General features: G+C 38.0%; 3 protein-coding genes across 3 annotated transcripts; 1 reads left to right on the top strand and 2 right to left on the bottom strand.

The window, feature by feature from the left end:
• Nucleotides 1–19,733: 19,733 nt before the first annotated feature.
• LOC582813 (betaine--homocysteine S-methyltransferase 1) lies at nucleotides 19,734–27,376 on the top strand. The gene is made up of 7 exons (XM_782751.5): nucleotides 19,734–20,091; nucleotides 21,841–22,031; nucleotides 23,826–24,020; nucleotides 24,892–25,003; nucleotides 25,558–25,751; nucleotides 26,508–26,586; nucleotides 27,021–27,376. The coding sequence occupies exons 1-7, from the start codon at nucleotides 20,076–20,078 to the stop codon at nucleotides 27,317–27,319; spliced, it is 1,086 nt and encodes a 361-aa protein (XP_787844.4). The 5' UTR covers nucleotides 19,734–20,075; the 3' UTR covers nucleotides 27,320–27,376.
• An 828-nt stretch (nucleotides 27,377–28,204) lies between these two features.
• Nucleotides 28,205–39,024, bottom strand: LOC582782. The gene is made up of 11 exons (XM_795102.5): nucleotides 38,405–39,024; nucleotides 36,875–37,022; nucleotides 35,655–35,927; nucleotides 35,409–35,504; nucleotides 35,115–35,245; nucleotides 34,300–34,394; nucleotides 33,609–33,765; nucleotides 32,773–32,874; nucleotides 31,930–32,088; nucleotides 31,174–31,269; nucleotides 28,205–29,470 (listed from the first exon to the last, which is right to left on the bottom strand). Exons 1-11 carry the CDS (start codon nucleotides 38,936–38,938, stop codon nucleotides 29,342–29,344), a joined length of 1,920 nt encoding a protein of 639 aa, XP_800195.4. The 5' UTR covers nucleotides 38,939–39,024; the 3' UTR covers nucleotides 28,205–29,341.
• A 2,193-nt stretch (nucleotides 39,025–41,217) lies between these two features.
• LOC105447214 lies at nucleotides 41,218–43,427 on the bottom strand. The gene is made up of 2 exons (XM_030989972.1): nucleotides 43,170–43,427; nucleotides 41,218–41,567 (listed from the first exon to the last, which is right to left on the bottom strand). The coding sequence occupies exons 1-2, from the start codon at nucleotides 43,401–43,403 to the stop codon at nucleotides 41,382–41,384; spliced, it is 420 nt and encodes a 139-aa protein (XP_030845832.1). The 5' UTR covers nucleotides 43,404–43,427; the 3' UTR covers nucleotides 41,218–41,381.
• Between the last annotated feature and the right edge of the window lie 22,486 nt (nucleotides 43,428–65,913).

The raw sequence follows: 65,913 nt of genomic DNA, 5'->3' as shown, positions 1-65,913 counted from the left end.
ATATTCCATATATCCACAAACCTTGCCTTATTTTACATTTGACAATGCAGTAGTAGAAGTTTACTTTTATCTTTTAAATTGTAGTACAAATTTAGAAATGGAAAGAAAGAAATTTTCAAAAAGAGAAAAAAATATATGGATAAATTCACTTGTCAGCTTGGCTTGAAGGCCGGCTGTAGTAGTACAGCCAGAAAGGACTAGACCACCCAGCGAGCCAGCGAGGTCACTGTGACAGGTGGCTATCTCATAATTAGCTCTAAATTAACATGAAAGAAAAAGAGGATCATGGGGGTCCAACATGAACCGATTGGGGAATATTTCTATGTAGAGGGAGCAAGTAGCTACAAGTAGTGCACTGGGACTTTAAGCCTTGTTCAACAGCCTAAAACATACTAACAGCAACAAAATTTGACAACTTTAGTCACAAATCTCTAGACCATCCACTCAAATTACAAAGTATGCGTCACAGCCTTTCTTTGGCACACTTTTTTTTCTTCTAATCCCTACGTGCCATTCATTTTGTTGTTACTGCAGTGGATTTCCTTATGTCATTTATCATATCATGTGTGAAAATTATTTTGTAGTTCGCGTTTAAATGCAAGTAATTAGTTACTAGTAAAAAGCTGAGTTATTAATAATAATAATAATAATATTCCGTGTTTATAAAGCGCTTAATACATCGATCCGACGATGTGTCTAAGCGCTTTACAGATATATTATTATTATTGCTGTTTTCACCTTAATCGTTTTTGTATTATAATCATAATTGTTATTATTATTATGTTTATAGGAAATTAGGTTAGTATTTCTAAGATTGCCAAGTTATGTACATCTTATATGCTCCAGTTCATCAGTAGAAATACTTCTAATTTTTCGTTATTGTAGGCAAGATTGATGTAACATTTGAACTGTGTAACATTTGAAAACGAAGCATGTTTTGTTGGGTTTTATTCCCAAATAAGTTGTTACTCATTATTGCTAAATAAATCTTTCCATATTGGTATACAACGCAAAATCTATCTATTGAAATATGATTTAATTTCGTATTTGTTAATTGCTCTTTTATTTGTTGCTGTCCACGTTTTTAACGCATATTCACTTTTCTTTTCTTATATTCCTTCACTGGGATCATTTTTTGTGAAAACGCGTCATGATTTATATCTCATATTGTCCATTCTTTGACTATAGCTCTCTAAGAAACAATATAGATAATTATTTGAAGAAGAGGGATAAATGCTTGTCATGTTAGAATTTTGGGGTAGCATTATTGATTTTATCATTATCTTAAATCATGATTATCGTACAGTTTGTTGTAATATCTTAATGTAATGCAAATAATGAGTGATTCCATTATGATATCTCTTCTAACATAAGTCCTCTGAAATAATCATATTTCACATCAACTGAAAAACATTATTTTTTTTTCTTTCTCATATATGTGTGAGATGAAATATTTAGAAATATCTGATGTTTATATGCATGTGGAAGAAAAACAAATTAATGAAAAAAATGATTTTAAGAAACAGATCAAAGAAAGGTTTTAGACTTCTTTTCATTTGTGCAATTTCATGTACTTGATACTTGTATAATACAAATAAATTTTCATTCATTAAATAGATTTTAAAAAGTTGTTCCTTTGTTCTAATCATTTGGGTATTTATACAAAATCCTATTGAAATTATATAGTGTTCGATAGATCTCAAGTCCAAGGAATTATTAAACAATTATTTGCTTTTTTGTGCATGGTATAGAAATTTGTTTTATTGATTTTAATTTGTCATAGAAAAAATTGCAACACGTGGATTCATGTTCAGCACCACCCAAAAAGGGAAAATATCACATCAAATCAGATTCTACAGAAAATTTTAAATACACTTTCAACTCGCCGTGTACCATTATTCTTGATCGGGAAAATTTAGATTGTAGCCCTACCATACCTAAAGATTAGCGCTAGTTACCGGTAGTCGTTTGTAAATAACGCTGCCACAGGACAAAGAATTTAAGGACAATGACGCATATGACGTATAGCACATGACGGTAGTGTATGTATGTTTAATTTAGATTCTGCACCACGAGAACGTGGACTGCCCTTTAAAGGCAATGTGACGTCCTTTAAGGCACTGGCAGTGACATCACATTGCCTTAAAAGGGCAGTCCACGTTCTCGTCGTGCAGAATCTAAAGGTCCCTATTATGTGTGTATATGTACGTATACATGTATGTCTATATCGAATACCGTAGGTTGTCTTCCTTACATTAAAATCGGGGACCATGGATAGAGAGAGAGGGGGAGAGAGAGGGGGGAGAGAGATAGAGAGAGAGGGGGCGGGTAGAGAGGGAGACACAGAGAGAGAGAGAGAGAGAGAGAGAAAGATGTTGGGACATAAACACAAAGATTTTACACGTTACAGTCTCTTCTTCTTCTTCTTCGAGATAATTTGCCTCCTTCAATACTGAAGATTCTTGCAGATGCCGTATTATACTCGGCCTGCTTGGGGTATGCAGGTGGACCATTACACCGGGGTTTCCCCCTACTCTTATACGAATAGTGCAATGGGTTCTTAACGTGCAAGGGTTGTGACTCTCCTGTACACGGGGCCTCCATTTAACGTCCTATCCGAGGGACGGAGTGTTTTCCACTTGACATAACCTGCATCTATGAACAAGGGAAGGGGCACGTTAACACACAACGCAGGCTTCAGTCATCCGCCTGGGTGGGAGTCGAACCCGGGATCTTTGGTTCGACAGGCAGACGCTTTACCGACTGAGCCAACTCGCCTCCTCATACCTCTGTCATACCTCTCTGCTTTAAACAGTCATTTCGTGATTGCTTGATATTTGATTAACCTGTAATTCTAAAATATATTTTTCCTCATCATACACGTATCTGTACAGTTTGTAAACATTATATCATATAGTATATTCGATATGTATTATTCCCTCTGCATTTGTAGATATAATAACACGTCACAATTGTATTTGTATCCAGACAAATATTGAATAATTATATTGGTAATAACAAAAATTATGGTCATGGACTCTTTATTTTCTACAGCAATTGAGACGTAAACAGATTTAGTTGAAAGATTCAAGGTATATTACACAAATGTGAGTTGTGTCTTCCAATAAATGTACCTTCAATCAAGTTTCCTTATTTGTGAATTTATATAGATGTATGTGCTGGCTTTAAAGCACTTAATTCCTCTTCGGGGAACAATTCAGAATTTCTTTCGGTCATTTTTTTTTGCTCGAAATGTAATTCTGGAAATTAAGATAATATACATTTAATGGTAAGGCCATTCTCTCTTAACAATAACTAATTCTGCCACGTTGCAAAATAGATTGGGGGAAAACAAAAACAAATATATTGGAACTTATAATATCCACATAAATGTGTCACTTTACGGGAGCTAAGTTAACAAATATGGACCTTGTCCGTTAATGATCTCTTACAGGATACCAATGGTACTATAATTTAAAAGTGAATTGTAATGTTGTTATCATCTTATTTGATTAAGGGCAGTATCTTAATATTCTTACCAAATGACCTCAAAAGCTGCCTTTCTGCCTTGTGAGGACAAATGGTAAATTCTTATCCCTGACGTAAACATATAAGCATGACTAATATAGATTTTGTTTTCATGTATGATGATGTGCGAAGCATGTTAATGATCCGATTAATAAGTCATTACTGAATTGAAATTAAAATAAACGAAAATTGAGTAAACCTATCCTAAAATAATTGAAAATGTCCGGATGATTACGACAAGTTTCACGCCGTTTCAGGTTTGTTCCAAATCGAGTAATTTTGGGTGATGTGTGTGTGTGTGTGTGTGTCTGTCTGTGTGTGTGGGTGTGTGTGTGTGTATTTAATATATAATATTTCTTAAGTTTTTTTTTATTATAAGTGAATAATATGTACAATTGACTTATAACTTATTTTTTATGTACTCTAAGTTTACTTTCAATTTTTGCTCAGTTATATATACTGCATATGAGTTTTTGTTTAATTATATTTATATATAAGAAATTAATATTGAAACGTTTATTTATTTGATTCAATTGTTTGTTTCTATTACACTATTGGAGGAATAAAACAAAATTATTAAATAAAAGAAAATATAAAAAAAGTATTTCATGCTGACAATATCAGAGTGTAGTTTATCTTTCGATTACACTTTGATTTATCAGAAGAAAAGGCCAACGCGGTAAAGTTTAATATCAGTGACAAATTCAGCGCTAGATGAAACTAGCGCACGCACGCCCCTTGTTTTGTACTTTATGGGCGGAAATGAAACGAGCGTTTCAAAAGAGGAGAGCTCTTATTGCAATGGGAACATGAAAACAGTTGTAACTTGTTCCATAAATTGTCTTATTACCTCCGTCTCTGGAATCGGTCCCTGAACTTTTGCACAATCGAATGTAATGGCTTTCCAGTTAATGGAAGAATTCAATTAAGTGAAACAGATAAAGTGAACATAAATATTTTAATGGGAACAAGCTAGACAAAACATTTTTAAAGAAAAAAAGAAATCACGATTATGGTGGCGTCTGAAATACATATTCGCACACGCCCACGCAACCCCACACATATACCCACTCTCTTAGAGTTTGTCAAATAATCCTATTAATGCTTCACTCAGTATTCTTAATCTTTGAAGTCAGAATGTGTCTCTTCAGTGTACGTATTTTCATGAGGAAGCCTTTATTGTATACAAAATTGGATTTTATAAATTCGGAAATTTCCGGCGCATCACTGATGGTCACAACCCGCCGTACTTGCAAGTGCGTGCTGTCTACGTGCAAAAACATGGGCAAAATGTGGGTATCCGTACGTGATGAGTACCGCCTCCGTATGGATTTAGGAGCACGCAGACACACCGTAGCACTTTGAGTGCACGAGGAACTTTCGCTGCGTTCGGGCTGCGGTCGGGCTACCGATTCATCCCAAATGCGTGTGACGTGCGTTCCCGGTACTGCCAACGAGCGCACAACACACCGACCCCGTGCGTCTTTTAAATTGGTTTCCCATGGTCACTTGCTCTACGGAAGGCGCACGTAGTACGTGCGTGCTGTGTGTGTGTGTGTGTGTGTACGTGTGTGTGTGTGTATGTGTATTTCATATATAATATTTTTTATGTTTTTTTTATTATAAGTGAATAATACGTACAATTGACTTATAACTTATGTTTATGTACTGTAATTTTACTTTCAATTTTTGCTCAGTTATATATACTGCATATGAGTTTTTGTTTAATGATGTTTATGTATAAGCAATTAATATTGAAAACGTTTATTTATTTTATTCTATTGTACGTTTGTATTACATTATTGGAGGAATAAATCAAAATAATTAAATTAAAAATATTATTAAAAAAAAGTATTTCATGCTGACAATATCAGACTGTAGTTTATCTTTCGATTACACTTTGATCTATCAGAAGAAAAGGCCAACGCAGTAAAGTTTAATATCAGTGACGAATTCAGCACTAGATGAAACTAGCGCACGCACGCCCCTTGTTTTGTACTTTATGGGCGGAAATGAAACGAGCGTTTCAAAAGAGGAGAACTCTTATTTCTATGGGAACATGAAAACTGTCGTAACTTGTTCCATAAATTGTCTTATTACCTCCGTCTCTGGAATCGGTCCCTGAACTTTTGCACAATCGAATGTAATGGCTTTCCAGTTAATGGAAGAATTCAATTAAGTGAAACAGAAAAAGTAGTCATAAGTATTTTAATGGGAACAAGCTAGACAAAACGGCTTAGTATAACATTTTTAAAGAAAAAAAGAAATCACGATTATGGTGGCGTCTCAAATACATATTCGCACACGCCCACGCTACCCCACACATAGACCCACTCTCTTAGAGTTTGTCAATTAATTTTATTAGTGCTTCACTCGGTATTCTTAATCTTTGAAGTCAGGATGTGTCTCTTCAGTGTACGTATTTTCATAAGGAAGCCTTTATTGTATACAAAATTGGATTTTATAAATTCGGAAATTTCCGGCGCTCCGCTGATGGTCACAACCCTCCGTACTTGCAAGTGCGTGCTGTTTACGTGCAAAAACGTGGGCAAAATGTGGGTATCCGTACGTGATGAATACCGCCTCCGTACGGATTTAGGAGCACGCAGACACACCGTAGCACTTTGAGTGCACGAGGAACTTATGTTTATGTATAAGCAATTAATATTGAAAACGTTCATTTATTTTATTCAATTGTACGTTTGTATTACATTATTGGAGGAATAAATCAAAATTATTAAATTAAAAATATTATTAAAAAAAGTATTTCATGCTGACAATATCAGACTGTAGTTTATCTTTCGATTACACTTTGATCTATCAGAAGAAAAGGCCAACGCAGTAAAGTTTAATATCAGTGACGAATTCAGCACTAGATGAAACTAGCGCACGCACGCCCCTTGTTTTGTACTTTATGGGCGGAAATGAAACGAGCGTTTCAAAAGAGGAGAACTCTTATTTCTATGGGAACATGAAAACTGTCGTAACTTGTTCCATAAATTGTCTTATTACCTCCGTCTCTGGAATCGGTCCCTGAACTTTTGCACAATCGAATGTAATGGCTTTCCAGTTAATGGAAGAATTCAATTAAGTGAAACAGAAAAAGTAGTCATAAGTATTTTAATGGGAACAAGCTAGACAAAACGGCTTAGTATAACATTTTTAAAGAAAAAAAGAAATCACGATTATGGTGGCGTCTCAAATACATATTCGCACACGCCCACGCTACCCCACACATAGACCCACTCTCTTAGAGTTTGTCAATTAATTTTATTAGTGCTTCACTCGGTATTCTTAATCTTTGAAGTCAGGATGTGTCTCTTCAGTGTACGTATTTTCATAAGGAAGCCTTTATTGTATACAAAATTGGATTTTATAAATTCGGAAATTTCCGGCGCTCCGCTGATGGTCACAACCCTCCGTACTTGCAAGTGCGTGCTGTTTACGTGCAAAAACGTGGGCAAAATGTGGGTATCCGTACGTGATGAATACCGCCTCCGTACGGATTTAGGAGCACGCAGACACACCGTAGCACTTTGAGTGCACGAGGAACTTATGTTTATGTATAAGCAATTAATATTGAAAACGTTCATTTATTTTATTCAATTGTACGTTTGTATTACATTATTGGAGGAATAAATCAAAATTATTAAATTAAAAATATTATAAAAAAAAAAGTATTTCATGCTGACAATATCAGACTGTAGTTTATCTTTCGATTACACTTTGATCTATCAGAAGAAAAGGCCAACGCAGTAAAGTTTAATATAAGTGACGAATTCAGCACTAGATGAAGCCAGCGCACACACGCCCCTTGTTTTGTACCTTATGGGCGGAAATGAAACGAGCGTTTCAAAAGAGGAGAGCTCTTATTTCTATGGGAACACGAAAACTGTCGTAACTTGTTCCATAGATTGTCTTATTACCTCCGTCTCTGGAATTGGTCCCTGAACTTTTGCACAATCGAATGTAATGGCTTTCCAGTTAATGGAAGAACTCAATTAAGTGAAAAGGTATGAAGTGAACATAAATATTTTAATGGGAACAAGCTAGACAAAACGGCTAAGTATAACATTTTTAAAGAAAAAAAGAAATCACGATTATGGTGGCGTCTCAAACACACATTCGCACACGCCCACGCAACCCCACACATAGACCCACTCTCTTAGAGTTTGTCAATTAATTTTATTAGTGCTTCACTCGGTATTCTTAATCTTTGAAGTCAGGATGTGTCTCTTCAGTGTACGTATTTTCATAAGGAAGCCTTTATTGTATACAAAATTGGATTTTATAAATTCGGAAATTTCCGGCGCTCCGCTGATGGTCACAACCCGCCGTACTTGCAAGTGCGTGCTGTTTACGTGCAAAAACGTGGGCAAAATGTGGGTATCCGTACGTGATGAATACCGCCTCCGTACGGATTTAGGAGCACGCAGACACACCGTAGCACTTTGAGTGCACGAGGAACTTTCGCTGCGTTCGGGCTGCGGTCGGGCTACCGATTCATCCCAAATGCGTGTGACGTGCGTTCCCGGTACTGCCAACGAGCGCACAACACACCGACTCCGTGCGTCTTTTAAATTGGTTTCCCATGGTCACTTGCTCTACGGAAGGCGCACGTAGTACGTGCATGGTGTGTGTGTGTGTGTGTGTGTGTGTGTGTATGTGTATTTCATATATAATATTTTTTATGTTTTTTTTATTATAAGTGAATAATACGTACAATTGACTTATAACCTATGTTAATGTACTGTAATTTTACTTTCAATTTTTGCTCAGTTATATATATACTGCATATGAGTTTTTGTTTAATTATGTTTATGTATAAGCAATCAATATTGAAAACGTTTATTTATTTTATTCAATTGTACGTTTGTATTACATTATTGGAGGAATAAATCAAAATTATTAAATTAAAAATATTATAAAAAAAAAAGTATTTCATGCTGACAATATCAGACTGTAGTTTATCTTTCCATTACACTTTGATCTATCAGAAGAAAAGGCCAACGCAGTAAAGTTTAATATCAGTGACGAATTCAGCACTAGATGAAGCCAGCGCACGCACGCCCCTTGTTTTGTACTTTATGGGCGGAAATGAAACGAGCGTTTCAAAAGAGGAGAGCTCTTATTTCTATGGGAACACGAAAACTGTCGTAACTTGTTCCATAAATTGTCTTCTTACCTCCGTCTCTGGAAATGGTCCCTGAACTTTTGCACAATCGAATGTAATGGCTTTCCAGTTAATAGAAGAACTCAATTAAGTGAAAAGGTATGAGGTGAACATAAATATTTTAATGGGAACAAGCTAGACAAAACGGCTAAGTATAACATTTTTAAAGAAAAAAAGAAATCACGATTATGGTGGCGTCTCAAACACACATTCGCACACGCCCACGCAACCCCACACATAGACCCAATCTCTTAAAGTTTGTCAATTAATTTTATTAGTGCTTCACTCGGTATTATTAATCTTTGAAGTCAGGATGTGTCTCTTCAATGTACGTATTTTCATAAGGAAGCCTTTATTGTATACAAAATTGGATTTTATAAATTCGGAAATTTCCGGCGCTCCGCTGATGGTCACAACCCGCCGTACTTGCAAGTGCGTGCTGTTTACGTGCAAAAACGTGGGCAAAATGTGGGTATCCGTACGTGATGAATACCGCCTCCGTACGGATTTAGGAGCACGCAGACACACCGTAGCACTTTGAGTGCACGAGGAACTTTCGCTGCGTTCGGGCTGCGGTCGGGCTACCGATTCATCCCAAATGCGTGTGACGTGCGTTCCCGGTACTGACAACGAGCGCACAACGCACTGACTCCGTGCGTCTTTTAAATTTGTTTCCCACGGTCACTTGCTCTACGGAAGGGGCACGTAGCAAGTGCGTGCTGCGCATGAGATAAGTGCGTGGTCCGTGCTTACTCGCCACTTCCCCAGTTTAACTGTCCAATGAGCCCGCAGAACTCACGTGGACCGTACCGATTAAGCACGTGCTCCGCACTTACAACGCACGTTGTGCGCACTGATTTAATGCAGTATATAGTCTCTGCGGTGGAAAGTGCGGCATCTTGAGGCAGCAGCAGCTGGGACATCTGGAGAACATCGGAATGTTGTCCTATATATATATATACCCCGACATCGGACGGAAAAAACTCACCGAGTTCATCGCACGTGCACGCACTTACAACATGCGAGTGAGTAAGGACACCGTACGTGAGCAGCACTTGTAAGTACGGCCTCCGTACGATAACGTGGCAACCGCACGGAGACCGTACGTTGTAATCACGTACAACGCACTTACCACGTGCACAACGTACGATGTACGCAACCGCTGACGGCCAGGCGTGGCATGCGGGCCACGTACTTACACCGTGCGTGTGACGTGCGTTGCCGGTACTCCCTCCCTGCCTTTGCCACTCCCTCCGTACATTTTCAGAAAAACGTGGCGACCGTGGCCTCCCCAAAAACCGTAAGGACTAAAAACACGCACGGTGGTTGTGACCAACGCTTTAAGTGATCTGGCGACATTTTAATCCAGAATTTGATGCGTCCGAGATATAGGGCTAGGGTTAGGGTTGCAATTGTGTTAAAGGTTAGGATAGGGTTAGGGTTAGATTATTAGATATAACTGTAAGTCAAGGGTTGAGGTTAGGAATTCGGTCAATGTAAGATATGGACTGTGAAACAATATTGTCAACGGAACAGTTTTCTAACAACCGATATTCTGGGCATAATGTTATTTCAAGGAGATAAAAGGGAGGTTTTCTCGTTTTAATCAATACATTTAAATATCAGCGTCTTTTTGTATTGAATTAAATGTTTGACAGAAAAATTCGTTTCATGAAAATAACCTTTAAAGATTCATGATCATTGATTAAATATTTCAGCATCTATTTATCTATTTTTCCAGTCTTAAACACACGGCTCCGCATGTATACTGTCTCTCTATACCCTGCCTCTCTCCAAAAGTCTAGATTTTAAACTATAGATTGGGATATAATTTATACAGGTAGAAAGTGAAATACATGATTATAGTTTATAATCTCAATAAATAAAAAATAATAATTGTAGGTACATGATGACAATAATGACTTGCTTCTGTGGCAATGTATTGTTTGGGTTCGGAATATTATCTCGTCCTATTGAAATGTTAAGTTCTTGTTCAATCTGTTCTCTAGATCAGAATCTACTACCCAATCGTGCTTACTGTGATAATTGGAACCGGTCTATCAGGTAGGTCTATAACATCTTTATTTCTTTCTCAGTACTTGTATTGACTACTTATTATCGATCGGTCTTTACCTCTGCTGTTATAATATTCGGAATCCCTTTATTTATAACCTTTTGAGTTGAAAAATGTTGCCAAAAGAATTGCCGGAAATACACTGTCGCTCATATAGTTGGAAATTTTTTGTTTTACCCCAATTTATGGAATTATTTTAAAAATAATTTAAAAATAATAGATCTAGATAATAGTATGAATTCTCAGATTTTATTGAATAATAATTTGCCAATGTGTGTTTGCGTGACTGCTAAAGCATGTGTATGTTACTATGCTTATCAACTAAGGGACCTACGCCCTTAAGTCATAAATGACAGTAATGAGGATTAATGCCCCACAAAAGGGCACTAATATAGCACATCGACACGGTTTTGATCCTGGGGCCTCACAGTTACGAGGCCATTGCTTTGTCACTGAACCATGACTGTACGCAGCGGGGGCTAGGGTAAGGGGCAGTTTCCATAAATAAAAAGAAACACAGAAAATGCAATAAATTTTCAATAATTTATTGCATTTTACCCCGGTTCCCAACATAAAAAAATCCTCTGTGTGCCCATGCCTTGAGCCATAATGCATGGCCGTCCAGAGGATTTTTTTATGTTGGGGACCGGGGTAAAATGCAATAAATTATTGCAAATTTATTGCATTTTCTGTTTTTTTTTTTAAATCTATGGAAACTGCCCCCTACCCTAGCCCCCGCTGCGTACAGTCATGGTTCAGTGACAAAGCAATGGCCTCGTAACTATGAGGCCCCAGGTTCAAAACCGTGTCGATGCGCTATATTAGTGCCCTAGCTTTTGTGGGGCATTAATCCTCATTACTGTCATTTATGACTTAAGGGTGTAGATCCCCTAGTTGATAAGCATAGTAGCATACACATGCTTTTATAGCAGTCACGCAAAACACACATTGGCAAATTATTATTCAATAAAATCTGAGAATGTATACTATTATCTAGATCTATTATTTTCTAAATTATTTTTAAAATAATTCCATAAATTGGGGAAAAACAAAAATATTCCAACTATATGAGCGACAGTGTATCTTTAAACAAGCAAAAGGACCCATGTGGGGGGGGGGGTCACACGTGACCTCCTTTTTGCGAAATCTTTTAAATTAACAATCAAACACAATGATAAAGATTTATCTTTCAGGATAGAAAAATTGAAGCTTTTTGTCTGACTTGCATTTATTGGAATAACTCGTTATTGTTTGATTTCGAAGTACCAATAGTCTCGTAACCATTGTTAAGCAAAAAAATATGCTTTATAATTTCAGAGCCCCTCCCTCCTTTTTTGTTTTTAATAGATTCATATACATGTTAACAGTTTTAGGTAGTATAATTTCCATTAATATCCATTTTGCACGTTTGAAATCAAATCCAAGAGGCGGATGCAAGATTCCTTAAACAGAGTAGGTGAGCATTTGTCTCTAAAATCGCCAAGAAAAGAAAACAAAAATCGGTATTTTACTCATTTCACCATAGTTTGTTCTTCGCAAGTTCTTACCGCTGTGCCCCCTTTCTCCCCTCCCCTCCCCTCTCTCTCTCTCTCTCTCTCTCTCTCTCTCTCTCTCTCTCTCTCCACAGGTGTACATGCCCAGTCATGTCACGAAAGACTTGATGATGCGTCAACGAGATTCTTTCGACTCCGATGTCGAAGAAGTCTTCTTAGCAATGACTCGATGATCGCGTCTGAGCGCGACCTAGCACCGTGGATTCCAAAAGGGTGTGGAATAAGAAACAGAAGACAGCACGAAATTTGCAGCGTTCTCGGTAAATACAGAACCAAATATGTCGGATAAATCAACAGATTTACCCATTTAAGAGCTGGATGTATAGCAATCAATTTACTTGAAATGAAATATTGATTTCAGAGAGAAGTACTTCTTTAAGTGCCGGATCCAGAATTTCCTGTACGGGGATAGTGGTGCACTTTTCAGAAAACATTCTGAAAAAACTAAATAAAGAGTTATGATCACATGTTACTTACCGTCTTCACAATAAAACAAATCTAATCCAGGTGCCATTGGGGCATAAAATGGCTGCCGGGAACCATTAAAGGGAGTATTTCTTGTTTTGCCCTCATTTTGCCAATATCTTTCCTGTCATTTCATTTTTGTTTTTAATAACGATTTGTTTTCTTCAGCGACGGAGAAACCGCAATCATATGAAACTCAACCATCTACAGTGCCCCCAACAGCATCAACGCCACCTTTAGATGACAGAGACTGTCAAGGTTCTCTTGCTCGGAGCGGTAACTTCACAGGTAATCAAAGTCATGTGTTTTATGGGCATGTCAAAGGCGTATCTAGGTATGGACATCAGGAGGGACAAGCGAGGAAACAATGGAGGGATGGATAGCACCCCCGACCCCAAAATATTTTTGGGGAAGAAAAAAAGGGGGAGGGAACTGGTGGATCGGGAGTTTTAAATACTAAGACAATGATTAATGTGCGGGAAATCTGTCACGATGGACATCCCCCCCCCCCCCCCCGTGCCCCTCTTTCAAATAGTGAACGTTTGGGTGATTTATACGTTTCCACGTATTGTGTTTTATTATGGCATAATAAGTACGATATAATTCCCTTAGCGCTTTACATTATGAACTTGGAGGACATAAACATAATACAGAACAAATGCTTTGTTTGTTCTTTGTAGAGCATTAATATAACAGTGATTGATTGATTGATTGATTGAGCGAATGGGTGATATTCTCGATTCATTATCATGCCATTTCTTTAGGTGATATTCATCTCCGGACTACGCAATGTAATATTGGAAGGTTCCCTTTTGACCAATTGCCGCCTGTCCCAGCTGATAAATCCATGAATTTGAGTATTCGGGTTTCTACTCGGTCGGTAGGGACTACCGTTATCGCGCTGGCAGAACGATCTACATACCACACGATTCGCAGAGCAAATGAACCACTCTACAACATATGTAAGATGATCAAAATGATTCATATAAAATGTATCATTATTTAATTATGAATCATACAAAATGAATGATACTAAAGCAACCAAATATTTTGAGACTTCGATCGAGTGTGTCAGTCTCGGGTGTTGCATTACGTAATCCTGTCATCGCATATTGATGGGATTTTTGAACACGGACACGATATAAAAAAAATGAAAACGATACCACCTGTTTCCCTAGTGATGGTTGTCCGAATTTGATAGAAATGAGGGAAGGGCACCAACATTATCCTACCCCACCTATTCCAACGCCTATGTGTGAGTTGTTAGATACAAAGTTCAATCGATGAAGGTAGGTCATTTTGTAAGTTCTGTATATTTACCGCCGAAATGTTAATTTCTTATGATTTACAGGCATCTACCGTCTACAGTCAAAAGCATTGGCGTAGGTGATGGGGGGGGGGGCATAGGATCCTCAATCGAATGGCGAAAATCCCCAGGAAAATCGAAATATAGCGGGAATATGAAGGAATGAAGACGCTGCGACACCTCCCATACCCTCCCTTAACCAATGGCCCTCTTGATTTTCGTTTCATCCATCGAGTAAAGCCTGTCTCGCTGCCACCCCCCCCCCCCCCCATTATGCCAGTTCCCGTATAGCGGTGGAATCGTTTATGGACCTGTTGGTTATTGACTTGAAAAGACTCAACTGTGCCCCCTGCCCCTCTGTTTATACATATCTGGATACACCGATGTTTGTTTAATGCTTGTTTTATCTGTTTTTGTTTTGTTCTCGTAGATATAGGAGGAGCTGCTCATCATTTTATTTGTCGGTGTAAGGCTGGATGCTGTGTAGCTTCGAAACGCAACCCATCTTATGGACTGGGTAGCAACAGAACGCTGTCAATCCTCGTCACGTACGAGCAGGGAGCTTTCAAGGTGTTCGAAGATCATGACCTAACCCCGCTCATGACATACACCGATCCTCACCCGCTCACTATTCGTCATGTTGCAATTTGTAATCACGCTACAGAGGGAAGATTTGTTATTCATATCTGTGATTCGTATTAACTCACGTACAGTGAATCCGATCGCAAAGGCTTTCGAAGAAAATCAACCTAAGGCACATTCAATAGCCTTGGCCATCACCTATTGAAATGTGCGAATATTACAAAGATTTGTTTTCCTTCTCAACCTCTTTCGAGGTATTTATTGGCACTAACTTATGTATATACAATTTGTTTAAACAATCATAATTTTACAGCAACCATTAATAACAAAATTTGAACTTCACCTTCTTTTCCAAATGTATAGTTACTAACACTTTGTAGATATGATTTCACCATTATATAAAAATCAACGCATAACGAATTTGCGTTTTTTTTTAAACCTTTTAATGTACATTTTGTATAATTTCGATAAACTGTCTTCTGTGCGATGTTGCAAATAAGATTTAACATATCGTAAGTTACAATGTTACATCGTCCACTTTATAGCCTATCACTGGAAGTTCTTCAGTTATATATATATATATTTGTCTTGCAAAGGTGACATAAAAGCCTTTGAAGGATTTCCAAAATGTTCGTACGAGCTTACAGTGTATTGCTGTCATTAAGAACACCATAAACTATGGTTCCGAAATTTTTAATTAAATTGCTAATCCTGTTATCTCTTGATTATGAAAAACAATTTCCAATTGAAATAGTCTGGTAGTGACAAAACATTAGACCACAATGATATCGTTGACGATTGTGAGAAACCCATGCACTCAATATTGAATATACCTTTTTAGTAGTTATAGAACCAAGAGATATATCATCTCCTGTTTTAAGTGTAATTTAATCATCTTCCTTTCGTTAGCAATTAATGGTATTTTTTTCTAGATCTCATCTTATTAAAAAAAAAATAGCCTAATCAGAACATGATTTCCTTAGGCAATGTTATTGGGGGGAATTCTTTGCTATCGTCTCTTTAGTTCTTAAAGAACGAAACCAAATTTCCTCGAGTTATACTCATTAGATACGCACAACTAAATTTGTTTACATCACTAAAAGGAATCCTTTTTATCTTTTATTATGATATCCCATTTGATCATCGAAGTAGAACGATAAAACCAGCAGAATCAGAATCGATTTGCGCACAGGGGTATGATATATTCATCAAAACAATGAATTGCCATTCGTTTGTGAATCGAGTTGCTTTCATTTGATTCGTTGTTGTCTTATTATGGACTCTTCTCTCAATATAAGGTTGAATAATGAATAGAAACATCATGAATATCATATCATCATCATCATTTATATTTGTTTCGATATATCTTTGAATGTTGAATGTGGAAGTGTTTATTTTACCTGACTGCTAAGAAAGCATAAGTTCTTGTAAGTTAGCAACCTGACGGCCGACGGCTTTAGGTCCTCTCCAAGGGATCTGGTAATGAGGATTAATGCCTTACCAAAGGGCACTAGCGCATCGACTTGGTTTCGATCCCGGGTCACCGGATCACGAGACCACTGCTCTACCGACTGAGCTATCGCGCCTCCTTATTTTACCTTTATTTATTTAGTAGTTTATATACGTAACTATTTACTTGTGAATGTGCTTAACATGATTACATTATTTATCACTTCTGTGCCCAGACTTCTCATTTAAAATCCTTCATAATGACTTAGGGGCCGGTTTATACTAATCATATGCAGTGCGACCCACAAAAAAACGAAACCGAGAATTATCGATGTTTTATCATACCTTAATCACAATCATAATTTTAATAAATGACACATATTTGTAATGCTTAGATCCTCCTCTTTCATTTGATGCAACTCATATGATGCATTTTCACGCATGAGTGATTAAAAGCAATTTGAAGGAAGGAAACCAAAAAGTCATTTGGCGGACGATATCTGAATTTCGAAGAAAAATTAACATTTCTAGAAAGTTCAGTTTCTGCTCTTTCATATAACACCTCAATCAGAAAAATAAGGAAGGAATAACAAAGTTCTGTTTGTGTAAAGTGATGCTTGCATTTCCATAATTTGATTAAACGAATTCGTTTTCACTGGCTGCCTGCCGTAGCAACAAACGGAATTGATAAAAGACTTAACTCCGTTTCGTTGACGATCAGACATAGACGAAAGACTTCAATTCAGATACCGCCCGCCAAATGACTTTTTTGTTTCCTTTTTTTCAAATTGCTTTTAATCACTCATGCGTGAAATATGCATCATATGAGTTCAATCAAATGAAAGAGGAGAATCTCAGCTTTACAAATATGTGTCATTCATTGATTGTAATTGTGATTAAGTTATGATAAAACAACGATAAATCTCGGTTTCGTTTTTTCTGGGTCGCACTGTATATTAAAGGCACACTGTCCTACTTGTAGCTACTTGCTCCCTCTACATAGAAAACTTCCGCAATCGGTGCCTGTTGGTCCCCCATGATCCTCTTTTTCTTATGTTAAATGAGAGCTGAGTTAATGAGATAGCCACCTGTCACAGTGACCTCGCTGGCTCGCTATTTGGTCTTATCCCTTCTGGCTAAAGTAGTAAAGCCTCCCTTTAAAGTCGTAACCCTCATCTTCATAATGATTGTAACTCAGTTTCCAAGACTTCCTTGTAAACTAAATCGGCCCAGCATAGCTGACTGGGTGTCACTATGGATGTAATAACGATTATAACAATGACTATAATAATAATGACTTGAATTTGAATTTATTAACAACATAACAATGTTACAAATGTATTCAAGTGGGTTACAAAATAACAACAATTAAAAGTTGATATCGTATACATATCCATACATGAGTTACAAAGAAAAAGAAAATATCCATAGTAGAACCATATGTACAACATTCATCATATCATGTCATATCAAACATGTGAATTAGCCATAACTTAATAATACGTAGAGATTTGGTTGGCTTCCTTACAGATACAGAAAAGTGTTGCTGTAATTGAAATTCACAGAGTTAACTGATTTAAATAAAGGATATTTTAAACTTAAAAACTTAAAATGTTGTTAAAGTGAGAACCAAAAGTTAGCACGAGTGCTAGTCTGGATTGGTTCTCCAAGTTTCTAAAACTGTATGCAAAGTCATATTATGTATTCACACTCAAAAAATTAAACAGCAACATTTATTTGACTTAATAGCATATTATTTGATCCTTATGATTCATCTCTGCTGAAGAGTTTAATCAGAAATTTTTACGAAATGATGATCTTATATTTATGGGCAAATTATTCCACAGCTTTGCTCCAATTAAAGAAATTGAGAAAGTCCCATGTGTCGTACTACAGGAAATAGTAGCATTAAATGTTCTCTCCCTCTTGTTCTATACATGTGATTCATTATTAAAATCAAAGTAGTCCATTAACGAATGTGGTAAATGTCCTTTCTGCAGGTCATATACAAATGCTGATACTGAATGCCCCCGGGGTAATTGTTCTTGGTTGACCTGGTGGATGGGGGGGGGGGGGGGGGGGAGGGAATTGTCCTAGAGGGTAATTTCAGGGGTGTGGGGTAATTGTCCTACGGGGTTATTTGTCCGGGGGGGGGGGGTAATTGTCCGGGGGTATTTGTCCAGGGGGTAATTGTCGGGGGATTTTTCCAGGGGGGGGGGGTAACTTTCCTTATACGTGTGTGTGTGTGTGTGTGTGTGTGTGTGTGCGTGTGTGTGTGTGTGTGTGTATGAGGGAAGGGTACTTTTAATAGTCTTCATTTCTCTTCGTTACTTTCTAACGGGTATAAAATATTTCTCTTGTGAACAACTTCACTTTGCTAGTCATAGCTAAACCATGAATTGTATACCATTATACAAAAGTATACAAAACAAAGTTTGGAAGTATCTTTAACATTCTCAGTTTGTACGCTCATTCTACTTTGAACATTTTTTGGTGACCTAACAAGATCGGAAAGGGAAAGGAGAGCAACGGAAGAAAAGAAGGTAAAAGGAAATAAGATAAGAGAGAGAGAGGAAATGGGAGAGAGAGAAAGTAAAAAAGAACATGAAACTTTAACTTAACACCTACAGATTACACGGCCGATGGTTTGCTCGACTAACTAAATAAAATGATAGAGGATGTGTGAATTTTAAGGCGAAAATTACAATTGTTATTGCTTGTGACATCTGAAAGGTTCTAAATTTTTAAAAACTCGAGAGCGTTTTAGAGCTCTGCCCCCTTGCTTCCCCCGGCAGGGGGTAACCCCCTATCACACCCCGAATAACAGGAGTTCATATTTTGCAGTATAAAGATTGTATTCTACCGATTTCCTCGGTCAATTAAGCTTATCGTTTTGTAAAGTTGCAATGCGACCGATCTGTTTTTAATTTTGGGAGATGGCCCTCTAATACTTTCAGGGAAAGGCGTCCCTCACCACCCCTTTAATTTCTCAGCATACAATATGTCCTATTGGTAGTTTACATTGTCTGGCACTTGTAAAACACAAGTTTAGAGAATCTTTACCTTTGTAATATCTTCTACAATATTTAAAGGTTTAAATACTAGTATGCGAAGGAGGGAAAAAAGATCAATTTCGGATGGTGAAACTTAATGCATTTCAAAGCACCTAAGAACTTAATTATGTGCTAAAATATATAAGTACAATATAAATAAACTTATATCTTTTGCATTTTTAAGACTTCCGGGGGAGGGAGGAACACTCCCCCAGAAAAATCCCGGTGAGGGGGGGGGGGGGTTAACGCCCCTGTCCCCGGGATCGCAGTAATTAGTAATAAGTAAATAATGTTTTTTGCTCAAGGGTGGGGGGGGGTGGATGTTGAGGAAAAAAAAGGATTCTTCACTCCCCACCCCCGTTGGGCCCCCCCCCCAAAGGAGTTAGTGTTAACCACACCCCCCCCCCCCACCTATTCGCCGGCTTGTTGATAAGAAATCCTCGATACGTCCTTGCAGACAGGAATGATGCAATGCAAACTGAGCTGGACCCTGGGCTATTATCTAAACATACAGCTTGAAGGGGATGGTTGGCACGGCCCCCCACCGGGAGGTAATGTTCGGTCACTCATCATTATCACCCCATACTAGGCCAGAATCTTGCCTGTTCTAATATTTTATAAAAACTGCAAGCCACCGAAGCTAATAGTGATATCAACGAGGCGTACGTCCATTTAATTCGCCGGGCGTGCGCGGGAGGAGATCAATTTGGCCAGATTCTGGACTAAAACCACTCCGGCTAGTTGACATCAGGAAATTATCCAGCGGCGTTATATTTTTCTAAAGTATAACTTAACTAGAAACCTAACTCGATCAGAAGACGTCGTCTGTTCCTTGAAATACATTACAGGCAAGCGAAAGAAACTGGAGAAGGGGATATCAAAAGGCAAGAAAATGGCACCAGCAAAAGGTAAGAAAGGTACCTTGGCATGTATGTATTTGTTAAAAGAATAAAAACATCATTATAGTCTAGATCTAGCCTCTATCTATGTAGCATTACCCCCCCCCCCCCCCCCAGGCCTAATTCCTCACAAATTTCGAAGCTGTTGAGTGTCATAACATCAATAAATACCTCGTCCTCAAGACCTAAAGGATCATCCAAATCAAGCGAACCTTGGATTTTGTCCATGTTTGTGAGTCACAACTCCCTTTCCTTTTTGTTTAAGCGTTGCTGAAAACACTTTAAAACTCTCGTCGAATTGGAAAAATTTTCATGCTTAATTAATGATGTCGAGTTGTCGGCATTGTTAGAATTGAGGAAATGACGTTGAAGTCCGAATCTAATAGTTAACATTGGCCCCTATCTGGATCTACGTTGTCCAGCTCCGAATTTGGAAGTTTTGTTTACGCTATCGAGGTCTGTGTTGATAACTTGCAGGTAGCCTAGATCTAGACCTAAATAATCTTCGAATATTTTTATGGAGGATTTCACGTACCCTTTTGGTGTTCTTGCTGTCAGCAGAATTAATCAAGTCTTGCAATTGATCATCATCAAGAAGTTGAAATCTAGGAAGAGTTTCTTCAGCCATGTTTGCCTTGTTTGTAAACTATAAGTAGAATCTAGGCCGGATTTAGTAGTACGATCGACGCCTTCGGTCGTCTTATTAAAAGATCTAAATATTAAGCGACCAATTTGCACACACACAATGTTTTGTACCCGCGATCGCTCTAACCAGATTTTAACACGTGAACCAATGGGTATTTCAGCTAGATTGAACTTTTTTCCGGTAACTGGAATTTTGCCGGGATTTTACTGATTTACTCTAGAACTATTACATAGGTTTGGCATTTTTCGTTTATTTACGGGAATGGCTAAAATCACGACTGCAATTTCGACCTATCAGATGGCTGGATTTCTTAAGTGAGGTATATAATTCTCTTTAGTAACTCCTTGGTTTGAACCCACGATTTATTTTGTTTTGGATAGCGATATTTTCAATCATACGGTATTGCATGAAACTGAATTCCGATCCCTTTCTTCTCCTACTCTACTATGACTAATATATATCGGTCTCTCACAGTGCCTCCACCCCTCCCTCTATCTCATCTCCCCTCCCTCTCTCTCCCTTTTCTCTCTCGTTCCTCTCCCCCTCTCTCTCTTATTTTCTTCTTTCTCTCCCCTTTCTCTACCCTCTGTTTATATATACCCTCCTCCTCTCTCTCTCTCTCTCTCTCTCTCTCTCACTGACCCCACCCCTACCCCTCTCCCTTTCTCTTCTTTAGTCTCGTCATCATTGAACATGCGCTCTAGTTTCCTGGTACCCCCCCCCCCCTCCACCCCTTGAATTGAAATTCCAATTTTAACCAGTTTTGAATTTTTGAATTTTAACCAACTTGAAAATAATTAGACTCTACACTTACGAATGAGTCCTGATCACCTCTAAATGATTCATAGATAAAGTTGAGTTCTAGTCATGCGATTGCATTGTGAAAGAAATGCTGTGGAATCGATCACAAAAATAGTAAATTCTTTATATTTCACTGAATTGATTTGCTTTTATTGGATCTTTCTCTCTCTCTCTCTTTCTCTCTCTCTCTCCCTGTCTCCCTGTCTCTCTGTCTCTCTCTTTCTTTCTCTCTCTCTCTCTCTGTCTCCCTGTCTCTCTGTCTCTCTCTTTCTTTCTCTCTCTGTCTCTCTATGTCTGTTTTTTCCAAACAGGACTACTTGAACGTCTTAATGATGGAGAAACCATCCTCTGTGCGGAGGGATATGTGATGGGCTTTGAGCGACAGGGCTACATCAAGTCTGGCCCATTTGTACCGGAAGTCGTCATAGATCACCCGGAACTAGTTCGTCAGATGTACCGTGATTTCGTGCACGCAGGGAGTGACGTAGTCCCGGCTTTAACGGTAAAATAATGAGATCCAAGTTAGACCATGGAGCTTTGATTTTGATCAAACCTCCCAGGGTAGGCTGGTGTAGTCTTGGTACTAATAACTTGCGCCCTATTGCTTCCATTGAGCATTCTAGACAATTCAACGAGGCCCATTTGAACTAAACAAAGCATAAAACAAGATAAAATTACCAGAACAAGGAGAAAAAGAAGAAGGAAAAAAAAACAGAGAAACAAACAACTCAAACAAACAATCAAACCAAGAAACAAGAAACTCACACAAACAAACAAAAAAATGTTTAGACTGGTTCTTAAGATTGTTTTTTTTTTAAAGAACACCCTTTTTAACAAATTTCAGGATTATCCAGGATACACATTTTACCTGAAAGTTATGAAAGCGATTATATTAGCATATAAGCATTATATTAGCATATAAGCATAACAATAAAAGTAATGGGGCTCTTTAGAAGTCTTGAATTTTCTAGCTTTGACTGTTGTCATATGGCATTAAAAACTACCCGAAACTGAGCATGACTTGGTCTCAGATTTATGCCAACAACAAAAAAACATGTTTAGCGTTCTGCCTTTTTGAAAAATAGGAAGGAGGAGGCCCTTTTCTTTTCTTTTTTTTCTTTTCGAAATGGCCTCTCAAAATGGCCGCTCGGTTTATTTTCCCTGACAGCCGGGTTATTTTTTAAGATGTCCGCCGGCATTATTTTTTTTTTTTTTTAAATCAGAAATAAATAATTTTAGCAATATTTTCATGTTTTTCATGTATATATTTTTGTAATCGCCTTACACCAAACTTTGGCATTCTTCGACAGCTCACTACGTCTAAATGCGTACATGTTATCATTACTGGTGAATCTCGAAGACAAATAAATTGAGGTCGCGTTTGTAGAAAGAAAGGATTAAATGACAAACGATCATTTGCACATCATCTGATGTAAATAAGACACCTATGTAAATATTGTATACAAAGCTATGTAATATGTTTGATCAGGGCCGTAACTAGGATTTTATATGAGGTGGACCCTTTCGAGGTAGGGCAAACGTTGGCATTTTTCTGTCTGAAAATCAAGCTTTAGATAACATTTTGAACACCAAAATCAGTGTTTTATCTTTTTTGGTAATACCTTCTTGTCGCTATAGTGGGGGAAGCGGGTGAAGGGGTGTGCTCATATTATCATTAATACCATCATAATTGTCACTAGTTTAGGTATAACATAACTCCTGCTATCTTAATTTAGATTATTTTAAGAGATGCGCAGGCTCTGCCTTTGGTTTGTTAGCAATCCTCAATGCATTCGCTGTGTATTCAGATATGATTGTATAACTACATTACACATGTACTTGAAAGTCTTTTATCTTGATTGTCTTCTCCCTGTATATGGATATTGCTTTTGTTAAACGGATAATTGAGTCCTTCACAGTGCATGGTTACTACTCTTATTCTTATTTATGACACATCTAGTGCTCTTTTAGAACTTAAAATTGCTATGGAGGTACTTTTAAACCCCAAAATGTGTGAAATTTAGCCAATACGATCAAACCAATTCAGCTCCAGCTTCAAAAAATTGTATGTTGTTCCAACTATGACACTCAATTTTTCATTATCTTACAACAAAATTAGTTTGTGTAGCACCCATTGCAACAAAACTCAACTATCCCTTTAAGCGCTTTGAGAACTCGCTCTGAGTTAGATCGCACTATACAGTAATGTTATGTTACTATTATTATGATTATTCTTATCATCAAAGTACCACTATGGGTATTGTATCTCCTATTTTCTTTTATCGCATCTGCCCAGTATTATGCCTCTCGTAAGAAGCTATCTGATGTCGATCGAGAAGACAAGCTCGAGTTGACCAATCGTCTAGCGCTGAAGATGGCTCGTGAGGTGGCCGATGAGACAGAGACTCTGATGTGTGGTGACATCTCCAACACAGGAGATTGGGATCCGGACGATGAGGGCAGCAAGGAGGCTGTCAGAGTGATGTTTAAGGTATCAACGTGAGAGCCAGAAAGGTGTTAACTCGTATATCCTTCAATGGGATCCGGGCTAACTTGTTTTTGTCAGTTTACCCTACCTCAACCATAACCCTAACCCTAACCCTAACCCTAACCCTAACCCTAAACCTAACCCTTAACCTGCAAAAACTTACCGTTTTTGCAGCGGGCCGATATGTATCCGGGTCCGAGTTAGCCCGACTCCCCTTCAAGGTTAGGTAGGCTGGTGAATTGTTTGGTCTACAACCAGTTGGTCTACTACCCAATTAGTCTATTCCCATATGGTCTACACCCAGCCCGTCTACTATCCATAATGTCTAATAATCATTTGGTGAATAATGTTATTTATGATTAAATGATTATTAGACAATATGGATAGTAGACAAAATGGGCATTAGACCGACTAGAAATTAGACCAAATGAGCAATATAACAAATGGTAAATAGACTTATTGAAGATTATACCAAATGGAAATTAGAAAAATTACTATTAGCCTAAATGGTTAATAGACCAAATGATAAGTAAACGGAATGATTGTTAGACCATGTGGATAGTAGACTGGCTTGGTGTTAGACCATATGGGAATAGACCGATTGGGTATTATACAAACCATTTATAGACGAAACAGCAATAAACTGTAGGGCCTACTTTGGCTCTCAACTGACAACAAACGCCATTTCCACCGAAGTAAGAGCTGCATTGCATAGGGTCAGGGGTCAATTCTCCCAACACTTGGACTCCAAAGGGGACAAAGGCTTATCTATGTTTGTAAGAAATATTGTATTGTATTTTTTGACTTTGCATAGTTTTATGAAAGTGGTGAATGGATTCAATTCAAAGTTCATTTAATTTTTACCATGTTGCAGGAGCAAGTGGAATGGGCCGTAGAGGAGGGAGCGGACTACATCATAGCAGAGACATTTAGTATCTTCGGTGAAGCCATGATGGCCTTAGAGTGTATCAAAGAATATGGAAAAGGTAATTTGTCTTAGGCCTACATGTCATTTCCGCCCTAATACTGCGACGTAATGCAGTGAAAATTGCAAAGATTTTGGTGTAGTTGTAAAGTTACTTTTTCATCCTCCCTCCGTCTCCCTCTCATACATTGTATTTAACTTTAAAATGCCGTAAATACTATCAATCAAACAACCAAGCATCCCATTAATCAATAAATCGGTCATTGAGTCAATCAGTCAATCAATCGTACATTCAATCAGATCAAATTTCTCTTCAGGTCTACCGGCAAGTGTGACAGTCATACCACTGTTTTTGGAGAATACAGGTAGCATTTAGTCAATCAAACAATCAACCAATCGACCAACCAATCAACTCATGAATCGATCAATGATATCAATCAATCAACCGACCAATCAATCCATCAGTCTATCAATCAATCAACCCAATCAATCAATCAACCAGCCGACCAATTAATCAATCAATCAAACAGTCAACCAACTAAGTAATCAATCAATTAATCAAACAAACAACTAACCAACCATTCAATAAATCATAATGTTGTTTTCTCTCTGCAGGCCTCCCAGCGGTAGTGACCATTTCACCAAGGTATATGGGGAATGGACGAGTAGAACTCGTAGACGATGTGGAGATGATAGACGGTCTCAGGCAACTAGAAGCGGCCGGAGCTGCCGTGGTGGGCTTCAACTGTGCCTATGGTCCCGCCACAATGATCGATCTTCTTGAAAAGGCATCCAAAGTTGGGTTAAAGGTAAGGCTTCAGTTAAAGTGACTCGATAATATTGCCTCAGATTCTAAAACAAAATTCTGGATTAAGCTCATGCTGCAATCATAATTATAAACCGTTAGGTCATTCAGGAATCCCATGACTTTTATAAGCTGATCGCCTGACTGCTTATCAAGATATTTATGATTGGTAATCGCAATTTCACTCCTAACGGTTTTCATAACACTACAGTCTATTGGGAAAAATGAGTATGGTAAAACCGGTCACTCAAAGATTTTTACTATTTTGAGGCACTTCATGATCATTTTGAAGCGCAATTGTTTTAGGGCTTCAATATTACACCATAATATTACAGACACTTATTACACGTAGGGTCATGCATCTCAAATTTAAAAAAATTAAACGATGCCTTTAAAGGGGAAGTCCGCCCTGACATTAAGTTGGTTTCACTAGAAGCAGAAAAATGAGAGAAACAGGTCAGTGAAAGTTTGAAAAAAACAGAATAAAGATACAAAAGCTATTTATTGTTGAATATGTGATCAATCAAACCCAAATTGGCACCTCTGTGACGAATCTTGCGAGCTTCCCTCCCATTTGCCCTCGGGATATGGGAGTGGAGGGGGACAGCCCCCCCCCCCCCCCCCCAAAAAAAAAAAAAAAAACCTGTTCTGCCTGTGCGGTTTAATCTTGTGCGGAGGAGGATGGGAAGCTAAGCCTATGCCACTGAACAGTACAGAAGAGAGGCATTTTGAAATACAATTACTATTTTTCGTACCCTAGATCCCGATCGCTGCATTACCCGTGGTGTACCGAACTGAGATGTACGAAAACTGGTTTCAGCTCAAAGATGCGAAGACAGGTAAATGAGAGATTTAATTCAGGAACGTCGCTTGAGGAACAGGGTATGATGGTAGGGTTACATCATGGAAGTAGGTACACCCAGTGGCGGTTCTAGGGGGTATCGCAAGGCGTATGTAGAAAATATACGCAAGAACACCTATGTGCCCCACCCCTAAAACCGTACCAAAGTGCGTGTGTGTGTATTATTATTCTCGAACCGCTCCTGTGTACATCCTTAGTAAAAGTTATGTCGGTAATTGGAATTTTGTATACAGCTGTCGACAACTATTATTCGTGTAGTTGCATGACATTGTTTTTTCGTTTGTTTTTTCCTTCATAATTCGTTCCTTGGAATATCAAGCTTTCGGCCACACGTTTGTTGTAAAACCTTCTAAACATACTCTTTCCATCCATTTACATGTTGTTTTTTTTTTGTTCTTGTGCGTCTGACAGAAAAACTAACCTACCCAACCGATATCGACTGCAACCAATGCAACCGATCCGATATCAAGGACTTCACCAAAAAGTGCATTGACCTGGGCATACAATACATGGGGCTGTGCTGCGGGAATGCCCCTCACTTCACCCGAACCATGGCCGAAACTCTGGGCAGGAAACCCCGGGCTTCCCGCTACTCTCCCGATATGTCGCTGAGTGTAGTCTTCGGGACAAGTGACAAGATTAGGAGGAATTCGTCGAAGCTCTACTCGAGAGGAACATCAAAGTTGGAGAATAACAATGCGTGTCAATGATCTCCCCCTCAATCAAAACTCTTCTACTCTCCCCCTCCCCACTTCCTTCCTAACTCTTCTCTCTCTCTCTCTCTCTCTCTCTCTCTCCCTCTCTCGTGCCCTTTCTCTCTCTCTCCTTCTCTCTCATGGAACAGTATGCGGGATAAATTAATAATAATACTACTATTGATGTGTATCAGTGTCAATGATGCCCCTACTACCGAATATATCATACCCCTCCCCGGTCCTCCCCAACATCCCCCTCCCCTTCTCTCTCTCTCTCTCTCTCTCTCTCTCTCTTTCTCTCTCTCTCAGAACCTTTTTTGAGGGGGTGTAGAATAACTTTTGCGAGACCATTAATGAAGAGGACTGCCATTCAAAACTTCATCAGTGGAATGGGCCCAAAAGGAGGCTTCAAAGGCTTTGCAGCCCCCCCCCCCCCTCAATGAGTTTGAAAATACCTCCACCTCGTAAAATCTTCTTAACTCGGTGTATTTTGATGACGAACTAACATTTCATAGTAATTTGTCTTTGTTGTCTTTGAAAGATAAAGGGGGTTGCGTGATTACCAGTGATGTGTCCTCTCGTATGCTGTATGTTGACATGAATATGCAAATAAACACTCTTAACAAAATCGATTCGAGAAATAGTCAATTTTATTGATATGAAAGTATCTTGATTTGGCAAAATGAGTTTGAGACTCAGGATTGTGTTAGTTGTGTTAGTTATATATAATATATAATAATAATAATACTAACGTTTTATTTACCCAGGGTACCCACTACTTCAGTTATGAAACTGCTCTTCCAGCGGGCCCTGCATAACATAATATGTTATTACTACCTTTTTCCAATCTAATATGCTGAGCGCCTAGCTAGAAGGCAGAAGGTCCCATTGTTATAAGTCTTTGGTATGACTCGGCCGGGGTTCGAACCCACGACCTCCCGTTCATGAGGCGGGCGCTCTAACCACTGAGCCCCCATGCCCGGTCATTGTACATGAGTGTAGATACATGTATTTTATTCATCTGTTAACATATGTATTTTATTCAGATGTTTTAATATACAAAGATGTCAAAATAATTTCATGACATTCACCACTGGATGTGGACAACATTTCTAATTATAATATACCATTATACATGCTGAAGACAGATAAATTGTCCTTGGAATCTTCGTGAAAGATAAATGTTAAAAACAGATACACTCAATAATGCATCCAATCAAATAACTCCTTGCTTTGATGGTCTACATGTGCATTGATACGAAAAAGTGCATGATATGGCAACGATGATTTGATGCAAGGGCAAATTTACTTTGCTTATAAAATGTTATTTATCCAGAATTCATTCCGAGAATTTTTTTTTGTCTAAGTTGCTTCCCGGACACCCCCCAAACAAGGATTTATTCTGAATCCAAATTACACCCTAAATGAGGATTTCGTGTGTTTTTCCCGGACTGAATCTAGGCTACACCAGTGATGTAAGGGATGATGATGATGATGATGATGATGATGATGGTGATGATGATGATGATGATGGTGGTGGTGATGATGATGATGATGATGATCCAAAGCAGTTGTTTGGCGTCATTTATCTATTTCAAACATTCGAAGGCGCCCGCTCCTCCAATAGTTATGGACTATTTGCTTGAACAAATGGGTTTGATGCTTGCTTTAAAGCTTTCCTGTGTGTTGGTGTTGCGAAGAACAGAAGGGAGGGAGTTCCAGAGGCGTGGAGCAACTGAAGAGAAGGCACGATCACCATACATCCGTAGTCGTACGGGTACGTGGAACTTGGACAAGAAGTAGTTCTGACGAGCGTAAACCCGGACGAGAATGATGTTCTTCTACCAGGGAAGCCACATATTTATGGTGGCCCTGAAGGGACATCGCGAATAGACGAAATCGCGAATTATTCACGACGATATTCGCGACAAAATTCACGACGTCGTCAATTTCGTCGCCAATTTCGTCGTGAATAATTCGCGATTTCGTCTATTCGCGATGTCCCTTCAGGGCCACTATACATTTCCTGGGGCCTGATCATCTATGAAGATCATCAAACATGACTGTACTCCGTGTGTCATTGGGGCCTCGTAGACTGGCTTTCAGAGGTGGGTCATTCTGCCTGACATAGTAACGTAGAAAGGCCTGCACACCACGTACTCCTTGCTGTCAGAGAATGATAGGAATAAAATAAATTGAATAAAGGCATAACATCGGCGGTTGAGAATGAAAATGACCTTTAGTCTCAATCGATGGCCTCATTAGAAATGAAATGTTTTATTTTCTACAGCATAATTGTATCGTTATAGGCACTATTTCGTTTTTCTTCTCATAATTTTTTCAAATGATTTGTTTTACTTATGATACTATGATATTTTAAGTCGGGGAACCTCCAAAATACAGCAAGCAATTGTCTTCTTAGTCTTAACTTCTACTGCATTGCCCGAACCGTATTATGTTTATTTCTCGTTTGTTAATATTTTGATTAGAATGACTTTGTAAAAACGGAAAGCTTTGTAAATTTCATTTGCTGTTATTGTGGAAATAAAGGAAATGAAATGAACTGATATGTGTTTCCAAATTGTGACATTCTATGTGATAATCAATATAACAGGAGTAACAAACAACGCAATAGCTATCAATCGGGACTAATTGCGAAATGTTTCATGATGTTAATTTATCTGTGAATTATAATGCCGGAAAATCCTTTTTGGTGTGTCCTTGTGACTCCCGGGGGGGAGGCAAACATGCAGATAGATAGATAGATAGATAGTTTATTGGTTTCCACAATATCTCATTTTTAAGAGTGTAACAACATATTTAAAATGATTATTTTATACATGTACATACAATACCGGTACACACTATTCAGAATATTGAGATACAGTGGCGGAGCCTATGGAAAAGCAGAGCTTGTTGTGGATAGGCTCCTTAAACTAAACATTACATAATTAACTAAAGTAAAGTTTATAAAATACAAATACACGCTAAAACAGGGAAAGGGAGATTACAGGGATACATGAACCGATACTCACAGTTAACTACAACAGACAAGGAAAAGGGAAGGGAATATATCTGTAGCTTATTGAAACAATATTACAATATAGTTTGTTCTCCATATGAGTATATTATAAACATAGTTGGTATGGTCATACCGTTTATAGTTACTCATTGTAATGAACATAAGTATACAGTTTGGAGACAAGAATAGTCAAGAATCAGGAATTACAATATGTATTCAAATAATAACTTTTCAATTTTCTTCTGAATACATCTACACTTACAGACCTTTTAATCACAGAATCGAGAGAATTCCAGAACTTAGGACCTGTATATATTAAGGTATTTTGAGCAAAGCTTGTTCTCGTTCTAGGAAGGTGATAGGAGATAATTTTGCAAGATGCAAAAAAAGGGATATTCAATTTTGCGACTACTAAGTCCCGATTAGCACTAGGGATTTGCCGAAATAGAAAGAAAGAGTAAATGAGTGGGATATCAACCCCCCCCCCCTCCCCCTTACTATTCGATGGGGTGTTTCATAAAGATCCTTGGTCGAACTTAACTCTTAGTTGGACTCAAAAATTATGGAGAGCCGTTTGCAGCCTTAAAAATATTTAATGACATATATTCAAAAGAGAAAATTCAAGTGTTTTCGACTTTTTTTAAATTCCACATTAAGAACATGAAATCTCCTTAATGCTAGAAAATGTGAATGATTTGAATCGACATTTTATGCCCTTAAAAAAAAACTTTTTACAAAATATTTTCATAGATGCTAACGGCTCTCCATACCTGTTAAGTCTAACTTAGAGTTAAGTTCGACTTAGTTTCGTTGTGAAACACCCCCCTGGTCCATCAGCATTATTTACCTGGATAAGAAATTCTTTGTCCTCCGCCTCAAGCACGAAGTCTGTAGTATCGACATACACAGTATCGATACCTAATGTTCGATTGACGTCTCCTTCCTGGATACATGAAAGTGAAGGAAGAAATATGTTTCTAATTTTTTAGCAACAATTATTCGATCGTCTTCGAAACATTTGTATTATCATCACAATTTAATGTTAATGATGTAGCTATAGTGAATCCATATCATTACCACAATCTTTCCGCTAATATTTGCTTTATCATTCTCGATCTCCTTCTGTTCCATTGATTACCATTGGTACATACTACCATTATCGATATGTTTTTTGCTACCAGTAACTACTGTATTGCCACCACCATAATCATCATCATCGTTATAATCACCATCATCAACTCCACCACTATCATCATCATCCCACCGCTATCATCGTCATAGTCATCATCATCATAATCATCATCATTATCATCACCACCGGTGCTACTAGTAACCATTGCCACCACCCCTACCATTATCATCATCATCATCACCATTATCATCATAATCACCACCACTTTCGTCACCATCATGACCATCATCATCATTATCACCATCATCATCACCACCACTATTATCATCATCATCATTCCCACCGCTATCATCGTCATAATCATCAGCAGCAGCAGCAACAGCATCATCATCCTCACCACCCACCGCACCCATGCAACCACCAACCACGGCAACGCGATCACTTGCATTGTTTTACCCCTACCATGCCTACCGTTACAAAAATCCTCTTCACATTGACGAGTAATGTCTCTTGCAGTGTCCCTAAGAAGTCTGATAACCCGTTGATCTCCTTGCGACCGTAGCCCTGGAAGTTTGCTTGGATCCCCACCCCTCGCTCCTCGGCAAATGCCTGTAGTTCATCAAACGTTATCTAGGAGGTGGAAAGACTGAAATTAGTGAACCAACTCTTTCTCACATGACAGAGTAGGAATACACACATCTTAGATAATAATAATAATCAGAAAACTTTCGATTTATTTAGCGCATAATAATTAACACTTAATTTACAATGCGCTGTACATTAAAATAATACGCTTTACAACTATCTACATCAACATATATATGAGAGGACAAATAACACCACTACATGAACACCAACAAATCAAATCAAGAAGTGTTACACTACTGTAATATAAGGCTCTTTAAAGCTCTCTTGACATCATAAAGGGAAGATGTATTTCTGATTGTCAAGAGAATTCCACAGAGCTGGAGCCGAAACCACAAAGGATCGGTCTCCATAGGTATGCATATTAATACTTGAAAAAATTGATGATAAAACAGAATGGGTATATATACTCCGTCTATAAATACCAACAACAAGTTTCTTGTGATGGTTTTAACAATGATAATATAATGTATGGTACTAATAATAAATATACAATTTATGATAATGATAATGATAATTTAATAACACCCGTAAGCATTTTACTGATACATAATTACCTTACGTTAGTTGAATATTTGAATACATTATCTAAAAACAAAACCCATATTCCCCAATTTTCAAAATATGTTTCTTTTTTGAAATTGTTTAGTCAAACAATATTTAAATCACCTCGTCATCAGCATTATGGTCCATATTGTCGAAGATCTCATCTACCGTCATATCGTTACCGAACAGATCCTTCCGATGTTTAGCATTGAAGTACGGTGGGTTCTGAAAAAGAAGATTATTAAACAAAAAACAAGATGAGAAGTTATCATCCCGAGAGTGAAGTTTTAAGCAAATGATTATGAATTAATTTACGTACTAGACTTCTGGATGTGTAAAATCCAAAATATTATAGGGGAAAAAATGAATTAAACTTATTTTTTTTAGATGAACCTTAGAAGCAACAATATAACTTGGTTCTTTTGTAGATTAGCAAAGATCGGACAAAGTACTGAGGTAGTATGAGGACGCATGTGTGGCAGAGAGAAGGAAAGAAATAAGAGAGAAAGGAAAATACATGTAGGAGAAGAAAGGAGATGATGAGTTGGAGAGGTATAGAGATAGAGATACAGGGAGAGAGAGAGGTACAGAGAGATAGAGGAGAGAGGAGAGAGAGAGAGAGAGAGAGAGAGGGAGAGAGACAGAGAGGGGAGAGACAGAGAACTAAAAGAGGGGACGGAGAGAGAGATAGAGAGAGAGGGAGAGAGATAATTAAAAGAGGGGAGAGAGAGAGGGAGAGCGAGACACACACAGAGAGACAGAGAAAGACAGAGGGAGAAAAGGAGAAAAAGAGGGAGAGAGAGAGAGAGAGAGGAAGAGATGAGTGGACAGAGAGCGATAGTGGGAGGGGAGAGGGAGAGGGAGAGAGAGAAGAATGAGAGAGAAAGAGAAAGTAAGACAGAGAGCGAACAATAATATTAATCTTCATGTTGATTGTTAGAAAGATGGTTTCTCCATACCTTTGAGAAAGCATCTTTGAGTTCATCCCTGCTGATGATACTGTTCTGATTGATGTCAATCTCACTGAGTAGTTTCAAAAATCCCGACATAGCAGCGGTCACCAGGGCATGTTTCCTCGTCTCTTCTTCACGTTTCTTTTTTATCCTATTTCGTCGGCTGATAAAATCAAACAATCAAATTAATTTGATATAATCTATTTGATAGTCATATCTTGATTTCACTTGCATTGATACGCGATCTTCATTTTAAAGTAAAATCTAAATTTCGTTTAGCGGGGGAGCTCTATAACATTTGAACTGAATATATCGACAGCGTTATTTTTTTTTGAAATACATATCAATAGCTGCAGGTTGATTTTCCACATGGCTTGTATACACACTGCCTCGCATCAAACGATGGGGGCCCTATTCACTGAGTAGAGTATTCGCCCGTCAGTGTTTTCCGAAGTTGTGTCTGACTGATAAAATCAACGCCTTCAAGTAATTGATCTGGGCCCTGTCTTACAAAGAGTTGATATTAATCGTAACTTATTTGTGATTGATATCAATCGCAACTATGTACATAAGAGATAAGACATTGCAAACTTGCGATTGATTTGGATCAAAAGCAACTCTTTGTAAGACGGGGCCCTGGGCTTTATATTAAAACCAAATTAATATCAGGGTGGGCTTTCCCATTAAGAATACGTACCCTGCTAGCTTTGTCGCGGGTAGTTCCTGTGGTGGCATGCTGGCTTCTCGTTTGGCTAGCTTATCAACCATCACGTCCTGTTCATCACTTGTATACTGCAGAAAAACCGTGAATTAATTAATACTATATTAACATACCTGGCTTAAAATAAGAAATACTTAATGGATTATAGAACTTATCATGGAGAAATAGAAGAATTTACGGTAAACAAAGTCGCATACAATGAGTCAATGACTTTGTCTGATTCTTTCTATTCATACTTCATATCGTTATAGGACTTTGTAAATCAGCATTGGTCTTCGCAAAGTATTTTAAATCAATATAACAAAAACAGCAGCAAAACTAACAACAAAACAAAGACGTTGGTGACGTCATATAACGCTAAATGTGACATGTGGCGGGTGAATGCCTAATTTTTTTGTATTACCAAGATACTAGTCTAGTGTTTAAAGAGAAAGTTGAGTTCTGGGAAGAGGTGAAAAATAATTTGTGAACGTTATCATTGCATTATGCAAGTGTGGAAAACATCAGATAAAAAGTGTTCCCTGAAAAGCATGGCTCTTAAAATGCCTTAATATTCTAAATATGGCATGTAACATCATAAAAATCGGGACGGATCTTTATGCCACATGTTCTAGTAGTCCCATATACATATTTCTGTGTACAGTGCTTTAACTTTACCAAGACTTGGCCACACTATTTCTTATCATTTTGATGTTTCCAGAACCTTGCAGTACCGTACTTTAATATATGCTATATATTCAACCTTTGTTTTAACCAATTCAACGATCTCTCTTAGTATTGACGGTACCTACCAAGAACAAGCCCACTGTATGCGGGTTGGTGGTGCCGAATCTCTCTTTCCTGTCCCACAATCTTCCGATGTCTTCTAAGGGCTGGAGACGTCTCAGCATACTGTCTGCTGGCTTCATGGATAACCACCATCCTGGAGGGATGAAAAGATCATCATAAATTAAATGTAGTCAGATATTCTGAATCTTTTCCTATTGCACTTGAGGGAAGTATTAATGGCCACTCATGCAGCGCTCATATCAGTCATATCATCACAAATAAAATAAAATACAATAAAAGCAAACTATCATACCCACCATCAAAACAGTGAATCGGATAATTGCACAGGACGCCCCCATCGACGTACACGTCACAATTTGTCCTCCCTTTGCTCCGAACTGCTCCAAATAAACCTGGAATGAAACAGTAATTTGCATCATTATCATACAATCAAAAATCCCATAAAACGTCACTTCATTCTTCTTCTTATTAACACCAATATTATTATCAGTATTTACATTACTTGTATTATCACTATTATCATTATCATGACGTCACCTAACCTGGTATGGCGATGGACATGCGCACGGCCATCCTGATTGGCAAGTTGGGCGTGGTCTTGGCGTGACAATACTCCGCGCTCATCTGACTAAGATTGGTGACCACAATACAGAGTTCCTTGCCCGTTCGCGTGTACAGCTGACTAAACGTGATATCGGCATCACCAGTCATGTCTTCTAGACGGTCGCCGAACCACTCGAACAAGCGACGAGCAGGATGCCATCCAAAATGGCGGCGGAGGTTGGGAAACAGGCTGCAAGTTCCACAGGATGCGTCTATAGAACGTCGATATAAATAAGACAAAAAAGGACGGCGTGAGCAAATCACATAATTATTAGACAGTCAAATATCTTAGGATGTGATAAGACGAAAACTCCTTGTCGATATCTCCGACACCAGCCACTCGTTCGCATTATTATTTGAGGAACGCATTTATGTCCAATTTAAGACCTTTGCCATTTTTTTAAATCAATTCCATTAAAGTTCCATATTTTGTATCAACGAATAAATCAAAAATGTAGGCATATACCTTTACTACTCATGACTTGAGTAGCGCAAATATTTGCATTGTCGACCCTCAAATACTCCAGCGTAAGGGTGGATCCAGGATTGTCTGAAAGGTAGGGGGTAATAGTGTCAGCCCGCCTGAGGCTCCGAAGGGGGAGGGTATCCGTACCCCAATCCCAAAAGGGTCTCTTTCACCTTATGTTCCTGCACGCACACTCAGATCTTCAGCCCAGCACCTCCTGCAAGGTCCTCGTCACTCAACTCATTTCTAAGGCAACAGGGCTTTTGAAGTGGCTGCTCCAACTCTCTGGAATTCGCTCCCTCTGCATGTCCGTCAAGCTCCCACACGACAGACTTTCAAAACCCTTCTCAAAACTTACCTGTTTCGTTTGTATTTTTTGACATTACATTTAATCTATGTATTATAATTGAATATGTTACTATAATTGATTTGTCATAAGTATTTGCTATCTGTATTAACTTTGCACGCAACGAACTCTCTTATAGCTACATGTCTTTAGCTTAAGGTTTTTATATTTCGTTCTTGTAACTATTTAAATATACTTGTACTTGCTTGTTTTTTACTTTGTAAAGCGCATAGAGAAACTTCGGTTTATTATGGCTCAATATATATATATATATATATCTTTATTATTATTATTCCCCTATAGAGTGTTTGCCGCCTGAATCCACCTGTGCTAGTCGGTATACTTACCTAGAAAATAGTCTTTGAGGTTCATGCTTAAGAATTCTTCGACCTCATTCGAGTTGTAGCCGACAGCCAGTAGAGCTGCCCACATTGCTCCCGCACTCGCTCCTCCGAAACGACGAATCTTCGTCCACAACCCTATCCGTTCGAATTCCTGGATTCATGAATACGATGGTCATAATGATAATAAGACAAGTAACAATAATACTTTTTATAGTTTTTAGAGTCTCTTCAAAGATTCATTGGAAGCAAAAGTAGAAGGTATCAGATGAAGATGGGAAACCAAATACTAGCCTAGACCGAAAACCCATGATCGTTCTCATGAAACCTCAGAATAGTTGACAGGCGGCCTGCAAGACCGACACGCCATTCTCTTGAGTTGTTGCTATAATGGGCTGTCGGTCTGTGGTCCGTCGGTCTAGTGAACATTCAGAGAGCTTTTCATAATGTCTGTATTCGCAGAAGAAGAAAAAAAAAGGCAGAAGAGATGCGTATTTTACACGATCACCTAAATAATACCGCATTCACCTCGCAAACTGACTCCAATCAGACCGGTTCTTGGCTATTCGTGTTATTTAATCCTCGTTCGATTTGGCATGTTTGGTGCGACTATAAAGCAACTGGGAGATTTCTTTAGAATCCCGCTAAGCTAACAAGTCTCAAGAAAGGGGAAACCTACAAGTGACAACAGCAAACCGTTAACCGTTAGATAATCATTACAATGTGTTCACCGTCTAATATGTATGTTCTATACATACCAAAATACAAAGCAACGCAAACACTCAACATTTAACCGCGTTACTTTGCTACATCATAAACGAGCAAGGTCGATGTTTGCAGTAAAAGCGAAAACAAAAATCTCAGGAAGAGATCTAAAATGAAGAACATAGCTATATAATTTTATTTACTTTAAGACCCGTCTACAACCAACACAACGTATACCTTTATATAATTCTCATGCTTCGTGAGCCGTTCATATTATTTTGTTTTATTCGTATCAAAGCCCCCCCCCCCCCTCCCCTCTTGGATTGCTTATTGTACGAGTTACATTACTTTATTGATTTAAGGCGTGAAGAACGACGGTCGATAATACCTTTCTTTTCTATTTGTACAGTGTGCAGCGACCGATGAGCCGGCTAAATATCACGATAATACCCACACTGTTGAGCTATACCTGATTGCTGGACAGACATAACTAAATTTATATATTATATGCTTTCACAGGAATAATTTATGAGAGACGGGTTAGAGGCAAGAATATTGTTATAAGAGCAATCTCTAGCATTTCCAGTATATTTTTGGTGGTCAAGACGTCTTCTTTACTCGTCGTTTTCCCCTGCCCGTTTCCCTTCTCTCTCTCTCTCTCTCTCTCTCTCTCTCTCTTTTCCTTCTTTTATTTATGTTTTCTCCACTCGATGGGGGAGGAAGATACGTGCCCCCGTGTCCCCTTGAGTTTTACCAATCCGGAAACAAAGATGAGATATCGAATAATTTATCAAATAATGAATAATTTGAATAATGTTCAGGCAGACTTACCCTGACTGCACCAGCGTAGGCCAATCCTTTATTTCCTCCTCCTTCAAAGACAATATTCTCGAATGGATACTCGAAATTCTCATACTGTATAAGATTAATCGTGTCCTCATCATCGTCACAGCATGGAGTTTCGCTAAGAACATCATTACCCAATGCGATATGGTCGTCGTCATCATCATCATTCCCTTTTCTCTTTTTCGATGTCTTCTCCCCTTTCTCCTTCTTTGCATGTTTGTAACGTAATTCCTTCATTTCCTCTCCCTTGTAGTTGAGCGGATCCAATGTCTTCTTCCGCGTCCTTGTCGTCTTCGTACCCACTTTGGTGACCGTCGATGTCCGGCGTCCGTACTCATCGATCACGATGGAACCCTTTTTCTTTGACGTGCTTTGTTTGGATCTCTTCTTGGTCGATGGTTCGTAGTTGGTTTGTTTATCATCTTTAGCGATCAGTGGTTTCTTGCGTACATTATCTCTGGCTGCTGTGTTAGGTTTCGATGGACCAGCAGCGGAAATTTTGGATGATTTAGAACCCATGTTGACTCCTTGGACCCGTTTCACACAGCCTTTTTTTAATGACAAATTACAAAAAAAAAAATCAGTGACAAATCTGCTAATAGCCAATCAGAAGCAAGGATTTCAGTAGCTTATAACAAAAACTGTCATTTGTCACTGATGACAAGTTTTGTGAAACACCCCATAATGACGCGACACAACACTAACACTTCTCTTGGATTACAGACTCTCAGATTTTGTCCATTTCACATACGGTAGGTATATGGATGTTAATCATGACGTTAATGCTAATCGCACTTGGGAAGTTATATCAAATCTAACGAAAAGTCAACCATAGAGATGTGGATGTATTTTTTGCTCATAGTATTGGTCTAGATAACCTTTCTAGAACTATTTCTTAATAATAAAACTATCACTCATAAAACTGATATGTTCCTTCTCCTGTCCAATAAGGCAGTAAACGTCGAAATATTCAGAAGCAGACGAGACGACTAACGATCACTACAAAACATCCAGCTTCGAAAAGTTACGTTGCTATGCGTACTTGTGCATCGTGAAGCTTGTAGAACGATCTATGTACATACGATACAAGTAGACCAGGTAAGTATATATCATTTTACAATGGATACATGGCTAGCTTTTCCGAACTGCTCGGCGAATAAATAAATTTCGCAGCTTAAGCGTCCATCGTTGCCATGCGAGATGGGCTGCGATTACAGTCTCGAGTCGAACTGCTTTCAGGCAACCGTTATATACACACCCGTCCTTCTACTCCGAGGTCAATAAGCACCGTCCTTTAATAGCACTCTATTCATCTTTATTCATTGATTGTCCTCCAGCCGGCCAATTCTTTGTATAGTTTCTCATGTAAACCCCCTTCTTTTATTTTGTTCTCCTAACGCCGCAAGCGAGACACGGCAGATTTCGTATAGGCATAAACTAGTCAATCACGATTAGTTCACAATCGATTTTTTTTCTCTCTCTCTCTTTTCTTGTTGTCCATCTCATCACACCCCCTTTGTCTCTGTCCTCTCTCTCTCTCTCTCTCTCTCCCCTTTTCTCTCTCTCTCTGTTTCCCTCCCCTCTCCCCCCCCCCCCCCCTCTCTCTCTCTCTGTTGATTTCTCCGTCTCTCACCTTTCCCCTCTTCCTCCCTCGCCCTTCTCCCTCCCTCTCATAGTTATGACAGAATGAAGCGCACAGTTTGAAATTGTTGTTCCACTGTGATACAGTTATTACTCTGAAAAAACAATGTACGTCAAGATGATATCGAGATGAACAAATATTACTACTTATTTTTGTATAAAGAAAACGGATTTTATTTGATTCATTACGTCTCTACATTACTCAACGACTTAGATTTTATTTAGCAAGTGCGTAAATAACATTCAGAGCTTCACCCACATAAAGAAAGTTTTGCTCTAAATGTATAATACTTTAGTATAATGGAAATATGGGAGCATTGTTGCTTTTATTGGGTTTACTTCTATGATCTTGATAATAAGGTTAATAAGAACTGTCATGAATCAAAGAATGAAACTTTGCGACTTAAATTGAATGGACAATTGACCAAGGTACCGTTAGTGTTGACATCGTTGAGGATATTATAAAGCGATTATTTCAAAGAGTATAATTCTGATAGGATACTTTTCTTGGCTTAACGATATATTATTACCGTCGCGCTTTGTTAGAGGATAAAGAGGCGCTATATACCGATTTCGTCAGTCTTTGATGACGATTTAAAAACAAGATCTAACCCAGTCTACGGTGTGTTTGTAATATCCCTTTACTATACACATATACACTTTGTAGACAATCAATGATAACTCTAATATATCAAACAAAATAAAAGTCGATCGGATCATCAGTTAAGTCATTTGAGAACTTTAGAAACACGCTTTAGCGGCATGTACCACCTGCCATACTAGCGACATGCGGAATACCGCCCTGCTGATTTCAATTTCAGAAGATTTCAGAAGGTTGGTTCTCCGTCGTAGAATCTTCTCTTCCGTGCTCGTAGAGGGAGGGGGAGCTCAGGGGGCTCGAGCGACCCCCACGCCTTCAGATACTGTTTAATGTCAATGCCAAAATATTTGTCTCACTCAGGGTCTCACTACCACTCGATATTGTTTTCTTCGCTCATTATGAGCATATCCAGGCCACTAGGACCTCTCATTGGACCAGCTGTCCAGTAATGACGTATAGCTGAGCGGGGCGATCCTTTCGAAATTATCGGGACCATGTTATCATGTGTGTTCATATTATTTATATGGTTTTATGTCAGCCAAAATCAATCAATCAATCAATCAATCAATCCCTTTCAGACTTGTCTCTCAGCTCTTGCTCGTCGATCTCGTAGGGTACGTCTTTAGTCAACCATGATTGCTCAATACTTCTTCGAGTGACCCAAGTATTTGATCTGAAGAAGATTTCGAAGATAACGATAAAAAACACATTCTTTTGATTTCAAGTGTATTCGCTTAGGCATCGGTGTGTCCATATCCACCAGATTCCGATGGATTGTCGATCGACATTGATTCCTATCACAGGTGTGAACTCGGGATATAACGTGTTCTCACACGCTGGCGACCCCGAAACACTTTCATCGCAATATTCTCCCATAATCCACTGCATGCGGTCTATTGCAGTAAACTGAAATAAGATTTGAAAATATAAAAAGAAATAGAATTATATAGCTTTGGTTTTGATGATTGTAATACAAGAAGAACACATATTAATAAATAATAACCACATAACTTATGTCTGTTATAATTTACTATTAAGGGTGTTTAAAGGTATAGACCAGTTTTGGAAACGCCCCCTCTCAAAAAATAAAATTGAAGTTCTCAGTACAAATCATGTGAAAGAATATGTTTCAACTAATACGTGATGATACAAATTTTGCCGGGAAACCGCCTACTAATTGATATATTTGGCAAATTATCATATCGATCCGGCCTGGAAAGATATCGCGAATGCATACAATTATTTCTGCTTTTTTGCGAATTAAGGTTGAAGTATTGCCATCTAAACCTCTGAAGGCAATATTTAAACAATATTGAATGGATATATTATTATGAGAACAGAATTTGGGGAAATCAATTCAACCGATCCAGAAGTTATATGTCCTTAATCTCTACATGTCATGGATTGGATGTGTTATTTTTAATCCTCTTCTTAAAGCTTATCAACACTAGTGTGGCTATGAGGGATTAGACCACACAGCGAGGTCAGTGACAGGTGGCTATGTCATCAACTCAGCTCTCATATAACATAAGAAATAGAGGATCATGGGGGATAAACAGGCACCGATTGGGGAAGTTTTCTATATAGAGGGAGCAAATAGCTACAAGTAGGACAGTAGGTAATACAAATTTTTGGTATCGGGTCATGAATTTGGTTCAAATGATTATTTGAAGCATATGCGATCCTACAATATCGTTTTCGCGCTTGAAATCGAGTCTACAGTTATGAAACTGTAAATAATAAACTCTTTATGTTATATAGCTCCCTCTCAAGGTCAAGATATTAATTAAGCTGTAATACAATGTGTCTTGACTAAAATCGACCAATTAGCTATTCCCGTAAGGAAATTATATATCACAACTACATATTCTGAGAATTTCATGGTCGCAGCTATCAATGTACGGCCGTAGGCGCTATTTAAAATTTATGAAAATTTACCGGGAGCACCGGTAAATGTTTGTATTGAGTTTTACTCGAAAACAGAAGTGTTTTAGGGGCCAAGTTTTCTAGTACTTTAATGCATCCACAGGGGCATCCAATATATCAATATTGTAAAGAATCACTATCCACCCAATTTTCAAAATTTCCCAAAACTTTGTATTACCTTTATTTCGTAAGATTTAGAATAATTTAAATTTTGCAATAATCGGGCCACTTTTGAAGTTTAAGATTAAAATATACTATCTGTTATTATTATAAATGGTTGCTCTTGTAGATTGTGGTGGTGTGTGTTGCTTGCGGTGTGCATTAGGTGTGTAATTTTCATTTTATCAGTTGAATTTACCCCTCTTTCATTATCCTGATTATATTTCATGTACATGTAGTCACACGGAAATATTCCGTGTAATCTTAACTTTGCATCATTAATTTTGTGCATTATTGCACGTTATAAATAAATTGAATTGATTGAAAAAAACAGCCGGAAAAAGATTTGTATATCCATGAATTTGTGCATGATCAATCAATTTGAACTTGAACTTGACTTGACTTCAACTTAACTTTACTTACCTGAAATATCTGAATGACATCGGAATTACGATCAAGGCCGAGTAGTGGAGCCGAGTACATGATTCGTCCTCGGCAGTATTCGGCATTGGTCGTCAGATTGAGAAAGGCAGCTGACATCGCGCTACCTGAAATATTTGAAAGATCACGATGCTTGCGAAACAAGTTCCGGAAACGGTCGGCGAATACTCGCGTCTGTTCGGTGGTTAAATGAAATAGCTGTTTTTGGTGCTTCATTTGCGTCAGGAGCTGAGGATTACTTTTAATTCTAGGAAAGAAAGAAAAAAAGGGGGGGGGGGGGGAGGAAAATTTTTACCTCTTGGGTCTGTATTCTTCTAAAACATAAATTCGTTGCCGGGTTTCACAGAGCGGTCTGAAGCCGAACTAAGCAGATAATTAGACCAAGTGCTAGATATTTGTACGGCTTTCCTTTCCTTTCCTCTCTTATTTCACCTTTAAAATGTACGTTTTTAATGTACCTCAAATTATAAGTGAAATAAAGATGATGAACCAATATTAATGCGTTTGAATGCAACATTAAATCAGTATAGACTTTAAACATGTTGGACAAATTTACCAAACTCATAAAATATAAATATGCTATTTATTTTAAATATTGCCCTTGATGTAAGTTGGAGTTTTCAATAATGTTCTGGCCCCCGAGTATTAATGATATGCATGAAGATGATGTCATGTTTCATTTAAAGCCCGTCTGCACTTATAGCTACTTGCGCCCTCCATACAGCCAACAATGCCTAAGCGGTACCCGTTGATCCCCCATGATGCCCTTTTTCTTATGTTGAGAGCTGATTTGATGAGATAACCACCTGCCAGTGACCTTGCAGGGAGGACTCATCCCTCCATGCCAAACTAGTGCAGAGGGGGCTTTAAGAAAAATAAATATAATTTGAATTGCAGGCTTCCATTAGAAGAAAACAATATAGTAATAACGAAAAATTGATATAGTATGATATACCTATTGATAATATGCTGGACCGATGAACTGGCACTACGATCCCTCTGTTCTGTTGTAAGTCCAGGTAAGGTATGGTCGGCAGGACGACACGACGGGCAGCTATCGAGCCGAGAGCAAGGGGTACATGATCTACAGCATGCTCGTACCATGGTGGGTGAGGTCGTGATGAAATAGAAGCTAAATATAACTAGTAGTATGGTCCTTGATAGTAAAGTCATGATATTCATGAATACCCCTCCTTACGGGTCTGCCATCTCCCGGTGTTATGATAGATGGAGTCAACATTCATAATATCGCGTAGAGAAAAGATAAATGCTTCAGATCACTGGAGTGAATAAATTAAAGCTTCCTATCGTGAATAGTCGAAATTCCAACAGAAATATCAAGTGAAAGTCAGGCATTTTCTTTGTCTTGTTCAACCTACGCAATTTCAAAATGGATTGGGGTTTGCATGGTATTGGAACTCCTTCATAGACTAAATCAAAGTAAGGATCAAACAGTAGTCAATCCATATAGTCATGCATTTCTGAGAAATCGTGATGAGTCTTTGTCGATCAGAGCAATTCGAATGAAATCATATTCACTCTAACGACCGACGATAGGAAATACAATCGTTATGATGAGGTACACGTTCTTATATCATCCTGTTTAAAGCACAAACAAACATCGACAGCAAAACTCCATCAAAGCAAGTCGGGCGAATCACATTCAAATGAATGGAATCGGCAATGAAATAAACCGTCAGTATTTTTTGTTTCACACGTGTAAAATATTACATCGATCGTATTTTTAAAGACAGACGTCACCTTTTAAAAATTAATAGAAACGAATTTCATATGTAGCGAGAGTTAGACCGAGATAAACACAATAAAATGCTTAATCAAAGAACAGGCAGCAGGAAATGGTAAGTAGATATACCATTAATAGACCGCTCTGAACGTACAATAATATAATTTTTGTTTTCATCTGTCGCTGATATCGATCGATCCAAACAAAAGAGACGCCAGTTTCATTCACTAAGCGAGCAACAGGTGGTGTTTTTATTTAGGCCTACTTTTGTCTGAACTTTCCTCTCAAATGTCTAAGTTCACGCTCTCACTTTGCTATTAATTGATTTATTTCATTTTTACAGTATTAATGAAGAACAAGCACAGTCGCTTTGTAAGATCAACGAAAAGGACCGAGGAGTGACATTTCCACTATAATCTCACTTTGCTGAATTCAACCATGATATCAATCCAGCATGTTAAAAGTGTAAATCTACCATTTTGAATATGTCATCGGCCATTTAAAATTTAGTTTTAGTTTTAGAGTAAAAGACTATAATCAAAGCTGTGTCGCTATAAATCATTGCAGCCCTATACAATCACATGTAAAATAACAGTTGAAATTAATTGTCAATCTGATCCTGTATTCATCCATCTATCCATAAGAATCGACATTTTATTCATTCATTCATTCATTTATTCATCCATTAATTTATTCATTATTATTCATTCAATATTATTGATCCACGTCCAATTACATAAGGGCAATGGTTTCATCGACCAATCAATCCATCAACAGCACTCAATCCCTTAGAAACACAATCAACCTACCAATACTTCAATCAACCAATCAGCCAGTTAATACATAATCAGTCAATCAATCAGTCAATCTGAAAATAAATAAATAAATTCACTAATCACTCATTCAATCGACCAATACAATGACTAAATCAGTTTAAATGTAATCATACAACCATTGTGTATTTCTTAGTAAAGGAATTAACGAAAAATTCGATTAGTGGATATATTTGTTGTTGTTTTAAAAAATCACATGCAACATCACCACGCCAAATAACGCCATGAAACTAATGAAGAAAAATACATGATATTTAGATATCACGTTACTTTATTACTGACGTTCCCATTTTCATTGCAAATAATAAACAGTCAGATAATCTCGCTCACAATATTTGGTCCACATCATAATAACACTTAAAACATCCTCTGTAACGCGCACCATTGCAATGCTCTAACCTTTTTCGCCACGCAGTTTATCTTTTAGAAACATCAAGCAGTCATGTTAAAAATCATATCAATCTTCTGTTACCAATATCTTTGTCCTTGATATTGTGTTCAAAATGGAATATAGTCATGTATCAAATTTCCTCGTATAGGCTTACATTCTTACTTTTTTATGTCTTTTTTTGCAGTTATTCATTAGCAAAATTAAGAATAATGTGCCAAATGGTCTTCTTATTAGCTGACATCAGAGAAGATGCCTGAAGATCCGTGTCATGTCGGTCTTGTAAATGTCCTTCTCGTGGGTTGTCGGTCTTGCTCCCGTGAGGTCGTTATTGTCGGTCTCATTGGCCGTCATTCTTGGCCCGAAGTCGGTCTCTTGATCAGCAGGATTACAGTCGAACATATTTTTGAAATTTTTTCTGAAATGGAAATGAAGTCTTACACTTTAGAGAAAAAAGTTGCTTTTGAAATACTTTAAAAGCTTGTCATTATATCATTGTGGACTGAAATATTAATTCATTGCCTTTACAGATTAAACCGTCATATCTCATTATTACAGAATAATAAACCGTCATATTTCATGATGAATCACCTGAATGTATTAACATTCAGTCAGTCAAGATCAGTCATTCTTGTAACGAATGTCAGGTTGACTGTTATAAGTTGTGTAGATTGTCATGTCGCAGGTCGTCAATCTTTCCGTTTTCGGGTGTCAGGTTGTGTGATATCAGGTCGTTGGTTGTCACATTGTCGGTTGTCAAATTAGTGGTAGTCAGGTATTATTGTAAAATTGTCAGTTTTCACGACGGCAGGTTGTCATTCTAAGTGTTAAAGGGATGCGCGATGGCTCGACGGTAGAGCAGTGGTGTCGTAACCGGGAGGTCCTGGGTTCGAAACCAAGTCGACTCGCTAGTGTCCTTAAGTAAGGCATTAATCCTCACTACCGTCGGCCCCTTGGTTGCTTACTTACAAGCATACACATGCTTTCTTTATTAGCAGTAAGGTAAAAACTAACAAATTTGTCACATTTCAGGTAGTTATTTTTTGGTTATCTTTTATTGATTTAGACGTTGTCCGTTGTGTAGATGCTAGGTAATCAGTTCTCAATATCAGGTTGTCGGTTATCAGGATGACCAACCATGTCAGGTTGACAGTTGTAAGTTTGTCAGTTGTCAGTTGTCAGAGAGTAGATTTTCAGGTAGCAGGTTGTTCGGTTCGTTGTCAGTTTGGGTTATCGATTGTGAAAATTATTGGTTGTCCCTTTTCAGGTTTTCTGTTTGTCATCAGGTTGTTGGTTTTCGGGTAGTACGTTATCCGTTACCTGGTTGTCTATTCACAGTTGTCAGATTGTGCTTGTCAGGTAGTAAGCTATACGTTCCCGGTTATTGATTATCGAATGTTAACATATCATTTGTGAAGATGCCAGGTTGTCAGTTTTAAAGTTATTTGTCGTCGGTTGTCAGGTTAGTGATTGTCTGTCATCGCTTGTCAGGTTATTGGTTTCCAAGTAGACACGGTAGAAGGTTGCTGCTCGTCGTTACTAGATCGTAAAATTGTCAGGCTGCAGGCTTTTACTTCTCAGTTTGTTAGTCGTCTTTTATCAGGTTGTCCATATCAGGTTGAAAGTTATCAGGTTATCGGTTGTCAGAGAATTAGTTTTCAGAAGCAACGTAATGTAACTAAGTTGTGAAAACTATCAGTTGTCAGAATTCTAGTGGTCATGTGGTCGTTTTATTTTCATATTATTAGTTTTCAGGTTGTTGAATGTTGGATATTCAGACGTCCTTCATTAGCTTGTCCGTTGTCGATGTTAGATGTCGGGTTGTCAGTTGTCAGATTATCAGTTTTCAGTTCTCAGTTTTCAGCCTTTCAGGTTATAAGCTATCATTGACTCGGTTGTTGGTTATTGAGTTGTTGGTAGCTACGTTCGGGCTGCTGACTGGTTGTAATCAGGTGGTTCCTGTACGGTGGTCCCTGTCAAATGGTTCCTGTCAGATAGTTCATGATGACAAATGAAAAATTAATTTACACTAATATCAAGCCAGTGAAGATCAACAATTCTCATGTCAGTCTTCAGATTGTTGGTTGTCAGGTTGCCGACTGTCAGATTATAAATTACCAGGTCGTCAGCTGTCTTGCTGTCGGTTGTCAGATTGTAAGGTATCATGGTATTGGTTATCAATTTGTTGGATGTCAGATCATTGGGTTTCGGTTATAAGGTTATTAAGTTATGTCATCAATTGCCAGGTGGTCAGTTGTCTTGTTGTCAGTTATCAGGTTGTAAGGTATCATGGCATTGGTTATCAAGTTGTTGGATGTCAGATTATTATGGTGTCGGTTGGGGGCTGTTGTATTGTCAATTGCCAGGTCGTTCATTTATCAGGTTGTCAATTGTCAGGTTGTTGGTTGTCTGTTGTCAGTCTTTCTTTTGCCACATGTCACTCACAAGTGACCTGAAAAGTTTTCAGGTCGCTATTTGTCATGGAATTGTTGATACTTGCCAGGTAGTCAGTTGTCAGTTTATCGAGTATCAGGTAGCGATCGTCATCTTGTCACATGATTATTAGTTTTCAAATTACCGCTTGTCAGGTAGTCAGAAGGTTGTTAGTAGTCTGGTAGTCAGGTTGTAACCTTTTACTTTTAAGGTAGTCAGGTCGTGTGGTTGTAAATTTTTCTGGTTGTCTGTTGAATGTTCCTTGTGGTTGGTTGTCAAATGGTTGCTTCTCAGATTGTTACTTGTTTAAATATTGTTCAGGTTTCCAGGTACCAGGCTGTCAGTTGTCAGTGTTGGTCATCAGTTGTTGTTTGTTTGTCAGTTGTTAAGTTGTCAGTCGTCATTTATCATGGTTGTCGGGTAAACCGGGTTATAAAAATGTCGACTGTCAAGTATATTTCAAGTATAGGTTGAAGGTTTTCATGTATTCCCTAGGTGATCATTGACTTGCTGACGAATAGACGTGTTTGTGATGCCTTTTATAACTCTAACATAGTTTGTGTTCAAAACGTAGTTTTCTCTGAAAGAGAATTATCCATCGTGTGGTATAAAATTATATCGAAGATTGATGTCTCAAGCCTAGTTATTTAAATTGCATCCACTCTATGTCATGCAGACGACCTCACGCGTCGCCACGGACCGACGATGCGTTCTGATCTATCGAGGCGTCAGGAGTTTGAACATATTTGTGTTAAATCCGGGATCCTTGGTTAAACAACAGTAATACTCTGGTCTTATTGCCAAACCAACTCCATACCGATTCCAAACTGACTGCATTTTACTCAGCTTTGAGGGGGTAATGTTATATGTTGTTCGATCTGGTGTCGGTCTGGTGTCGTCTCATCGATGTGATTGGGTTATCCAGACCTTGGTCTCATGTTGGTTGAGACAACCAAGTCGCCTTTATATCAGCCAGGGTCAAAGGACAGTGACCTTCATGGCGACCTCTTGGCCGATGTTACTATTGGTGTTCCCTCTCAGCTCCACGTGTGTTTCACCCAAGGATATGGGTAGCCTCGTACCCTCCCGCCAGCGGGAGTAACCTGGAGAGAGAAAAAGAGAAAGAGTGAGACAAAGAGAAAGAGAGAGAGAGAGAGGGAGAGAGAGAGAGAGAGAAAGAAAGAGAGAGAGAAGGAGAGATAGAGAGAGGGAGAGATGGAGTGAAAAAAAGGGAGAGAGAAAGGCAGAAAGATAGAGAGGGAGAGAGAGGGAGAGAGAGGGAGAGAGAGGAAGAGAGAGAAAGAGGAAGAGAGAGAGAGAGAGAGGAAGAGAGAGAGAGAGAGAGGAAGAGAGAGAGAGAGAGGAAGAGAGAGAGAGAGAGAGAGAAGGAGAGAGAGTGTGTGGGAGAGATATTACAGACGAATAATAATTTGGATCATAACTTTTCGGTAAGTTGTACTAAGAACTCGATCGTGAGGAGGGAATTTCTATGAAAAGGGCCTTCTCTTCCGTTCGACAAGTTTCAACCTTGTAATGAGTTGAAACGTTTTTAAATACCTAGTAACTCTCTATCAATCCCAGAGGTTTTGCACCAACTCTTTTTCTGAACATTTTTCTTGCTTGTAAGATTTTTCTTTCTTACATATTACACATGTATATATATCCATTGATCTTTTACTTTGTATTTAGTGTTGTGTGTGTGTTGATATGGGTGTTTGTGAGTGTATGTGTGAAGGCTCCTCCTCTACAATTTGATCTGTTCACTTGTTTGTTGTTTACTTATGTCCTCATGAACTTGAGTCCTATTACCTTGTTATACTTGGTGGTTTCCCATCAAAGCCAAATTTTTTATCATGGATGACAATATTCAAGATTACCTTGATCATGTAGTCAGTGACTGCAAGTATATGGACTGTAGTGATTTTCAATGTAATAACTTAAGTAAAATATCCATTATGCATATAAATGCGAGAAGTCTTTTTAAGAATTATGAAGACTTTTTAGTTTTCTTGTCATGTTTAAAACATAATTTTTCTGTGATTGGAATTTCAGAAACCTGGTTCAAGCAAACAACAAATACGTGTATGTTTGACATTCCTGGATATTCGCTTTTACAAGTTTGTAGATCTAATAAACGAGGTGGTGGGGTATTATTGTACGTCAGGGATGGTATTGATTATAAGTTGCGTACTGATTTATCGGGCGAGCATGCTGGTTTTGAGTCTATTTTTGTAGAAATAGCCATTGATAATGTGAAATCCATTGTTGGTTGTGTATATAGAGCACCTGATAATGATATTGCTTCTTTCATTCATTCTTTTGATTATCATATGCAGGTTATTGGCCGGGAAAAGAAAGATGTCTATCTTATGGGTGATTTTAATATTAATTTATTAAATTGTGATTCTGATGGCAGAGTAAAAGACTTTGTTGATTTTTTAACATCTTTTGGTTTATTTGCTTTGATTACTAAACCGACTCGTATTACTTCTACTACTTCAACATTGATAGATAATATTTTTACAAATTGTATTCAAGATGATTTTGCTTGTGGAATTCTTTGTTCGGATTTGTCTGATCATATGCCCATTTTTAGTATTAATAAAGGGAAGTCTCTTTCAAATGAAAAGGTAAATGTTACAGTTTTTAGACGTGTGATTACAAATGAAAGAGTTCAGAGATTTAAGCAAGATATTCTTACTATTGATTGGTCTCTTCTTTATAGTCTTATTGATGTAGATGATAGTTATAATTATTTTTAAAGAATTTTTGGTAACTTGTATGAATTTCATTTTCCTCTTGTTCGGTTGAGTAGGAAAAAGAAATGTAAAAAACCTTGGATCACCCAAGGTCTTCTGAAATCTATAAATCATAAAAATAAGCTTTATTGTAAATACATTAGACTATATATATATATATATATATACTATAAAAACACCTTGACTAATTTAGTCCGTAATAACAAGAAAAGTTATTATGGTGATGTATTTAAAAGTACACAGAGGGATATACGGAAGACTTGGTTTCATATAAATGATTTACTTGGGAGGGGTAAAAAGGATCCAATACCAGATGAAATGTACCACGGGGAAATTCATTTAAATTCAAATCTAGATAAAGCTGAATATTTTAATAAGTATTTTATTAATTTGCCTGCAAGGATAAGTAGAGAAATTCCACCTGTGCAGACATTATTTGAAGATTATTTGTTGCCTCGGGATAACCCATCCTCTCTATTTTTTAGACCAACAACTGTGCATGAGATTGTTAATTTTGTCTTAGATTTGAAACCATCTAAGTCATCTGGCTCAGATGATATTTCTCCTAGAGTTATAAAAGATTGTATGCATGTTATTGCAGGTCCGCTTTGTGATATATTCAATAAGTCAATGTCTCAAGGGTTCGTTCCTGATAAGTTAAAAATAGCAAAGGTAGTTCCAGTTTATAAAAAGAATGATCGTAAATGCATTGAGAATTATAGACCAATTGCCTTGTTACCAATATTTTCAAAGATTCTTGAGAAATTAGTCTACAAAAGATTAAATGAGTTTTTGCTTCTTAATGATGTTTTGATCCCCCAGCAATTTGGCTTCCGTAAAAATTGCTCCACTACTATGGGTGTTTTAAATTTGGTAAATACAATAATATGTGCAATTGACAGCGGGAATTATTGCCTTGGAATATTTTTAGACTTGTCAAAAGCATTTGACACAATTGATCATGATATACTCTTAAGAAAGCTCAATCATTATGGTGTTCGAGGTATAGCATTAAATTGGTTTAAAAGTTATTTGGAAAATAGATTACAATTTGTTGTCGTTAATGGTGCCAAGTCTCAATCTAGCAATGTGAAGTATGGTGTACCTCAGGGATCTGTTCTTGGCCCATTGCTGTTTTTGATTTACATTAATGATATTATTAATTCGTCTCAATTATTTACATATTCTCTTTTTGCTGACGATACATGTTTGTTATATTCTCACAAGAATGTACACTCTCTTATGCAGTCAGCTAATACTGAAATCTGTAGACTCTTTACATGGTTTTGTTGTAACAAACTGTTATTGAATACTGGTAAAACTCAATGTGTAATATTTAGGTCTAGAGGGAGGAAAATCCCTGAAAATATTCACCCCTTAGTTGTTGGTGGTCAACAGATCAATCGCAGTCAACATGTGCTATTTCTTGGTGTTACGGTTGATGAATATTTATCATGGAAAGAACATCTTGATAAAGTATGTACTAAAGTGTCTCGCAGTACCGGAGTAATATCCAAACTTCGTTATTTCCTCCCCCAATACACCTTAGTTACTTTATATAATGCTATTATTATGCCTCATTTGATGTATTGTAATATTGCTTGGGGTCACACATTTAGGACCCATGTACATAAGTTGCAAGTACTTCAAAAGAAAGTTGTTAGGTATATAACAAATTCAGAATATAGAACACCTAGTACTCCTTTGTTTTTGCAACTGCATATTTTGCCTTTTGATGAATTGGTATCTCTTAATTGCTTAATATTTATGTTTAAATGTCAATCACTCCAGTATACATTTTTTACTAAATGTGTTTGTGGAAAACTCTTCCATCCATCATTATCATACTCGTCAGAGTAGCCTTGTCCATCAGTCATACGCCAGGACCCATACTGCCTTAAAATCATTTAGAACTGTCTGTGTTAAAAAGTGGAATAAGTTACCCCTTAATATAATTAGTATTACTACATTGTCTCGGTTTAAAATATCTTGTACAAAACACCTTTTCGACAGATTGCTATCAGATACATGAATGTATTATAAAACAAGATAAGGTAGCCATGTATGAAGTGTATGTTATGTGTGTGTGTGCGTGTGTGTGTGTGTGTTTGTGTATGTGTTGTAATTGGGGGGGTGGGGGTATACTCATCTGCATAATTTGTTATGTTGTTACTATAGTTGTTACATTGTTACATAAACATGAGTTATACTCGTTGTAAATATGTTACTCCTTGCCATTATCTGCCATTATATACCTACTGTATAGTCTACTATGTAAAGGGGCCCCGTTCACAAGCTGTGCTTCACTGGGGTCCCAAACCTATCATTCTTGTGTTCCTTGCTGTTATATCTTATATCATTGTTTATGTTTGATTTGGTTTGAATAAACTTGAACTTGAACTTGAACTTGAAAAATAAACACAAAGTCAATAGTACCGATAGCCTTGCCCATCAAATTGTCTAAATCTGCGAGAAAGAGAAGCTGAAGTAGATGCGGTTTATTTTGTGCTCGGTCATGCGCCCTCTATACACATAGTTTGGCCAAGTTAGTTTCAATTGGTCACATCATGGCCTATATTCTCTTGTATCATGCTTGCCTAACAAAGCAGTATTCGTGTGCCCAACTCGAATGAACCGAGTTGGCCAAACTCTCCTAATATAATCAATGGCTCTGATCCCGTGCTGTGTCATGCGCCATCTATAGGCGTAGAAAGAATTGGTTGGGTTCAACTATAATGCACTACCACTATCCGACTTGCAAAATTTGTAAGCAATGAACATGTTCATATCATGATGATAATACTTGGGCTTGCGAATCAGTTGTACTATGCATACTTTCACTAGTTAGCAGGGGGCATTCAGTTTTGCATGGGGGAGGGGAAAGACGCTTTTCTTCCGCCTATTCTACAAGTATTTGTGTCATGTTTTTTAATATTTAAAAAAAAAAAAAAATCTGAACAGAGAAGTCGTTTTACATTGCTTGCGCACCATCCCGACTCAAAACACATGCAACCACAGGAATAGCAAGTGTGTAACCATTTCCTTGAATACATAACTTGCCTGTAACCCCCTCCCCTCCCCCACCCTCATTAAATATGATTTTAATTTCCTGTGCACATGTATAATTCACCTTTAAAGCACCGTTGAAGGCCGCATGATGCCATAACGAAACGGACGCATCTGGTGTAGCCGTCCCGGTACTGTCGGCTTAGAACACAGTAGATTAGAGGGTTGAAAAGCCCGTTTAATGTGGTACTCATCAAGGCATAGACAGCTATCAGCTCGCTTACACGGATGCCACATTGGGTAACGGTTAGAACGATCTGTGGAGATGAAAGAAAAGAGAAGAAAAAAAGGTGTGATTAGTTGTTTTTGCTACGAGCATGACCAGGGCGAAGAACTGTGAACATGGGGAATACAAACCTTCAAATACGCCATAATATCCTGCAGCGCTCCGCAGACAAAATTGACATGAAGTCTTTCTAAACTGGACTGAAGGAAGTCTGGGATCCTAGGCAAGGAGAAAGTTCATCTCAAGTCCGTTACAAGGTAATTAGTAAACCATTATCACAACATGATGATTGCTCCTGACAACCACAAAACACATCAACATTATTATACAAACAAACCACGTTTCACTGTGACTATTGACTGTGATGTTTTTTGTTTAAATAAATCTCTTTTATCTTCATCTTCTCATTCTGCTCACGCGCATAAATTAACATTTGCCGTTGAATTATTTTCCCCTTGTTAGTACAATCAAACCTGTCTTTTAAGGCCATCCGAGGGAAACAGAAAATGTGGCCACTGTAGACAGGTGGCATTGTTAGACAGGTTCTACCAGACACATTTCTTTCTTGAGGGGAACAACATGCATGGCTACTGTAGACAAGTGGCATTCATACAGAGATGACTACCATGACAGGTTTGACTGTAGAAAGTGAAAGAATCAGTGAATGAATGAATAGATAATCACCATGATGTAGCGGTAATGGCAATAGTGTACACTCAGTAATACACTGTGTATTTATTTTGAGAGACAGAAGGGTGTCAATTCTTATCCTTTAACACGAGTTAGGACCGCTCTGGCTACCAGCAGTCGATGAGGATAATAATTGTTTAGTGTTGGTTTCGTCGGATAATATAATACTTTAACTTTGCGCCACTATCAACCCACTGACCACCTTTAACGCTCAGTTAAAAAAGTGATTTATATGATGTATAGAAAGTGAAATGTCAATGGTTGTCTGTCTCACTCAACATTACGCGCACCAATTATCCTGCACGCTGATTGGCTAAACGCCTCCCGGGCATTATATTAATTTACCCGCTATAGATAAGAGACGGAAGAGAGCATGGGCTAATATCTCTGATCTACAAAAATGCCGCCTTAACACTGGAACACATCCATAGGAGAACGATGTTGAAAAATTGAGAAGTGGCAACTTTCTCCTGAATATGAGAACCATTCGGAGTTACTCGTGCTTGTCGTGGATAACATTTTACACGTTCATTAAGTTGATTGGTTATTAAAGTTTAATGGCATTTCGTGAGTTTTCTTATTCTGCCTCAGCGGTTCTTCACCTCTGCGTCATGACCCTCGTTATGCCCATAAGATCGCTCGAGTTTGTAACGGGAATAAGCTTACTGAATTTAGCACTAATGAAACATATATTTCTTTTTAATGTAGATTTTAATCATAGGAGAAAGCATCTGACAAAGAATGGATTTGTTAAGAGGAAAAGATGGAGGACCGGGGGTGATCAAGGCACTGCGTGATTTTAATCAATGATATCAATTGAAACTATGGTCTTGTGTCATTAAAAACTTGAAATACATCATACATGTTCATACAGTTTATATTTTAAGAACAAACCTGAAGTTCATACTGTACTTAAAGATAAACTTGAATTCTGGTAAAAAAAAGGAAAATTAGTTCTCACAGAATCAAACAAAACTTACACTGAATTTTCAAGATTACAAATAAATGACATGTGCCAAACAATTTTGAAAGAAAATGTGTACTGGCTGAGTAATGAGCATAGAAAGATAAGGAAATCAAGGTAGTACTAGCCCCGTCACCATTGTGTAGTCTCATATATATCTTTCTGTGTACAGTGCTTGTTACTTTACCAAGACTGGGCCAAATTTCTTATCATTTTGATGATCCCAGAACCTTGCAGTGCACACCAATACTTACATGCTACATGATCAACTCTTTCTGATCCATTCCACACCTTTTCTTTTACGATGCAATCGCATTACCACAACTCACCTTTATCTTTAAGCACTCACAATATCTGGACATTAGATCTTGGGATAATGTATCAGGTTTTCATAAAGTCGATGTCTAATTTGAGTCTAAAGCACGTCTCATTCAAACAAACAATATAAGATCACATTGTATTTCCGTGAAATGCACAGACACACCATTATATTATTGTTTCCTTATGGGAGAACGGAAATCTAATAGACAGTATTCATGACTGTTTTGGGCCTCGTTCAAACGATTCCTCGATAAGATGTTCATACAGTTTTTTTATTTTAAAAACAAACCCGAGGCTCATACAAATCACTCATAATGTCTGGACTTTAGGTCTGGGGATCGATAGTGTATCAGGTTGTCGTAAAATCAATGTCTAATTTGTTTCTCAAGCACGTCTCTTCCAAACAAATAATATAAGATACTGTATTTCCGTGAAATGCACAGGCACACTACTTTATTATTGTTCCCTTATGGGAGAGCGAAAATCCAATACACAGTATCCATGACTGTTTTGGGGCCTCGTTCAAACGATTCCTCGAAAAGATGGACTCCCATCTGCACTGGACAATCGTCAAGAGACGCTATGATCCACGTATCGCCTCCGCAGCATATTGCATTGATGAGGATTGGGATACCGCGAAATGACGACACAACATGTACTATACAAGCATAACTTTCCGTGAATCTCATCACTGATATAAATGCAGGTGTAATTTCTATATCAATTATTTTGGAAAATTGTAATATGTTCATAGTATTTTGTCCTGGAACGGTTTTGATCGTAGTGATTTTATCTGCTCAATAGACATTGCAGAATCCATTTCAAAGAATTCGTCAAATGAACAAGTAGCTCCCGAGGACACCCCGCACCAACATTTTCTTAAATTTATATGCCTTATATCCGAGTGAACGTGAGGACAGTATTAACCAGCTCAAATTGATAAAGTAGAAAAATGAAGCTCAGCTTGGAGGGGAGCAAAGACAAGTACGAAGGGGGGGGGGGTGTTTCACAAAGATCCTAAGTTGAACTTATCTCTAAGTTGGACTTGACAATTATGGAAAGCTGTTAGCATCTTTGAAAATATTTTGTAAAAGTAATTTTGAGAGGCATAACAAATATTGATTAAAATCATTCATATTTTATATTTTTAAGAAGATTTTATGTTCTTCATATGGAATTTATGAAAAGTCTAAAATACTTGAATTTTCTATTTTGAATATACATTGTTTAAAGGACACAAATGGCTCTTCATAAATTTGAAGTCCAACTTCAAAGAGTTAAGTTCGACTTATGATCATTGTGAAACACCCCCCAGATCTTGGTTCACCATTCGTGCAATGACCTTATCTACGGTAGATGTGGAAGAAGTATTAATCAAATCACTCTCTGTCTTTCCCTCTCTCTGTGTTTCTGGCCCTGTCTCTGTCTCCGTCTTTCTTTCTCTGTCACCCTCTCTCTGTCCCTCTCTGTCTCTGTCATTCTATCTGCCTCTTTCTCTCTCTTTCCCTCTGTCTGTCTCTCTGTCTTGTATTTCTGTCTGTCTCTCTGTCTTGTATCTCTGTCTGTCTCTGTAATGACAGAGACAGACCGTTGTCTCTACCGTTGTGTCTCTCTCTGCCCCTCTCCTCTGTCTATGTCTCTTATCACCGGCTCTCTCTCCTCTATTTACTCGCTGTCCCTGCGGGTTTGTTTACCTCTTTCTTTCTCACCCACTCTCGCTCTCGCTCCCCCTCTCCCCACTCACAGCACCTCACTTTATCCCTTAGTTCTCCCCCTCCCTCTTCTCCGCTCCCTACCCCGCTCTTTCTCCTCTGCGTATGCTGTAAATGGTGTACATTCGTCGCTAGTAATCTCGATCATTTCTTACATTAAGAGTTCTTCCTTCACGATTCAAGGTTCATGATTTAATGAAACATATCCAGATGGATGAATTAAGACATTGTTTTACAGATAAGGAAAAGGAAGCAGCATTTACAAAAGTAGAATTACAATGAATGATATGTATATGCAGAGAATTAATATATATGTATATGCCAGGTAATACAAGTATAGAATCAATTTTAACAAATGTTATCGAAATCCAGCTATGATTACGTTTCTATATATAATTTCATTTGTTAGAATAAACAATGATTTATGCAGGCTGCGAACTCCCTTGATAAATACTTTTTCTCCCGCAACCTCTCTGTTAATTCTCACCTAATACCTCTGACAACTAATCTCTATATACTTTGTATAACTTTGAATCTGACAGTGTATTGCATTACGGATTGTCAGCTCATCATATCGAATCACATGAATAACCAGCACACATGCATTCATGCTGATCAGCTCCATTACTACTTCATGTCCTATCCACATGAATATCATTATCATGTGGAGAATGTATGTACTCTACAAACATTTTGTTGTGAGGTAATTGGATGCTAGCTGAGTAGATTGCTCAAATAACAAGAAACACAAACTCTAAAATACCTTTCTAAAGTGTGTTCAACATGAATGTGTTACACTACGTGGGGTTATTGACATGACAAATTCTACGCTCATTAATGTATCAAAGGTAATAAGCGGAGAATCAAAGTTTTGTTTAAATCATGTATTTTATTTAAAATCATAATGCTAGTTAATCCCAATCCATTGATTTTTTAGCACAAAGTACATGATTTGATTCTCTTTCATATGACATCAAACTCATGGTAGTTTATGTTTTTTTCAAGACATTATTTACAAAGTACTATTTCTTTCTCAAAAGGGCCGCTTTTTGGATGTCCCCTCCGCTTAAAGGGTAACACAGAAAACAAAAGTCTGAAATGTATGATAACATCTTTTGAATAAACAAGGTGTGCTTAATTTGTGAATTAGAGGGAACCAGATCCCACTTTTATGACTTTGACCCTTCGCTTTTAGTTTAAAGCTAAATCAAAGTTATTCCGATCTATAAAATTATAATGAAAACGTCTGTGTCCTAATACCATAAATTAAGCAGTTATGTTTTTAGAGAAGAAATTCATTCAATAGGCATGGCTTTCTCACTAAAAATACACTATAGTACTGTTAGGGAATATACTATTTATGAACACACGTTGTGTATCACTTTTTCTTCTACGTTTCATTCTTCGATATGTAGTATTAAAGTCATTCCTGGGGGCGTTTCACAAAACTTGTCATCAGTGAAAAATGACAATTTGTGTTATAAGCTACTGAAATCCTTGCTTCTGATCGGTTATCAGCAGATTTGTCACTGATTGTTGTTATTTGTCATTGAAAAAAGGCTTTGTGAAACGCCCCCCCCCCCCTGAACATCTGCAAAAAAGAACGCACACTAGCTCTGTTCATTTCACACTTTGTCTAAACATTGTATATGTACCATATGCCAAAAATGTTGACCCCCTGCAGAGCCTTGTGAATGCGACCTTGACCTGTCTAGCTGGATGACAGCGAGACGTCGAGGAGGATGACGATACACCAAAACAAGATTCCATACACCACATGACACCGTCGTCGTTCATCTCCGCTATGTGCTCTGTTTAGCAAATCGAGAGTTCCGTGACACAAAGACATAACTCTATATTTTGCCAAAATGCGTATTTTATATCAAAATGTTCAGAAAAATGTGGGCTTTCCGGAAAACACAAAGACTTAACTCCACCCAACACCCCATTGAAGTATATGACTAGAGAAACATAGACTTAACTCAAAGTGCTCAGTGACACATAAACCATTTTTTCTCAAAAAGGGCCAAAATGGAGTTACGTCTTTGTGTCACTGACCCCTCGAACTGGTTACGCGCAAACATACGGATCTTTTATCCATGGTGACACATTATTGAAGCATCAAGTTTTTAGAGCTAGAAGATAGAATGGACAATAACACGGGAAAAGATATCACGGGAAAAGGAGAGCGGAATGGGTCTCTAAAACTTATGTTCATGTTTGTCACACCAATTCTTTTCTGTCCCTGGAAAGGTTAAGGTACCATCTGGTTATATAACGACAAGTTTCCATCCCTGTCAGCAAATTTACAATTCTGAACATCCTTAATCAAATTTTTATTCTTAATTGTGTAGATTTAAGCAGACTCTTAGTACACAGTCATGACATGCTGATTAATCTAACCATCAACGTGTGTGAGAGTCAGGGTGGTTCATCGTTATAGTCTGATATTATTTATTTATCATGCAATTGTTGATCCGTGGTCTGACATTTGGATGTAACTTGTAATGTTTAGAAATGGAAATTTTTGAATAGAAATATTCCGTGTTTATATAACGCTTATTAAATACACCGACCATGTCTCTAACCGTTTAGCAGACGCGTTATTACCCTGGTCATCGGATTCCGCCTTGCCCGCAAAAATGGATGAACATTCTCCACTCCCTGGGGAGCATTGTAGCCAGGTGCCATTTTTACAGACGCTCACATTGAGCAATCTACATTAACATTCGCATCCTCGTTAGTGCCAGGATGGGATGTGAACCCCGTACCTTGAGATCTACATTCTGGCGACTTATAACAACTAGACTACAAAACCTCTACACCTCTACTTCTAAAATGTTTTATAGCTTTCAAATAGTATAAAATACTAAAAAAAAATAATATAAAAAGTATAAAATACGATTATTCATTCTCTGGATCAAACAATTTTTGCTAGTATGATCACTAATGATTGGGCTTACTAGCATAACCATACACCATACACAAAGATGTCCTCAAAGTAGATGTTATGTTATACATTTATCAAGACAGTATTTATGGGCAAATCCCGAAAAAAAATATCGAAGAAAAACTCTGTACACGCTAAAGATATTTGTTATGAAAGACAACATTCGATTGTGACAAGGTTCAGTCGTACAGGATTACCATTGGTAAGGATATATTGGAGAAGAGAGAGAGAGAGAGAGAGCAATCATATTGGGCAGGCAAGTATTAGCGTCCAAGAATTAAACGACTTGCTCGCATCACTTTAAGATTGGAAGGGTACTAACAAATGACCGGCACTATATTGCGACCACGTTTCTCATAACCTTCGCGTCTAACCAAGATCTTTCTTTATCGCAATTGAGTAGAGTGGTATTGAATTGTGACCTGAATCTTGAAGATGTCAACAAATTCGAGACGAACTTTGCAGACAGCACAAGGTCCTTGACTTTTCTGCCCTTCATCTACCATCTACCACTCTTTCCCTTGTCCCTCCGTCACCCTCCCCCCCCCCCCCTCCCACCACCCCTTCTAAAGTCTTTTCTGTGGTTAAAAAACGTCAGTATCAAAACCATCTTTGCAATACAATATTCTAGCCATATTATTTTCTTCTCTTCTATAATAGATAGTATTTCGTTACAACTTACCGTCTGTAATTGTCACGAAACGGGGTAAGAAAAAAAAGTACGAATAGAAAAGAGGAGGTGACATTTTCGATAGAAAAGAAAGATAGATATATCTTTCCCCCCCCCCTTCTCTCTCTCTCTCTCTCTCTCTCTCTCTCTCTCTCTTCCTCTCTTCCTCTCGCGCTCTCTCTCTCTCTCTCTTTCTTTGTGGTTTACTTTACTCCTGCTCTCTCGCTCCCTAGCTCTTTCCAACTCACACCACTCTCTCTCTACTTTTGCAATAATGTTTGTCACTTATTTCTCAAGCTAGGCTAATGATACATTTCCACAATGTCCATATCCCCTTCCCCATTATTCTTCAACATGCCGCGGGATAAAAACAAATTTCCTTTCTTGTTCGTCTGTTGCCCCCGCGGTTCAAGGCACTTTTAGGCGCGCGATTGCCAGCACTTTACACCCATCGTCCGATAGCAATCGTCTTCATTTTCCTCCTCTGGTCTCATCTTACCACCAGATGAAATGGGATCATACTACTCTATCGACCAGATATAATAGTAACCCAGTCAAAAAGCAGGTAATGAGGTCTCTCTCCTTGCCCTCTCCGACTGACTAACTTCCGAGAAAGATTGGCATCTTGACCGTATCTTCCGTTTGCAGACGATTCGGTCGTTCTTAAAGTGACTCGGAACATTGTTGAATGTTGATGAAAAAAACTGTATCATTTTTGAATAAAATGTTACTTATTATATTCCTTCTACTGTACTAAAAAAGAATGAAACGCCGATAATACCAAACAACAACAACAACAACTAACCTTCTAACGTGCAAAATATCCTAAAAGAATTCTCAAACTACAAAGATATTTATGGTTTTCTTTGAAGGCGTCACTGTGCAACACCCTCTTACAGTAAATTCGCTCAGCCATTTTTGAATTTTCCTTACCGTTTTTTTCCATGAAAAAAAGGCATAAGATTGGCTTTTAGATATCTTTCAGCACTTCAATGTATGGAATGGTATAGAGGCAATTCATCGCTTTGTGACAATTCACATTCACCTAAAATTTAATTAAATTGCAATAATATAGTTGGGATAATTAAGGAATAAATCAGATCAGTTTTCTCCAATTTGTTATCATCAATAATGGTTTGTGTTCACTCAAACTTTCCGATTATCTTTATTGTACATCTATCATTGAAGTCACTACCACCATTTTCTTTCATCTCGACAATGTTAGCAAGTCCCTCTAACGCTCACAAACTCATCACTCCCTCTTGGCTAATTTCGGAGGCATTTTCAAACATCTGTGAGTTGAAAGTTCGATTTTCACTTCTGTTGAAAAGGAATTGTTTTCAAAACAACATCATTTACAGATAACTTGTTATTGCTTATATTATCCAAAGTCATAAAAAGTGAGACCTGTTTCTATAGTGGAGTTTTAAAAAACAGATTAATGATGATGTGAGCGTGTTTAGAAAAAAAAACTTCTCTTAGATCCCACTATTAAGACTGAAAAAGTCTTTCCCCCACGCAGACTACTTGTGTTACTAATAAATGTTTAATCCACTTTTAAAAGATGATTGACACTGCAGAAAACTGAGTTTAAAATGTTAACGTTATTTACAAGCATCATTTATATCTTCAGAGACTCTTCTATCTCCAGACATCGTTCGGCTTTCAGACCACGATAGCATCTCGCTGTGCCTTTGGGGTAAGAGAAAGATGGAGTGACTGATCTTGGTCAGATATCGGAAGGAAATTTGTCAAATGTTTAGCTTCTGACAGAATTCTTCTCTTTTGAAACCTTTTCATACTCTGCTTTTGTCTCATCACTGCAGTAGCGCTTGTCTTTGGTATCTTCATGAGATTCCTTCTACTATGTATATACCACAATTTTCATCTTAAACTTCTCGAAATGTTAATAGGACGAAACATGAACGGCCATTTTAATTTTTAACAGAAAAGGTGAAACACTTTTGAACGATTTTCTTGGTTCTCTAACACTTATTACTTCAGCAGCTGACTTTTCATTATGAAATGAGCTGAGCCTCGTATGCTCATCTATATCGGGTAATGGCGCATTCTTTATGTACTTTTCGTAGAACATAAAACTTTTATAGCAGCACCGATGATTTCCTAAAAGAAATAAATTTGATATACCTTGGTAACAGGTCGTCCTCACCTCTGCCACAGTACGGTCACACGTGCGGGTAACAAGAGGGTAAACCTATCCTAATTAATTTACGGTCTTCATCTAAGATTCCACGAAGACTGTGCTCTATTGGACACCAGGATATCTGGGAAGCAAGGTGTGTTTGCAGAGGAAGCCATCTCCTTCCTGTAAGAGGGACCTCGGGTAAACAGACCCCAAGCCCTCTGGAGCTAGGAGGAAGTATCATCTGGACGGCTAGAGGGTAGCATTGATACCACGAAAGGGGTGAAAGAGGGTGTACCTAAACACCGATTTACTGGCTGGTCTTCATAAGGACAGATCAGTGTTCTTTATCTTATGGATTGAAAACTTGACATCAAAACCATATTAGTCCCTAGGTATAGGGAGTGAAGAAAGAGTTAATTTCCAATTAAAAGGAAAAAAACGATCGGAAAGACTTTCCAGAACTCAACCAACTCGAGGACGATTTCAATTTTTAAAAAATAGTGTATCTAATAGAAAATCATGTTCGGGTTACTCAATGCGTCGTAAAACTTGCAACATTTCATTTGGTGATAGACAAGGCTCTCGAAATAGCCTAACGTTGATTTTTCTAAATTCTTTGCGATCATGTCATGGGGGAAGTCATTTTATATTAAAAAAAAATAATAAAAAACAGATCTATTTATAATCATTCAATTTGCTGTGAAAAGTAATAACTGACAATCCTAGAATGAAAAACATACTCGCGACCCGGGATTCGGTGAGTAGGTTTCGAACCCGAAATCTCCCTGTTCCACGATCGGGGTTTCTAACCATTAGATTATTATTGCGGCTACAAACACAATAACCCACCTTTCCTTCACGATTTAACTTCTCATTCTATGTCATAATTCATTAGACATGCGGGCTATTAAAAGGTCTCGATGACTACAGAGTATCCATCACTATTCCGAACAAGCTTTCGACCCCTCCCCCCCCCCCCCCAACGCCACCGGTGCATTTCGCCCTATATGCCCCAGTTGTCCATGGCCTCTGGGAGAAGGCAAGCAAACAATGTCCGGGTGAAAAGTAGCAGAGACGTGTCATTTGAGGAACAAACCTGCAATCAGAGAACGTGATTCTTGCTGGATCCTTGTCTGCTGTTTGTTGCGACCATTCTCCAGCACCTGGGTATCTTCGAGCGAGCCTTTGCTCCTAATTGAATCAACGTGTTTGGATTGCCTCGGTCAGGTTATTCACTACGGATCAAATGGCTGGGTATATTCAAGAACACTTCTACTATATTTCAGGCTTTGTTGAGACGTTATTCAATACGGATCAAATGGCTGGGTATTTTCAAGAACACTTCTACAATGTTTCAGGCTTTGTTGAGACGCTATTGAATGGGATAAGGAATTCAAAGCCATTCATTTTTTTCCAAGAAGAAAAGTAGTTACTATAAATAATCTGAGACGTAGTTTGTGCATTTATTATCAAAATTGATGATGATGATGATGATGGTGATGATGATATTAGTTATAAAATAATAATAGCATATAACAATAATACCAAATGATAATAACAATTATGATTATAATAATTATGATAAAAATAAAAATAATGACAAAAACCAACAACAAAGAACAATAACAATAAGACATATGTTAACGCGCATAAATATGGTACGTTTCTAGGCTTCATGGCCTAGTGCTGTTGTCCTTCATTATTATAACAATTACTTCTTTAATGATGAACACAAAAATTGTATTTTCCATGAAGGACAAGGATGATGATGAAGATATAGTGTCTACTTGGAAGTTGATGAAGCGAATACGATTTAAATAATCT

This window comes from Strongylocentrotus purpuratus, unplaced genomic scaffold, assembly GCF_000002235.5.
Source record: "Strongylocentrotus purpuratus isolate Spur 01 unplaced genomic scaffold, Spur_5.0 spur5_scaffold_19, whole genome shotgun sequence".
Lineage (NCBI taxonomy): Eukaryota > Metazoa > Echinodermata > Echinoidea > Camarodonta > Strongylocentrotidae > Strongylocentrotus > Strongylocentrotus purpuratus.
This window is presented reverse-complemented; position numbering and strand designations above follow the sequence as displayed.

Bases quoted from the DNA above. Each gene is read 5' to 3' on its own strand.
- LOC582782 (XM_795102.5), bottom strand. From the start codon at position 38,938: ATGGGTTCTAAATCATCCAAAATTTCCGCTGCTGGTCCATCGAAACCT. The intron at 32,089-32,772 runs GTGATTTAAATA...TCCACCTCCTAG, and splicing joins ACCATAATGCTGATGACGAG to ATAACGTTTGATGAACTACA. The intron at 31,270-31,929 runs GTAGGCATGGTA...TCATGTATCCAG, and splicing joins TGAAGAGGATTTTTGTAACG to GAAGGAGACGTCAATCGAAC.
- LOC105447214 (XM_030989972.1), bottom strand. From the start codon at position 43,403: ATGAAGCACCAAAAACAGCTATTTCATTTAACCACCGAACAGACGCGA. The intron at 41,568-43,169 runs GTAAGTAAAGTT...ATCTTATTTCAG, and splicing joins ATGTCATTCAGATATTTCAG to TTTACTGCAATAGACCGCAT.
- LOC582813 (XM_782751.5), top strand. The intron at 22,032-23,825 runs GTAAAATAATGA...GCATCTGCCCAG, and splicing joins ACGTAGTCCCGGCTTTAACG to TATTATGCCTCTCGTAAGAA. The intron at 25,752-26,507 runs GTAAGGCTTCAG...TTCGTACCCTAG, and splicing joins CATCCAAAGTTGGGTTAAAG to ATCCCGATCGCTGCATTACC.